The 72,089-nt window shown below is 39.5% G+C and overlaps 2 protein-coding genes across 2 annotated transcripts in view; both read left to right on the top strand.

Annotated features, from left to right (window-relative positions):
* The window catches only part of zmp:0000000896 (caspase recruitment domain-containing protein 10), a 153,317-nt gene extending 146,155 nt beyond the window's left edge, over positions 1-7,162 (top strand). Inside the window, exons 18-19 of the mRNA XM_053638878.1 lie at positions 4,307-4,370; positions 7,044-7,162. Coding sequence (XP_053494853.1) covers positions 4,307-4,370; positions 7,044-7,162 — 183 coding nt within the window. The remainder of the gene's footprint in view (positions 1-4,306; positions 4,371-7,043) is intronic.
* A 10,666-nt stretch (positions 7,163-17,828) lies between these two features.
* On the top strand, positions 17,829-68,554 carry LOC128616026 (interferon-induced very large GTPase 1). The gene is made up of 7 exons (XM_053638478.1): positions 17,829-18,895; positions 22,228-22,830; positions 29,673-29,711; positions 30,209-30,874; positions 42,747-43,382; positions 43,678-45,026; positions 62,935-68,554. The coding sequence occupies exons 1-7, from the start codon at positions 18,871-18,873 to the stop codon at positions 67,534-67,536; spliced, it is 7,920 nt and encodes a 2,639-aa protein (XP_053494453.1). The 5' UTR covers positions 17,829-18,870; the 3' UTR covers positions 67,537-68,554.
* The last annotated feature ends 3,535 nt before the right edge of the window (positions 68,555-72,089 follow it).

Here is a 72,089-nt window from a genome sequence, read left to right as displayed (position 1 = left end):
AACACGAGTAGAGACCATAAAAGAACACGAGTAGACGATAAAAGAACACGAGTAGAGGATAAAAGAACACGAGTAGAGGATAAAGGAACACGAGTAGACGATAAAAGAACACGAGTAGAGGATAAAAGAACACGAGTAGAGACCATAAAAGAACACGAGTAGACGATAAAAGAACACGAGTAGAGGATAAAAGAACACGAGTAGAGGATAAAAGAACACGAGTAGAGGATAAAAGAACACGAGTAGACGATAAAAGAACACGAGTAGAGGATAAAAGAACACGAGTAGAGACGATAAAAGAACACGAGTAGAGGATAAAAGAACACGAGTAGAGGATAAAAGAACACGAGTAGAGGATAAAAGAACACGAGTAGACGATAAAAGAACACGAGTAGAGACGATAAAGGAACACGAGTAGACGATAAAAGAACACGAGTAGAGGATAAAAGAACACGAGTAGACGATAAAAGAACACGAGTAGAGACCATAAAAGAACACGAGTAGACGATAAAAGAACACGAGTAGAGGATAAAAGAACACGAGTAGAGGATAAAGGAACACGAGTAGACGATAAAAGAACACGAGTAGAGACCATAAAAGAACACGAGTAGAGACGATAAAAGAACACGAGTAGAGACCATAAAAGAACACGAGTAGAGACCATAAAAGAACACGAGTAGAGACCATAAAAGAACACGAGTAGAGGATAAAAGAACACGAGTAGAGGATAAAAGAACACGAGTAGACGATAAAAGAACACGAGTAGAGACCATAAAAGAACACGAGTAGACGATAAAAGAACACGAGTAGAGGATAAAAGAACACGAGTAGAGGATAAAGGAACACGAGTAGACGATAAAAGAACACGAGTAGAGACCATAAAAGAACACGAGTAGAGGATAAAAGAACACGAGTAGAGGATAAAAGAACACGAGTAGAGACCATAAAAGAACACGAGTAGAGACCATAAAAGAACACGAGTAGAGGATAAAAGAACACGAGTAGAGGATAAAGGAACACGAGTAGACGATAAAAGAACACGAGTAGAGGATAAAAGAACACGAGTAGAGGATAAAGGAACACGAGTAGACGATAAAAGAACACGAGTAGACGATAAAAGAACACGAGTAGAGACCATAAAAGAACACGAGTAGAGGATAAAAGAACACGAGTAGAGGATAAAGGAACACGAGTAGACGATAAAAGAACACGAGTAGAGACGATAAAAGAACACGAGTAGAGGATAAAAGAACACGAGTAGAGACAATAAAAGAACACGAGTAGAGGATAAAAGAACACGAGTAGACGATAAAAGAACACGAGTAGAGACGATAAAAGAACACGAGTAGAGGATAAAAGAACACGAGTAGACGATAAAAGAACACGAGTAGAGGATAAAAGAACACGTGTAGAGGATAAAAGAACACGAGTAGAGACGATAAAAGAACACGAGTAGACGATAAAAGAACACGAGTAGACGATAAAAGAACACGAGTAGAGACGATAAAAGAACACGAGTAGAGGATAAAAGAACACGAGTAGAGGATAAAAGAACACGAGTAGACGATAAAAGAACACGAGTAGAGGATAAAAGAACACGAGTAGAGGATAAAGGAACACGAGTAGAGGATAAAAGAACACGAGTAGACGATAAAAGAACACGAGTAGAGACCATAAAAGAACACGAGTAGAGGATAAAAGAACACGAGTAGAGGATAAAAGAACACGAGTAGAGGATAAAGGAACACGAGTAGAGGATAAAGGAACACGAGTAGACGATAAAAGAACACGAGTAGAGGATAAAAGAACACGAGTAGAGGATAAAAGAACACGAGTAGAGGATAAAAGAACACGAGTAGAGGATAAAGGAACACGAGTAGACGATAAAAGAACACGAGTAGAGGATAAAAGAACACGAGTAGAGGATAAAAGAACACGAGTAGACGATAAAAGAACACGAGTAGAGACCATAAAAGAACACGAGTAGACGATAAAAGAACACGAGTAGAGGATAAAAGAACACGAGTAGAGGATAAAGGAACACGAGTAGACGATAAAAGAACACGAGTAGAGACCATAAAAGAACACGAGTAGAGACCATAAAAGAACACGAGTAGAGGATAAAAGAACACGAGTAGAGGATAAAGGAACACGAGTAGACGATAAAAGAACACGAGTAGACGATAAAAGAACACGAGTAGAGGATAAAAGAACACGAGTAGAGGATAAAAGAACACGAGTAGAGGATAAAAGAACACGAGTAGAGACCATAAAAGAACACGAGTAGAGACGATAAAAGAACACGAGTAGAGGATAAAAGAACACGAGTAGAGGATAAAGGAACACGAGTAGACGATAAAAGAACACGAGTAGAGACCATAAAAGAACACGAGTAGAGGATAAAAGAACACGAGTAGAGGATAAAGGAACACGAGTAGACGATAAAAGAACACGAGTAGAGACAATAAAAGAACACGAGTAGAGGATAAAAGAACACGAGTAGACGATAAAAGAACACGAGTAGACGATAAAAGAACACGAGTAGACGATAAAAGAACACGAGTAGAGGATAAAAGAACACGAGTAGAGGATAAAAGAACACGAGTAGACGATAAAAGAACACGAGTAGACGATAAAAGAACACGAGTAGAGACGATAAAAGAACACGAGTAGAGGATAAAAGAACACGAGTAGACGATAAAAGAACACGAGTAGACGATAAAAGAACACGAGTAGAGGATAAAAGAACACGAGTAGACGATAAAAGAACACGAGTAGAGGATAAAAGAACACGAGTAGAGGATAAAAGAACACGAGTAGAGGATAAAAGAACACGAGTAGACGATAAAAGAACACGAGTAGAGACGATAAAAGAACACGAGTAGAGGATAAAAGAACACGAGTAGACGATAAAAGAACACGAGTAGACGATAAAAGAACACGAGTAGAGACGATAAAAGAACACGAGTAGAGGATAAAAGAACACGAGTAGACGATAAAAGAACACGAGTAGAGACGATAAAAGAACACGAGTAGAGACGATAAAAGAACACGAGTAGAGGATAAAAGAACACGAGTAGACGATAAAAGAACACGAGTAGACGATAAAAGAACACGAGTAGAGACGATAAAAGAACACGAGTAGAGGATAAAAGAACACGAGTAGAGGATAAAAGAACACGAGTAGAGGATAAAAGAACACGAGTAGACGATAAAAGAACACGACTAGAGACGATAAAAGAACACGAGTAGAGGATAAAAGAACACGAGTAGAGGATAAAAGAACACGAGTAGAGACGATAAAAGAACACGAGTAGACGATAAAAGAACACGAGTAGAGACGATAAAAGAACACGAGTAGAGGATAAAAGAACACGAGTAGAGGATAAAAGAACACGAGTAGAGGATAAAAGAACACGAGTAGAGGATAAAAGAACACGAGTAGACGATAAAAGAACACGAGTAGAGGATAAAAGGACACGAGTAGACGATAAAAGGACACGAGTAGAGACCATAAAAGAACACGAGTAGAGGATAAAAGAACACGAGTAGACGATAAAAGAACACGAGTAGAGACGATAAAAGAACACGAGTAGAGGATAAAAGAACACGAGTAGAGGATAAAAGAACACGAGTAGACGATAAAAGAACACGAGTACAGGATAAAAGAACACGAGTAGACGATAAAAGAACACGAGTAGAGGATAAAAGAACACGAGTAGACGATAAAAGAACACGAGTAGAGACGATAAAAGAACACGAGTAGAGGATAAAAGAACACGAGTAGAGGATAAAAGAACACGAGTAGAGGATAAAAGAACACGAGTAGACGATAAAAGAACACGAGTAGAGGATAAAAGAACACGAGTAGAGGATAAAAGAACACGAGTAGAGGATAAAAGAACACGAGTAGACGATAAAAGAACACGAGTAGAGGATAAAAGAACACGAGTAGAGACGATAAAAGAACACGAGTAGAGACGATAAAAGAACACGAGTAGAGACGATAAAAGAACACGAGTACAGGATAAAAGAACACGAGTAGACGATAAAAGAACACGAGTAGAGGATAAAAGAACACGAGTAGAGGATAAAAGAACACGAGTAGAGGATAAAAGAACACAAGTAGACGATAAAAGAACACGAGTAGAGACGATAAAAGAACACGAGTAGAGACGATAAAAGATAAAAGAGGATAAATTTCCTATTTAGATATAATCTAAATAGATGATGTGCTTTTATTTTCCTTACTCCTGGCCTGCCTGACATTTGAAGATTTAAAATGTTTGACTTTCTTTTCAACTAGGGTGCCGGTGGAGCCTTGCAGCTGCATTATGAAGAAGAGCCAGAGATGACTGAGGAAGACCCCAGTATAATGAATTATAGTAATTTAAGCGAGAAGTAATAAAAGCATGAATAACCTTCTCCAAATCCTGGAGAGACAAAAATGTTTTGAGTTTCAAAATAATCCATAGTTGATAAAAACTATTCTTAATGACCGAATTTATTTGCTTGGTTAAAAATAATTCTGAGTCCAGAATGAAGCCAAGGTTCCGAACCTGGGAAGAAATTGAGGGGAAGTGATTATGGAGCTCATTAATGAGACCTTCTCTCAATCTCAGGGGGCCAAAAACAATTATTTCATTTTTGTTTTCATTAGGTTCGAGGAAATTATTTATTAACCATTTTTAATGTCGTCCAGACAGTCCAGCAATGGCTGAATAGAGTCACCAGCTTTCAATGGAATGTACAACTGGGTATCATCAGCATATAAATGAAAAGAGACATTGTGCGTCCTAATAATATTCCCTAATGGCCACATATATAAATAAATAAATAAAAGTGGGCCCAGAATGGAGCGTTGAGGAACACCACTAATAATAGGACTAGAAGAAGAACAGAAATTACCCAACGCTACCGAGAAACACCTGTCCTTAAGATATGAGCTGAGCCATTGTAGGGCGGTACCCTTGATACCAAACAGATGCTCTAAGCACCAAAGTAGTATGTTATGATCTACAGTATCAAAGGCAGCTGTAAGATCTAGTAGCATCAACACAGTATTTTTTCCAGCATCCGCTGCCAGTATAATGTCATTGGACACTTTTAATAAAGCAGACTCCGTGCTATGAAAAGCAGTGAAACCAGATTGTAAAGTTTCCAATAACATAGCTGAGTTTAAAAACAGGGTCAAATGTGACTGTACTACTTTCTCTAGCAGCTTTGACAGAAACGGTAGCTTAGAGACAGGCCGATAATTATTAAGGCAACCTTCATCCAAACCTTGTTTCTTAAGCAAAGGGTGAACAATAGCATGCTTAAAACAATTTGGGACCACCCCAGCATCCAAAGATGAAATTATCAACACTTGGATACTGGGGACAATTTCAGAAAAAGTTGCTTTCATAAGCACAGAGGGAACAACATCAAGTGACGTGGATGATATTTTCATCTGGTTAACCAGATCACACAGTTCCTTTAGAGAAACGTGTTGAAATTGATCAAAGGAAACCGGTAAAGCCAGTGAATTCGGGGACAGGTCTGAGACCTGCGAAGTGAAGGAAGAAAAAATGGCAATTACTTTATCAACAAAAAACGTAAAAAAAACTTCTCACAAAGTTCGGCCGAAGGTTCCCCATGGAATTGGCAACTCGGATTAATAATTGAATTTATCGTGGTGAATAAGATCTTTGTTCTGTGACAGTGTGTAGCAATTAAGTCAGAGAAATACCTAGACCTAGCTGACTTTGCTGCACTCTGAAACTTAAACAAACAATCTTTAAACATCTGAAAGGACACCGTTAACTGATCATGCTTCCATCTACGCTCAGCTTTACGACAAGAGAACGAGTATTATCGTCGAACCAGTAATAAGATTTACGATTTGGTTGCTTCAGCCAAAAAGGGGCAATGGAGTCTAAAATATTAGAGCAAAATGTGTGAAATAAGGCAACCAAATCATCAGGGCCAGAAGAAGACTCTGCAGCACTCAAGATAGATGTTTCAACATTAGCTAGAAAACTTTCACTAAACTGAGAGCCAGTGAGTGAATTAATACAACGAGAATAATATCCTGAAGGCCTAGTCACGACAGCAGAGCTCACAGCAGGGACATTAAAAACAATGGGCTTGTGATCAGAGAAGGAAACATCTTCAATATTAACATCATCAACAGCGGTTCCATATGACAATATAAGGTCTAGAGTATGACCAAGGACATGAGTTGCCTGATTTATGTGTTGAATAAGACGAAAGGAATCCAAAATATTACAAAATTCAGTAACCAAGGGTCGACCAGGGCAGCACACATGCACATTAAAATCACCCGATAATAACAAACGATCAAAAAACAGAACAATAGAAGTCAAAAAATCACAAAAATCACTTAAAAAGGCATTGTCCAGGTTAGGTGGCCTATAGATCAAAGCACAGAATAGCGTGGAAGAGGTCGACTCTAACACGACAAACTGTACCTCAAACGACGAGTAAATCCCAACAGAAACTGTCCGAATGTTCAGAGACTGTTTAAAAACCATAGCAACCCCACCGCCCTTACCAGAAGGCCTTGGAGTACTAATAAAACAACAGTTCGGCGGACAGAGTTCCTCAAAGACGGTTGACTCACCAGGACTGACCCAGGTCTCCGTCAGGAATAAAATATCCAGGTTATGTCTGGTAGAAAAGTCATTTAAAATGAAAGTTTTGTTGCACATGGACCGAGCGTTAACTAGGGCCATATTCAGAGGAGACTGAGGTAACGAGGTCAGATTGGGTGAAGTGAATTCCAGTCGGCGGAGATTTGAACAGTTCACTCTTCTCTGACGAATCCGTAATCATGGAGGAGCAGAACGATTGGATGAATGTTCAAAGTCCGGGAAAATAGGCAGATGAAAAACATATCTGTAATCCCATGACCGTCGTGTCAAGTGGAGTCCTTCCAAGCTTAAGGGAAACTCAATCGATTGTCTGGAGGAAGCGATTGTCCGTCTGATTCTCACCCGGACACCAGCACGATTCCCTCTCTTCCTGTGGCGCTTCCTTAGAGGAGGAGAGCAGCAAGGTAGCCGGCGAGCGCACTCCACTGCGGGTTGGCTGGACGAGGATTGAAAATGAGAATACAGAGAAGGACAAAATCGCAGATGAGCTCCTGTACAGCTTCTGATGTTAAGCAAAGCTTGACGATTGTAGGTCAACACAGAATCTGAATGATACCAGTGTGGCACGATACACAGTAAAAACAGCACAGATGCCAGACGAACAGACATAACAGGTAGAACAAACTGTAATAGACAGGAAAGATACAAGAGACGGGATGCCAACAGGGACACTTGCGCCATCTTGGAATCACGTCACATCATGGAAAGCAGTTTTACCAAAAAAAGTTCAGATACCAAAAGTGCAGATACCAAATTAACTGCTACTTGAAGTGAATCCCTTTTTTGCATGAAGCATATACAGTATACCATGATCCAGGTGATTCAGGTGAGCAGGCTTCACCAGGCTGATTTTATTTGCAGATGGTGTGGCCACAGCTTAAAGTTGGGGGACTGAAGTCAGATGCAACCTTATTTTTTCTATTAACCTTATTCTGTTATAGCTGCATGGCTGTGTCTTATTATCGCTAGTCTACTCATATGTGTTTCTTTGTGCTTTCAGACCGCACAGTGAGCCAGAGAGCGAGAGAGCGCGGCATAGCTGGCAGAGCTTTCAGAGCTTGCACACACACACACACACACACACACACACACACACAAAAACAAAGCCATACAGGGAGCATGGTCTTAACCTTCATCGAGGTGAAAGCAGTGAGCTAGTGATGGCCACATTTTGGTTGCATTTCCTTTGGTTTGTTTTTCCGTGTTGAGTTTTTAAAAGCTTTTTTGAAAGCAAATAGCTCTTCTCAAAATCGATTGATTACCGACTGACGCTTAGTAGTGCCTACTCAGCGTGGCTCAAGGTCCCTTTCCAGAACCTTCACACTAACCTATCCTCAGTGGTGGAATGAACTTCCAACCTCAATCCGGACCGCAGAATCTCTCACCATCTTCAAACAACAGCTAAGGACCCACCTCTTCTCTGAACACTAACCAACTCATTAAAAAAAGTAAAATAAAAAACAAAAAAACCCTTTGCACTTATACCTCTACTCTGTGCACTTTGCTTCTTCTGGAACTCAATTAAAATATCTTGTATGGTAGCACTACATGTATTGTTCTCTGCTTGATATATCGCTTTGATTGTATTTCCTCATTTGTAAGTTGCTGTCAGGCACATTCTCAATTTATTATTAATTTAGAAATGCATGTATATATTGAATGAATGTTTGTGTGATGATAAAAACAGTTGCAGTAGTAAGTCTGGGTGTTATCTCACCACACCTAATCAGAAGTTCTTCACTACTCCAGTTTACAGAGTTCAATATAAATAACTTTTTGCTCAAGAAAATATTCTTAGGTATAAATTCAAATGTAAACAAGCTATTTCATTTCAATTAAAACAAATAAGAGCATAATTCCAAGTATGTAGTGCACATTTTATTAACCGTTAGATATCAGCTACTCACATTTTTGCTGCTGTTTTGTTGTAAGTTGCTGGATTGTCTTCTCCATTTCAGCCAGTTTGTTCTCTAGCTCTCGTTTAACTCCATCTTTCTGTGCTTCAACGTACATCAGGAGAGAATAAAACTTGTTCACAGCCACTATCTCTGTGACATGATGCAGCAGTGCCATTACTGTTTTGAGGCTGTCATGTTTTAAACTCTTCTTCAGGATGATATATCTTCCTCCACACATACTGCGAAGTTGTTCTGTCTCTGAACTTTGCTCTACAAATTTAGCTGCAGCTTCATCAGTGTGGTATGGGTTGGTGAAAAGGATTAGAGTGTGGTCCTTACCTCTGGAGCCAAAGATCATCTGAATCATCTGTATTTCTGCTTCAGTATTTATCTTCATCACTGAGAGGACCAACAGGAACAATGATGTGAAAGCATGAACTCCAGGATCACAGATGGAGACACAGTGTAGAGTCTGACGCATCACTTCCTGTTCTGAGAGCTGAGTGTTGTGGAGAGCGGGCATCTCCACCAGCGTGATCAGGTGTCCACTCACGTCTCCTTTTCTAAGCACTGAGCTGGACTCTAACCTCTGTTCTCTCTGTCCCAGTAAGAGATCTGATATGGAGGCCTTCAGAGCTCCATCACTTCCACACAACACCAAGTTCAAATCTGGAAATGAAGAATTTATCATTAGAAAGAAAAAAGAGATAGAAATTAGGTATATATATATATATATATATTGTATTTATACCTGTCATTATATTTTTGCCATATATAACTTGCCGTAAATAACTTTCGCCATTTAAAGTTATTTATATACTTATCACCTGCTGTTACGAAACGGGAGGTGAGGCGGGAGCAGGTGCAGATCAACATCTTTATTTTCATGCAGCGGACAAAACACAGGAAACGTGGTCTATACTGGACAAGATTAACGGGTTAAACATAGAACTGAAGTCAAGGCATGGAATGAGAACAGGACACGGAAATAAGACCGGTTAGCATGCATAACGTATTCACCATCACACTCAGAGGTTCAAATAATACTGCGTGAAGTACAACATAACATGAGGGCTTTAAATAGCAAACACAATCAAACTAAAACACAGACACCTGTGGCAAATAACGACACACCCTCAAACATAAACCAATACCTGAACAGGAAAAGAACAAAACCAAAACAAAGGCACATGTCCATATTAAACAGTCCTCTTTACGTAATCTCGTGCACACACGCGCTCTGCAGCAGTCTTTGCACTTTGACGCTGCAGCGCCATCTGCCAGCGGGAGCCTAACACCTGCATTATTCTTGTTCTTCTAATTATTATTATTATTATTATTATTGTTATTATTATTATTTACTAATAATTTTATATAAAAATATTAACAATAACAATAATATGATGTACAACAGTATCTAGACCACAGCCTTTAAACACAAGCATTCACCTCTAAATGTAAAAATAAAATATAAATCAGAAAATGCAGTCTGATGATGCAATTTAAAATAAATCAAGAGACAATTTAATGAACAATGAATTTGGAAATAAATCTAATAGGACCCTAGGGTTAGTATACTTGGCAGTATATTGCTGCATGAATAGTACTAGTTGTAATCATTACTTTAATCAATGCATCTCATAAACCACTGACATATCCAGCAAGCCACGATGAAATCATACCACATGAATACTAAATCAAGATGATGAAATCATGTGTGTGCAGTATGAAGGCGATGTTATCACACTCTTAATTCACTATTTAAGTTGTTGAATTAATAAAATAGTCAGTTTGTTAATTCAATGTGCTAAAAAATCTGACTGAGCACTCGTCTTCTACACTTACAGCGAAACATTACCTTAATTCATTCATTCATCTTGATGAATAAAGAGGAATAACTTTATTCATCATAAATAATTCATTCCTCGACATCAGTGATGTCTCTGATTGAGATGTGTCTCCTATGATGTCCTCCGAGTAGAAAAAACGTTTTTGTGTACTTAAACTTTTTATGGCATTGTGGTTACATCAAAATGTCAGACAGAAAATGAGTTTAAGATCAAGATCAGAATTGCATGTACCTGAGACATGTCTCTGTTTTAGACAAACCCCACCCCTGCGTGCCTAAATATCACATAACTGAATAGTTCTTAATTCTCTAGTTACGTTTGAGCTCTGAATACTGAGTTGCACAATTTCACTTATAAATCCAGTTTATTTAGTACTCATTTCTGTAGCTGTATTTATATATTGTGAATTAAAGAGTTTAATGAGTATGCTAAATCGTTGAACAAAGGCAGAAAGTGACCATACAGTATGGTAATGTATTTGACATAAATAGCATGATCGTATGGCCTTTGTTGCTTAGATGCTTGGTACAGTAGTCACTTCTCAGCCTTTTTACAGAAGCACTTTCTGATGCCGACTTGTCACGTCACCTCCTCAGCTGATGAAGAAGGCATCAGGGAATGACGACATAGTTTGTCCCAAATCGCACACTTGTGTACTATTCTATGTCATTTTGTATAAAAAAATATTGGGATTAGAGTGTTCAGAGTGAAAACCTCCAAAAAACAAAGTGCACTTTAAGCTCACAGATGATGCACTCATTCAACCGAAAAAAATGAAGTGAGGAATGATGGATACTACAAGCACTCAAAGGTTGTAGCTTTCTTTACGTAGTGGATGGGGCGGGTCTATATCAGGCTCAGATGCTGAACAAAAAAAATAAGATGTTTACATTGCCAGCAGCCATAACCACAACTTACTATTATGATTTTAATTTGTGCCGCAAAATTCACCTGCAGAGACGATTACACCTGTGGAGACGATTATGCCTGCGGAGACGATTGCGCCTCTATCTGACGGTGACTGAGCTCTTGTTGGGTGTAAAAGGAAACATTAACATAAACAGTAAAATGTACTGATTTATTTTTGGGTAACACTTTCTATGAAGCCTGTGCTCATAATGATTTATTGCCCCATTTATAATTATTTATAAGCAAGTATTACTGCTCTATTAACACATTTATAACGACATAAAGACCTATACTTTGTTATAATAACAGTTATAGCTACATTTATATTATTGTTATAATTACTTATAAGTGATGCAGTGGCCTTTTCAATGCCCATGCTCATAATGCATTATACACCAATTTATAATTATTAATTAGTCAGTGTTATGGTTCCATTAATGTATTCATAAAAATGCAGCCTGCATTTTTATTAAGTTATTATATTATAGTTATAATGAATTATTGTTACGATACCTGGCGAGGAGGCAAGCGTGGGTGGAGCAGCAACAGGAGAACGAGGAAACCGCAAAGCACAAAGTCCGAAACAACACACGGTAATCAAAGGAGTATTCGGGGGAATCGTAATTCGAAGACAAGGCAAATATCCGTAAACCAGAAAAGTCAGAGACGTGTAAGTTTGGCTAACTTCCTTTTACTTAATTCTGATAATACAGAAATACTTTTATTAGGACCATGTGTAGCTAGAAGTAATCTTTCTGATCACATGGTTACTCTGGATGGTCTTTCTGTTTCATCATGTGCAGCAGTTAAAGACCTTGACTCCAGCCTTTCATTTGATGCTCATGTAGATAATATTACTAGGATATTTCAATTTTCACCAAAACCAAAAGCCTTTAAGGTGTTAAAAAGAAAAACATGTTTGACCCGGTCAAAAGCTTTCTTCTGATTTTGTTGTCATAACCATAGTCATACAAGTCCCTTACTAGATGCAGATTATCTGTAACTGATCTGTCTTTTACACAATATGATTGATCTTTTTGAAGGATTGTGTGCAGTGCATCATTTACTCTGTTTACCAAACATTTTGAAAAGATTTTGTAGTCTTAACACAAAACTGCTACAAGTCTCCAGTTCTTTAAGAGTGTCAGGTCCCCTTTCTTGGGAAGCAGTGTTAAAATTGCATCCTGGAAGCTCTTGGGAAGGTTTTTTTTCGGTGATACTTTTTTGAAGAGCTTTGAGATAGTCATCACTAAGAACAGGCCAAAAAGCCTTGTAGAATTCAGCAGGCAGTCCGTCTATCCCAGGTGCTAGGCCTACAGGAGTTTTTCTGCTCCGACAATAGAGCTGGAACGGTGCAAAGCAGTTCATTCCTAGAGGGGTTATGTTCCTCCATACATCAGATAGTTTTAGGTTTTTGATCACATTGTCTAAACAAGTGGCACTCTGTGCATGAGGTTACTCACTATTCCTGTCCTGTGTAAAATCCAAAGTGCAATTAAAATCTCCCCCTCCAATTATGAGGTCTTCTGCATGTTGTTGTTGTCTTAAAAAAAATTCTAATTTATTAAATAGACATTAAATAGGGCAGTGGTGGCTTAGTGGTTAAGGCTCTGGGTTATGGATCAGAAGGTCGGGGGTTCAAGCCCCAGCACTGCCAAGCTGCCACTGTTGGGCCCTTGAGCAAGGCCCTTAACCCTCCCTGCTCCAGGGGGCGCTGTATCATGGCTGACCCTGTGCTCTGACCCAAGGATCCTGGCAGGCTGGGGTATGCGAAGAAAACAATTTCACTGTGCTCTACTGTATATGTGACCAATACGCCTATGTTTGGGGTGTAGATGTTCATAAAGATCATTTTTAATTTGACAGTAGGAGAGAAAAGAACTGCCATTCCAGCACTCAGGTTGGACCCATGACTGAGGACCATTTCTCCTTCCCACCATTCAGCCTCATTGCTTAGGTCACTGTGAGTCTCTTGCAACAGGATCACACTTATATCTTTTAGCTGTACTATCTCAGAAAGTAACCTGTTCTTTCTTCCACCTCTCATTCCATTGATATTTATAGATCCCACCCGCAAGACTTCCATAAAGAAAAGGGAGAGGACGAAAGAGAAAGTACATAAAAAGAGAAAGTTAATCATCATCATTGTATTTGCGCTTTTCCTTTGCCCTCGTTATTCTTTCATTCCCTGTTTGTTTCCTTTGTCTAATGGCAGGCAGATGCTTACTTATTCGATATCTCTTCTGTTGTAAGAGCTCATCATAGTTGCTAGTTTTCTTTGCCATTATAACAGATGCAATGATTTTTTCAGGATCTGAAAAGAAGTCACTGACTTCTAGACCTGTTTTTCCTTTTGTCTCATCTAAAAAGTAGTTGATCTCTTCAAGGGTATACAAACCTTGTTCAGCCACACTTCCTATATCTGTATCGGACAGGTGTTCTTCAACTCTCGACCCATCATCAGCACATTGGGAAATTCCATCTAACTCATCAGGCTCATTATCTTCTGATTGGCTGATTAGATAATTACATGAATGGGTAGGTGTACAGGTGATCCTAAAACAGTGCCCAGTGAGTGTATGTTAGCACTGATGGTGAAAATACAAATTAATTCAATTCAATTTCAATTCAATTTTATTTGTATAGCGCTTTTTACAATAGACATTGTCTCAAAGCAGCTTTACAGAAATATCAACATGGTATACAGATATTAAAGGTGCGAATTTATCCCAACTGAGCAAGCCACTGAGTGGCGACGGTGGCAAGGAAAAACTCCCTAAGATGTTTTAAGAGGAAGAAACCTTGAGAGGAACCCGACTCAGAAGGGAACCCATCCTCATCTAGGTAACAACAGTTAGTGTGAAAAAGTTCATTATGGATTTATATGAAGTCTGTATGGCGTTAGGAGCAGCCATAGTCCCAGCAGTCTGGAATTAAAGAAGATTTGAGCTCCATCCAGAGGCAGAAAGGATCTGGATCTCTAGTATCTCCATAAATTCATGTGGGGCTCGGCGAAAGGAGAGAGGGAGAAAAAAGATAATTATGACTGCGAAGTAGTAGAACAGAATCTAGTCAGGGTAGGCTTGAGTAAACAAATACGTTTTAAGCCTAGACTTAAACACTGAGACTGTGTCTGAGTCCCGAACACTAATAGGAAGACTGTTCCATAACTGTGGGGCTCTATAAGAGAAAGCTCTTCCCCCTGCTGTAGCCTTCACTATTCGAGGTACCGTCAAATAGCCTGCATCTTTTGATCTAAGTAGGCGTGGCGGATTATATAAAACCAAAAGGTCGCTTAGACCTTAACTGCTTTGCTACAACCTTTTCTAAAATCTTAGAGATGAAGGGGAGATTTGATATTGGTCTATAGCTGGACAATTGAGACGGGTCAAGATCAGGTTTTTTAATCAAGGGTTTAATAACTGCTAATTTAAGTGATTTAGGTACATAGCCAGTGCTTAGGGAAGAATTGATTATATTTAGAAGTGGTTCAATTACTCCTGGACAAATCTGTTTAAACAAACATGTAGGTACGGGATCTGGTATGCAAGTTGATGAATTGGCTGAAGAGATTAATGTAGCTAGTTCGGTCTCTCTAAGCGGAGCAAAATACTCTAAACATTGATCTGATATTGCTACATTGTCATGTAATGGGTTTGTTACAGTACTGTCCGGTTTTAATTTAATGGCCTGTATTTCACGTCTAATATTTTCAACCTTATCAATGAAAAATGTCATGAAATCTTCACTGCTATGTAATGATTGAGTGTTTCTCTCTGTAGTAGTTTTATTCCTAGTTAATTTTGCTACTGTGTTGAAAAGGAATCTAGAATTGTTTTTGTTGTCTCCTATTAAGGTGGAGAAATAGATTTTTCTAGCATCGCCAAGAGATTTCCTATATTTCAGTAGGCTCTCCTTCCATGCTGTTTGAAATATCACCAGTTTGGTTTGACGCCATTTACGTTCTAATTGTCGAGTTGTCTGTTTTAAGGTTCGCGTTTGATCGTTATACCAGGGTGGTAGTTTTTTCTCTCTAATTATTTTCCTTTTGAGTGGAGCCACTCTATCTAGCGTTAAAAATGAGTTACATTCAGAACTTTGCTTTTACATAAAAATGCAATATGTAAGAGTGGACATATACCAACTAGCCACTTTATTATGGACACATCTTGTCATTTGTACAATTATTTCATCATGTGAATGATGAAACTGAATCCAATCATGTAATTGCAGCTCAATGCATAAAAACTTGTATATCTGCAAATTTGTCATATTTCTCATGAAATTATTATAAATCAAATAATTATTCAGCCTATATGTTACACTTAAAAAAAAATATTCCAATGGCAGATAATTTTGCTACTTTCTAGACATAAACGCTTAAAGTTAAAGTTATTTGTTGAGAAAAAAATTCTTCCTTTCCTCTGATTTAAACGTTAATCATAAAGGTCTTCTTCTTATTATTATTATTATTAGTAGTAGTAGTAGTAGTAGTAATAGTAGTAGTAGTAGTAGTATGTTCAGTTAGATACCATCTATTTTCCATGTCCTTGTGACTACCAATCTTTGTAAAAGGGAGTCTTTACTACAGGATTTTTCATAAATAATTTTTTTTCATCATTAAAAAAAACTATTAGAAAATTTATTTCTAAGAAAATTTTATTAGTTTATATGCCTCTTCCATACATATCTCATTTGTCATAGCAAAATTGTTGTCATAGCAACAGATTTCAACACTGTCCACTTGCTACAAGTGTAGTGACCTGTTGTAGTGTAAGGAAAGTTCCTGGTGTTGTCTGTCAAGATCTCCAATAGATGAGATACAGGAGCATAGGATCTGTTCTGACAGTTTGTTAATGAAAGTGAAAGAGGTTTCTGTTTTGGTTTGTTACTGGAGCAACTGTAAAATAATAAAATCAGGATGTGTTGAAATAGCGACCTAGATATTGATGTAAATCTTTTCTGGATGTTCAAAATGCTTCAGCTTCACCAGAGGTACGATGCTTGAAGAATCAGGAGGCCAAGAGCCAGAGTAGAGACAGAGAGATGGTTTATTATGCACACAAAGACACCCTGCGAACTACGGTGTTTCGTAGTCTTAATCTTATTCTCAACATAAGTTGGATACAGTTGGGTTTTATACTCCTATGTACATGCAAGCAACATACCCAAGGCTAGTTAAGGAAAACATAAGAGAAAACACCTTGACAAAACCCATCATGAGACCATGAATGAGCAAAAATCCCATTGAACTGATCTCCAATGATTGAAACATAATCATGGAAAATAAAGAAAGATATTTCATGATGAGGGGCACACGGTGGCTTAGTGGTTAGCATGTTTGACTCACACCTCCAGGATCCAGGGTTCAAGTCCTGCCAGAGCCATGTGTGTGCATATACTCCACGTGCTGCGGGTACTCCAGTTTCCTCCCCCAGTCCAAAGACCTGCATGGTAGGCTGATTGGTGTGTCTAAAGTGTATGAATGGGTGTGTGAGTGTGTATGTGTTTGTGTGCCCTGCAATGGACTGGCACACTGTCCAGGGTGTACCCGCCTTGTGCCCGATGCCCCGTGACCCTGAAGAGGAGTAAGCGGTAGAAGATAAATGGATGGATTTCACGATGGACCTAAAATTATCCATTAAAGCAAGCTTAACCGTTTTATACTATTCTATTTACTATAACCACGGGCCAAGTGATTATCCTATCCTAAAAGAAGGATTGGTCACACCCATTTATCCGCGTACCAAGCATGCTTAAATTAGATGTAAAATCAGATTAAATGTAAGCATTAGGCCAATCAACCAGAGTCAGGAAAAATTGTGGTTTCTGCTACTGAGGCCTGGGTCATGCTGTTAGAGACGCACAGAAAGCAACAGCGAAACATGACATAAATTAACAGGAGGGTGAAAAAGAACACCATGAAACCCAGAAGAGTTTCCTGGCCACATCGCCACCCTAGCCAGATACCTAACCAATCAGTGTTAATCTGATCAATAGCGTTAACACGATCACGTAACTCACCTAGGTCATTAATGTATCGCGTCAAATTTAGAGTAGGGTCAAACACATCTGTACAGCGCTCAGGACCTACCACTGCACAGGTACCTCCTTGTTGTGCTAAAATATAATCTAAAGTGACTCGATTCTGCAAATTATCATCTGATGTGATTGCAACGTGTTGGATATAATGCCTAAGGATTGTGCAGTATCATTAGCCAATTTCTCAACTTCATGAGATAATACAAAGTTGCTCAAGGCTAATCATAACACCATAATATCATCAGAAGAATAAATCTGAGTGGAAGTATCCCAAATCTCAACTTTCCCATGATATATTTTATTTCCCACCCCTTACTAAGTGTCTCAGTACCTTAAGCACATAATCTGAATGATGACAAAATAGTATAGATTTTCCTGATGTGTCTTTAGGAAAGTCTTAAACTTAATTTCAGAATTTAATAAACATGTCTCTAACTCTTGGATTTTAATTGTGGGAGGTGAATAATTTGTTCTCTTGACTCTCTCGTAGCACCCGCAACAACTTCAGATACACCTCACTCGATTTTTCCTGCAAAACACAAACACACACAAAGGTGACAGTATCTTGTGACAGACTCATTTTTTTCTTCTCAATCTCTCCAGGAATTAACATGGACTTATGCTAGATGTTTTTTTTTTTTTATTACCACTGTAATGGGTTACCATCTCTCTCCCTGCCTAACTTGGGTCCTTTCCAGTGAGAAGAGGATGGAGCATTAATCGCATGTTGAATCACTGCTCTGTGCTCACAATTAATCCCTCTTAATGGTCTTAAATCACTATGCTCAGGTTGTACATTCTCATTATTACTCTCTATTAATTTAGTGTTTAAATGGCATAGCTTTGTATCTCAATAAGGTTATACAAATGTGCTATGAGTGCATATTTATAATGTTGAATAATAATATTCTATTCTGGGCAACATAATAAACAAAGCTCTTTGCAGTCAGACCTGACTGACTGCCCTGTTAGTGTTAAAGTGCAGGAGTGGATTTATAAAGTCATAGTAAAGCTACACTTGTACAAGGGAAAACGTTATTTTATTAATCAGAGTTTTTAGATCACCTCAATCCCATAGACCATTTCAATACAACTAAATAATTCAATTAAAAGAAATAAAAGTTTATTTCTGTAGCCATTTTAAGAACAGTTTTGTAGAATTCTGAGTCTACTTTCCATGTGGCAACTAAAATGTCCCAAGACAGAATAAGGAACTATTAGAGTTTGAGTTTATAGTATTGAACTATTATTTTTGTGTTTCTTTTATATGAAACAAGAACTGCCTTTCAACAATGCACTGTTAAGAACAATAATAATCAGAGAGAGAGAGAGAGAGAGAGAGAGAGTTTATTTACCTATGCATGAAGCATGAGACAGATTTTTGTGTGTCATGTGATTTCAGGGAAGTGACTCAGCCCCACCTCTTACACAATAAACCACAGAGCAGGTTTCACTTAGAGAAGATAACTTAAAGCAAACAGCAACAGACAGACAGCGACAGGAAGAGGAAGAACAATGCTGAAAAACGGTCTTTACACAGGTTGGAGTTTTAAATTCAACACTTTATTAACTTCTCTTTAATTGTTTTATAAATCTGTGGAATGGCATTACAGCTTAGGTATACTTCTATATAAGATAAATATATCATATACTGAACCTTCTTTTTATTTAAATCTCTTGGTTTAACAATTTGGACAAGCTTCAGCAGAAACTATGTGGGTGTGGCTCAGAAGGAAGAACAAAATGTGACCTTACGTGTTCATACAGAACTGTGGAAAAAAAAACAAATGCAAAACAATAGTAAATGATTTTGTAATCAAAGCTACTGATTAACATTTATTAATAATATATTGTTTATAGTAAAGACTTCCAAAATATTTTTTCTATCAAACAAAACTTACTATACAGTAAATATTCTATTATTTATTTATCTTCTGCCTTAACACAGCATATCTCACTGCTCTCTTCACACATTTAAGACAGGATTATAGTATAAATGGTATTGCACTTAAGACTAGTGCACACTACATGACTTTACTAATAACATTTTAGCAAGGGCATAGGTTTGGTCTCAATATTGGTAGGGACACCCACCCACCCCAGAAAAAAAAGAAGACTGTTTAATGTTGACAACCAACTGGTTTATTAAAATATAACATCTATATTTACATTAAGATCTGTATTTACATTTAAATACAAATTAAACAAAGCAACAGATCAAACCTAACCCTCACCTTAAGCCCTGAAGGTCCAGCTGCTTCTCCCTCAACCTGCCCTATGGCATCTTTAGGCCTACTTGATTTCTGAGTTTCTGAGTGTAATAAAATTATGCGCTGATGAAGATACATAAACATATAGTTAAACTTTGGATCCCATTTATTTTTGAGGGAAATGTTAATATTGAGTGAATAGGATCTTATGTTGTTTTGATGTAAGATTTTTTTCAAAACAAACTCATGACCAATATGTTGACTTTCAAAGGTTATACTGTATATTTGCTGAACATCCTAAAGACTGACTTTAATGCTGATGCCTCCCTACAAACCCTCACCTGAAACCCTGAAGATGCAGCTGTTTCATCCTGCTCTACTTCAGCCTTCTGCTGGGTTTCCTGCATTTAAACTCATTCATTAAACAATGACATTTTCATGGGATTTCTAGACTAAAATTCAACTCAACATAATTTCATATATGCACATATTTTAACACGGTTAACTAACATCAGTTGACATTACTTTCCACAGTGCAAGGCTGGTGACGTTTGGTCACTAACAGGTTTTCATTTTAAATCAATGTGTCTACTGGACAGTTAGTTTACTACCTATTACTTATGCTTTGGGTGGGGAAAAAGCTCCAGATGTCTCGTCGTTTTTTTGGTGGCATGATATCTACAAAGTACAAAACGTGTTGGCATGGGGAAAATACTTTATGTGGCAATAGAGGAAAGGGCGTAAATTCATCTGAAAGACTAAATTCCGTGTCTGTACTCTACACTGGCAGTTCGATATTTGCATGTAAGGTGAGCCTTCAGATAGCCCCGCCCCCTCCCTTTCAGCCAATCAAATGCTAGCATGCCTAAATCCTGGAGCTTCTGGGAGAGTATGCTATGGAATTTACATGACTTCATTCCAAAGATAATGTGAACGAGTTCGCACAAATATTGGTAGGGACAATTCTGCCCTCCCAAAATATTGGTAGGGACATGTCCGTACCGTCCATATGCAAACCTACAACCTTGCATTTTAGCCCTAATTTCACGGTTGTTGACTAATTTTGGGGCTCCGCACCTTTTGGTTTTGACTATTTGGTTTGTTAAACCTAAATGATTGTTAGGAACATCAAAAATAAAAACAATTGTGCTGCACAGTATAAAAAAGCAGATTTTAGCATTATACCTCCAGTTCACTTTGCAGAACTGACAATCTTTGCTGTCCACGTTTTCGCAATTAATCCGTCATTACCATTTTCTCTTATTTCTAGTTTTATTTGTTTAATAAAAAATAGTGATAGTTACCAAGTCACATGATAGATAGAGCTGAGGTATATTATTGTGAGAAAGGGGGATTTGGGGGATGAGGTATGATTAGAGGAGAACTCTCCAGGTGAATGTTGGAGAAATGTGTGAACCTGTAAGTGATGGTGTTGTATACAAACCCATTCATCCACAAAACAACCACCCACAAGTGATTAAAGTGTAGTGAGTGTCCAGCAAGTCTGTGATTCTGAATTTGTGTAGTCCACATTTGACTTTAGTTTTTTTAATCATGTTGGAATTGGTGATATCTGCATAAGAAAAAGCTCATTAATGAACCTGAAACATTTATTTAAATAAAGAAAAACAGTTCAATACTTCCATCACTGTGGAACAACAGAATAAAGAGTAAATATTCTTATCTTGGCGCTGACTAGTCGTCCCAAGTAAATACATTTCTCTATAGACAGATAGAAAAGCAGGTTTAGCTCAATCCTTATAGGTGATAGGCTCAGAAAGCCAAATAACAGCAATGGTCGATTACTCCAGCCATAATGTCAGATAAATTAAGGTTTACGGAGATTTTTTTTTCCCAGCATGTTACTGTAAACTTCATAAATGTGTAATATATAACTATATTACTTTCTCATTATAGAAAGTTAACTGTTTGCAGATGTCTATATGGTAGTAAAATCCATAAAGCATCCATCATTTAATACATGAGCATGGCTGCCACTACATCATTTTATCTATACATAACATACATAACATTAGTGTCATATCCTGGGTGTATCCCTGACCACTGTTCTCAGGATAAACTCCACAACCCTGACCAGGATAACACTCTTACTGAAGATGAATAAAAAATAATGAATGTTTCCTTCCTAGAGTTTTGTAATAAAATATTACTGTGTACACATGCAGAAAATATGAGGGACCTCCTGAAAAAGCTAGCCCTTTTTTATTATAATAACCATGGCTAAAAAGCTAATCAGCTGAACATGGTAGATTTAGAAGGTCCAGGTTAATTTTAACAAACCACATTGGCCAGTATTTTTCACATTGGTGAAAAATAATAATAATCAGAAAAACATGAATGAATAGATTAGAACTCTAGAGGGAAAGTAAGTGTGAGTGCATAAAAGGAAGGAAAGTTAAAAATTAATTTCCTTTTTTCACTAAAATGAAACAATCATAATTTATGTTTCTGAACAGTGAACACTGAAGTAAGATGACCTGAGCTAACACACACACAGAACGAGTAAATAACACCACTACCACCAAGTCCTAGTGTGGATCAGGCAGTAAAATGGGTAAGAATTTAAGAACTGGTTATTACTGGTCTGCTTCTGTGCTGGATTTTCTGGAGCTTAACACAACATTGTGTTATTGTGTTTTAGCCCAACCGGAGTCCAGAGTCAATTTTGTGCTGTTTGGAAACACCTCTGCAGTCCACTTTGGACCTGAAAATGTACTACTTGGACAAGACCTACCCATTCTAAACAACACAGAGTTCTCTCAGATTGTCCCAGTATCAAGAATGGTATCAGGACGTAATGTTTCTGTCATCAATATCCTTGGCTTGGAAGAGACTGAATTCTCCCCACACATCATGCATCAGTTCATTAGTAGACTTGTTAAAGAAAATGAAATCCATGCTTTCATCTTTGTGCTTCAACTGAACCGGTTAACAGACACTAATAAATTGGGACTAGAATGGCTGAAAAACACATTTGGAGAAGATGCTCTTTCTTTTGTGATGATTCTATTCACTTATGAGAGAGAGGAGGAGTGTGACACCATTGTAGATGACTTGAAGAAAAACAGTGTTCTAGAGCAACTGACACGGCAATGTGGAGGCAGGTACCACACATGCAGCAAGAGCATGAACAACCAATCAGAATTGAGAACACTGCTAGAGAAGATTGACCGCCTCACCTCTGATAATAATCAGCGCTGCTACACTGTTGAGATCTACAACACAGCCTTCAGTCAGCAAACAGGTATATAAATATTACAGGGCAAGTATACAGTATTTAAATTCTTCATACTTCTCATATTCTTGTTCTATCATATAACTTTTATAAAATGAGGGAAAGAGATTTTTTTTAACCCAGTTTGGTCTCGCCAATTCCCACCACTAGCTACCTCAACCCCCATCACACGACAGCCACCAGCTGGAGCAAATACATGCTTCATTTGAGAAATGTGAAGCCAAATTCCACATCTGTTCACCGGCTGTCTTTCACATACATGAGCTCACAGATGACTGACTGTTTGAGGCAAAGTAATTCCCGCCTAAAACCGTTAAAAATGACCGAAAATGCCTCCTCAGCTGTTCAAACTGTGAGGTCCCCTTTCTCTGTAAATGGGTTTATAGCAGTATTGGCTTTAGATCAGTTCATATACAGACACAGCACTTGGTTAAATCTACAACACTGACCATACTAATCACTGTTTTGAGAAGATAATCATCAACAGTAGAGTTATCACTAATGTTAACCGGCTAGCTTCTTGCTAATGCTACTTGCAATTGTCCGCTGGCTAGCTTGTCTAGTCTGAATAATCACTCAGGCCTGTAACTGTAAACATGCAGTAAAGTAGCTGTTCATGAGTTTTACCTGCTCTGACAGAGTAAACAAAAGGCACAGTTTCATGGAGGCATTCATGTTTTTTTATCTAATTCTCACAGTGAACATTTCGAGGTGTGAAATGAAGTTATTACAACATGGAAATTACCATTTACAAGGTATCACAAACACACTGTGACACATTAGTGTCTCTTTGATAGTGGAGAGAGATTATGCCCCTCCCACCCAGAGTGGACAGCCATTTTTACTCTCTTGACTCCCAGTGAAGTATGGTCAGTGATTAATTTCTACTTTATACAATTCTGTATCACTAGGGAGAAACTAAGCATTTGGGATGGGGTGGGTTTAAAAAAAAAGCAGGTGCGCAGTCCAGGGGTCAAGATACAGGCAGGCAGCAGAGAATCTGACTGGTAAGAGCCAGTAGCTAAATGGTGCAGGAATACTAAGAGTTTGCCAGTGGAAGCACAGTGGTAATTATTTAGTAGTGGGATTTTATGCAGCTGCCATGCAAACCCAATCCCTGAAGATTCTAATGAAGAGTTCTCATGCTTACCTTGCTTTCAGAAGCACTTTACAACTTGGTAGTGCTCATAGATGTTCTCACTTCATACAGATGAATGGGGAGCTGTATTAGGGCAGAAATCTGAGCAAATAAAGCCCATCCAGAGTTACTATGTGATCAGAAAGTTTATTTCTAGCTACATGTGGTCCTAGTAGAAGTACTTCTGTCTTTTTATTAAATAAAATTAAGTAAAAGGAAGTTAATAAACATCCAGTGTCTAATATCCTTTACACAATCCTCAAATTTATTAATCCTCCTCTGGCTTCGCTGAAACATACAACTGTGTATCATCAGCATAACAGTAAAAGCTAATTCCATGTTTACGAATAATTTGACCTAGGGGTAGCATATATAAAGTAAAAATCAGTGTGCCTAAAACAGAACCCTGTGGAACTCCAAATTTAACCTCGGTATGCGTGGAGAAATCACCATTTGCATCTACGAACTGATAACGATCGGTCAGATAAGACCTGAGCCAGGAGAGGACTGTTCCCTTAATACCAACAACATTTTCTAATCTATCAGGGAGAATAGTGTGATCTATAGTATCAAAAGCTGCACTAAGGTCGAGTAACACAAGCAGCGAGACACAACCCTGATCAGAGGTCAGTAGAAGGTCATTTACTACTTTAACTAACGCTGTCTCTGTGCTATGATGAGGTCTAAATCCTGACTGATACATTTCATGAATGTTGTTCCTATGTAAGTACGAGCAGAGCTGCTGTGTACAACCTTTTCTAAAATCTTAGAGATGAAGGGGAGATTTGATATTGGTCTATATTTCATAATTATGAGATGGGTGTCCTTTTTTCACTTGAGCACCTGCCCCTGGGAATGTCTGTGCACGGCCCTGTACCTTTCCATTAGTGCGCCATGGCCTGCGTCTGTGCTAAACCACAGGGATAAACTGATGACAGGTTTTAGTGTGTTAAGAGATAAAGAGTGGGAGAAAAGAGGTGGAGAGAGGAAGAAAGTGCTACTTAGTGGAGTGAATGGTGTTAGTGTCCTCGCTCGGTGGACTCGTGCAGGTAGACTCGCAGGTCTTTACACTCAGGCAGAATTAATGAAGCAACAGAAAGCCTTTTATAAAAAACTGTTGCAACAACAAGATAGCAGTTTTAAAGTGTGTATGCACACTTTTATGGATTCAACAAACACAATTCTGGATGCCATTTTGAAAGAGCTGCAAGAACTCAGAGTTAGCCTTCAATTTACACAAAAGGAGGTTGATGACCTGAAAGCGGACTTTCTTGATGCTCAGACCAGGCAGTTGTTGTGGAAATTAGACAACACTCGCAGACTCGTCCTCTGAAGGTAAAAAGGTTTATTACAGAAAGATGGTTAATGCACGATAGAATAAAGCAGGACAGAATAATGAGAGCGCTCTGAAGCGCTTGTACTAAAACACTACTATATATATGAAACTCAGAGCATGACATCATTCTGTGTACCGATAAGAAGCAGTTTGAGGCAGTTCAAACAGGCTTTGTTTTAGGATCTTGGAAGATGTTTAGACAAATCTTGAAGAGAAGGACATGTTTGTGTCTCTGTAAGCAGATAAACATTCTGTACTGATCTCAGTGACGTCACATGGACTTCTTAGGCGTTATCCTCTGATGAACAGAATAAGAACAAAACGATTACTAAGTAAGAGACAAGCAAAAAAAGAAGCTAAATATTGTGATTTTAAGTCAAACTGTTTAGAAGACTTCCAGAGTGGAAGAAGCAGAATAATAATATAAAAACTAATGAAAACACCTTCAGTGCTTGACCCCTAATAATAATAATAATAATAATAATAATAATAATAATAATAATAATAATAATGACAATTAGGGGTGAAGTCCCTTATTGTTTTTGTTAGTTTTCTTATTATTATTCTGCTTCCTCTATGGTCTTTTTAATCTTCTGAACAGTTTGAATTAAAATCACAAGATTTAGCCTCTTTCTCTGCTTGGCCCCTTAATTGCAGCTATATATTTTATTATTATTATTATTATTATTATTATTATTATTATTATTATTATTATAATCATCAATCCATCCATCTTCTATACCGCTTATCCTTTTCAGGGTTGCGGGGAAACCAGGAGCCTATCCCATGGAGCATGGGGCACAAGGCGGAGTACACCCTGGAGGGGTGCAAATTATTATTATAATCATCATCGTGGTTATTATATACTGAAGAAGGATTTGGGGAAATGCTGCTGAATTAAATACTATTTTGTTAAAAGAAATATATTTAGATTTGTGTATGTATTTGCTCGTGCACGAAATTGTCTGCCATCTAGCGGCAAGTAAATGCCATTACTCCTGTGAACTTCCTGCTTTCACTTTTGATTTCTGAGCTGTCATGAAATGGCGTCAGGTAACGGTAAGAATCAAATTATTATTTCCTTAAAAGAAATATGTCTCTGTGGGTGAAATCTGCCAGTTTCAGAGAGAATGAAGTGAAATTTGTTCCCTGTAACTGATCTGCATGTTGAAATAGATTACATGAAGTGATAAACATCGGAAAGCATATGGATTAATTACAGCACAAACATCAAATCTTTCAAATGTAGATCAGACTTCAGCCAAGCATTTTCCGATCGAACTAAGTTTAACTTACTTTAGACTTCAGACTTTATCTTTTTGTAGTCTAGTTTAATCCCTTAGTTTAGAGATTGCAAATATAACAAATGTGAAATGTAGTCTTTGTGCTGATTGTGGCCTGATTCTGTGTGACACAGATGTGTTTATTACTGAGGAACATTCTTTATAAACAGCTAAAAAAATTAGTAGTATATTATTACTGACCTTATGCTCATTAGATACTATAACAGAATTAGTATATAGCATAAACTAAGGAGAAAATATGAGCAGATTATGAATATTTGAAATGAAATAAATGTGTGTATGAATACTCAGGCTTGAGAATGGAATATTGAGTTAATGTAGAATGATCTATTATAATTCTAATATCTAATATAAGTGCTTAGTTTGATTCCTTTTTTCCAGTTTCATTTTTTTGAACATTTCTGCTGAACTAAACATTTCTGCTGAACATTTCTGCTGAAAATTTCTGCTGAACATTTCTGCTGAACACGTCTACCAAACATGTCTGCTGAACATCACCTTTTCTCTTCTCTCCTCCCTTCCCTTTCCCAAATACTTAATTAAGAAGAAAAAAACAAATTGAGCAACACACAGCAGTAAACATTCACAGGTTTTTTTTCTTTTTATTCTAACCAAGGAAAACAAAATTAAAAGTACCGAAAAACCTCCCCCCGCCCCCCTCGGCTCACCATGGCTACCCAATAACTGTCGCTGGTTATATAGATATTGTAAAATCCAACAACAGACACAAAAATTTAAGTGGAAAGTGTCTGTAACTCCATAAAGTATACGATAAAGGGATGCCATTTATAAAAAAAAAAACTTGTCCATACAACCCCTCATCGTATACCTTTTTTTCTCGAGTTTTAGAAAAAACATCACGTCCTTTAGCCACTGGGAGATAGATGGGTATTTAGCAGACTTCCAGTGCAACAGTAGGGAACGTCTTGCTATAAGGGATGTGAAAGCAATAACATCCTTTTGTATCGAGGTCAATGGAACTGAGGCATCAGGAATCCCAAATACAGCAATCAATGGGCAAGGTTTTAAATCTACCCTGAGAATAGTGGACATGATGGTAAAAAAAAACCAGACCAAAAACCATGGAGATCAGGGCAGAAGAAAAACATATGGCCAAGATGGCAAAGAAAGCCATGGCATTTATCACACTTGTCCTCTACGTCCGGATACATCACAGAAAGTCTCGACTTGGACAGATGGACTCTGTGTAAAACTTTGAACTGGATAAGTCCAAGACAAGCACATCATCAATGCCTTTACATGAGACTGACCCAATATGATGCAGATGTGATGAAACCTCTAGGAGGAGTTCGTTAAAGTTCAAGGTCTGGAAACGGCAAAAAACGGAGCAAACATTTAAGAGAAAAATCAAAATGGCTGACTTCCTGTTGAGTTTATGGCATGGAATCAAGAGACGTTTTTGTACGTATTGGCATGTTACACATGTTTACCGAATTTCGTACAAGTGGGTGGAACGTATCGCATTGTTGAAATTCTTTAGGTGGTGCTATCAAGCCATTTTGCCACACCTAAGTTAAATGACCAAATAAATTTATAATTTTTCAATACTTTAATAAGTATGCCAAATATCCTGAGTTTTTGAGCATTCCAGAGGTGTCAAATGTGCATTTAAATTGTAGGGGGCGCTATGTAGCCGATGAGGCACAACTATGATAAAATGCAACATCAATTACTGTCATAAGATAAATGCATATGTAAAGTTTCATCGATTCTCAACCATCTTAAGTCTCTCAAAACTCCGTGAGAATCTTTGAAAATCCAACATTTCATCCAACATAGCCGACTTCCTGTTGGGCGGAGTCAGATACAATCATGTGAACTTTGTTGCACTTGATGAGAGCAATGACTGTGGTAAATCTCGTGCACATCGGAGCAACTTCATCCCGACCATTGCCTGCATTCGGGGGCACTATGGAGCTCCTCGACCACGCCCATGCCCGTGCCCTACAGAACCATTACATTTTCACCGGTTTTGACACATCTGCCAAGTCTCATGAGTTTCCGGGTATGGTTAGGCCCTTAAAATCATACGAATGCATGAAGAAGAAAAAAAAATAATAATAAACACCGGAAATACAATAGGGCCCTGCACCTTTGGTGCATTCGCCCTCCGGTGGACACACAAGGTACGGCACCTTCGGTGCTCGGGCACTAATAATAATAATAATAATAACAATGAAAATAATAATAATGATAATAATGATAATAATAATAATAATAATGATAATAATAATAATAATTTATTAAATTATTATATATTATTTATTATATAAATTAATTGATTCTGAATAGATATATTGTGTTGTATTATGAAAAGTGTCTGAGAATCAATAAAAAATAACTGTTACTCAAAGAAAATAAATAAATAAATAAATAAATAATAAAAAACAGAGCAGATCCGGTAGGGCTTCGCACCACCGGTGCTCGGGCCCTAATTAAAGCTGCAAGCAGCGATGAACGGGCCCTCGCAAAAAGGTGCACGTTGGGGCTGCTGTGCCAGGAGAATGCGATTCCATTTTTTAGCACTTTTTAGCACTTATATGTTGTTAGTAGTGTATCACAATGAAAACATGTAATTTCCTGTTGCCAGCAGGTGGCGCTATGAATATAACTGAACATTGGATTGTAGATGTCCTTAGGCCAGTGTTTGTATCAAATTTGAAGTTTAAAGCAGATTGAACATTGTATGCTTGAGTTATAACTACTTCCTGTTTAATAGCAGTAATGGCATGCTTTAGCACCTAGCTAAGTGTTGCTAATATAATTGCTTGGTTTGATTCCTTGACTGATGCTCAGTCCTCTGACTCTTTTCATTTTTATCCCCCACTGTTTTCTACCCCAGTATTTTTCTCAAACCTCGTCATATTTTAAAAACTATATAGAATCTGTTTAGTCAGATCCTCCCTCCCCCGTACTGGATATTGTGTATAGCAAGGACGTACAATTACACGTAACTGATACAACCGGTCCTGACTTTTAGTCTTGCTTTCAATCCCATGTGCAAATGCCCGCATAAAAGTTCAAATACATGTAACTGATGCTTGTTTTTCAGGTTTATTCCAACTGCAGAGATGGCAAAGTCTGTCCACAAGTGAGTTACACTGATTTCACAGTTTCCTGAAGTCACTCTGTCACACTTGTCCTATTCTAATTCTATAAATGAGGAAATGTTATGAATGGTTTCTAGAGTTTTATATGAGCAATGTTGTATTGAAATGTCCTTCACAATATTACACAGTCCAGTGTACCCTGTTCTCAGGAGAAACTGATGTAGTGCTGATAATTCCACATACTGAAATGTATAAATAACAAAGCTAGTTACAAACATTTCAGCAAAAATTCGTGTGTTGGAAGCCCTTCTGATGAAAGAGAGTTGTCTGGTTACACAATAATCCGAAGAATATCAGTGACATACATTTTATCCATCAAAGAACTGTTGATCTAAAACAGAAATTAGGAAACAAATCATACGTGTCGATCAGTGATGCAGTTCTGGTTTTTATTGATTTCCTAACTCTGGGGCTGAACATGAAGCTGTTTAACCCAGAACAGAGATGATCGATATTTCTTTTCCCAATAATGTTTCAGTGTCTGAAGTGAGGATTGTGCTGCTGGGAGAAAATGTTCCTCTGACCAACAGAGTGGGAAACTTCATCCTGGGCAGATCTGCATTTGGGACTGACGATCTTCTTCCTTCAGAAAAGATGCACAGTGAGAGAGCCAGTGGTCATGTGGAGGGAAGAACCATCACCATCATCAACACACCTCATCTCTATAACCCTCAACTCTCTCAGGAGGAACTGACTCGGAGAGTAAAAGAGTGCATTTCTCTCGCTGATCCTGGACCTCATGTGTTTCTGTTAGTGCTTCACTCAGAATTAATCACACATGAGGAGCAAGACAGAGTCAGAAGCGTATTAGCCACTTACAGCCCACTGTCTAGGGAACACTCAATAGTGATAACTACAGGTGAAGACCATGGATTCATCAGTGAATGTGAAGTGAGACACCACAGAATCCAGAATATATCTACATTTGATAAACATCAGGTTCTTCCGCTTTTGAAGAAGATAGATCAGGTGCTGAAGGAGACTGGAGGAAGTGACCAGATCTGCAGAATGACTGAACCTCAAAAAGGCAGTGTGCCAGAGAAGAAGCAATCAGGAACCCTAGGAAGACAGCAAGATCATTTGACTGAAATCACAGCAAAGACAGATAGAGATACAGTAGAAGGACACCTGGAGGAGAGTAAAGGTAGGTCAATGGATCATGTGGCATTAAAGATTGGTTTTAATTAATAATGAATAAGTCATCTTCGAAATAAATTGTAGATTAAAACACTTCATTACCATATATAGTGTGTATACTTACCATAGAGTTAAGTATCGTGGAGATAAAACGTCTACACCTTGTTAAAATTGCAGCTTTCTGTGATATAAAAAGCTAACTGCGGAATAAGATCAATCATATCTGATCTTTTTCCACCTTCAATGTGATATAGTTGCCAACGAAATTCAAGTGAAAAACAAATGGAAATGTTTCAGGTGGAAACAATGAAAAAAGAAAACAAATATATAATAACCTGCTTGCAAATACAGATATAAAAAGTCTACACAACCCTGTTAAATTTTTTTTTTTTTACAATTTTTACATCAGAAAAACCTTGTTAAACCATGTCAGAACATTTTTCACCTTTATTGTGAAAGTGACAAACACCTAGAAATGTTTTTGGGGGAAAAGAAAAACAAAAAACTTCCAACACCCAGCTTACGTAAGTGTGCACACCCTTTTATAATTGGCAATGTGGCATTGTTCAGAATCACATTCAAACTCTTGTTAAATAATAATTAGTGTACACTTGCCATCAGTTAACATGACTGATTAACCCCAAATAAAGTCCAGCTGTTCCTATAGGATTTTTTTTAACATCGTCTTGGTAACGTCCAACTGGAAAAGCCACGGGCCACAAATAGCTTACAAAGGAGGTACAGGATCTCATTGTTGAAAAATATCAATCAGGAGAGGGTTACAAAAACATTTCCAATGCACTGGATATACCATGGACCACTGTATAGACAATCATCAACAAGTGGAGATAATATGACACGACAGTGACACTACTAAGAACAGGACGTCCTTCTAAAACTGATATGAAGGCCAGGGGAAAACTGGGGAGGGAGGCTGCTGAGAGGCCTACAGCACCATTAAAATAACTGCAGCAATTTCTGGCATGTACTGGATGCTCCCTACATGTGACAACAATCTCCCAAATTCTTCATATCTCTGGGCTATGGGGTAGGGTGGCAAGGTGAAAACCTTTTTTTAACACTTGTGCAACCGGGTCATTGTGCATTTTTCTTTTTTCCTCCAAAAATGATTCTTATTGTTTTTCACTTTAATTTACAGGTACAAATTTCACAATAAAGGTAGAAAAGTTCTGACAATTTATGTTGGTTTATTTTTTTTATTTTTATTTTTCCATCTTACAGGGGTGTGTAAACTTTTTATAGCCTCTGTAAGTGTACACACCATTTTATATAATAGGGCTTGTTAAAGCATGTACACGATCTCACTGTGGAAAGGTTTTGATCAGGAGAGAGGTAAAATAGTATCTCCAAAACAATAGATTTACCATGGGACCCTGTGATGGTCATCATCAACAAGTGGAGAAAATGGAGACCATTTCTCCAACACTGACAAAATTACAAGAAGAAAACATATCAAAGAGGCTGCCAAGCCCACCTAAATAACCCAAAACCATGTGCCTGTTTATGACCACGTATTTTGCCTTTTGATTTGATTTGATTTGATTCTCTTAGCACCTACTTATTCTTACTGCACTTGCATTCATATCTGAAAACCATTACATGACAGGTACGCTCTGATGAGACCAAGGTAGAACATTTGGGCATAATTCTAAAAGATATGGTAAAGAAATGTGGTTTTTAGTGAAGATAGAGGTAATTATGAATGGCTCCAAATATTACTCTATTTTAACACAAATCCAAGTCAACAATGGAACAGATTCAGAAGAAGAAAATCAAAGTTTTGTAATGGCCTAGTCAGATCCCAGATGTAAATCCTGTCAAAAACCTCTGCAATGACTTGAAGAGGGCTGTATACAAGAGATCCCCTCACAATTTGATAGATCTGGTGCATTCTTGCAAGGAAGAGGGGAATAAAATTGCCAAAACAAGATATTTTGGTTGCTATTTCACATTAAAGGTGCAAAAAGATCTGACAGGATTTAACTTGGTTTAAATTTTCACATCACTAAATACTGTGATTTAAACAGGGATGTGTACACTTCTGTACATAAGAAAAATCTAGTACAGTATGTGTGTTACTAATCAGTCTTCTCAGCTTTGTCCCAAAACATGCTGAGTGATATCTATTGAGCAAATCCTCTAAAGCAGCAGTCCCCAACCTTTCACGGACTGGCGTTTAAGGTGTGGCGGATAAATACAACAAAAAAAATGATACGACCAGCATAAAACTGGGGTATTGTTTTTTTTAAATATAATAATAAACGTGAATCCAATGTGAAATCGCAACTTTATTAGAAGTGTCCTCATAACATCACGCCAACAACATAACATGAGTAACATCCTCTCTGTAAATAAAATGGTAAATGGTGCACTTATAGAGCGCTTTTATCCAAAGCGCTTTACACTGTGTCTCATTCACCCATTCACACACCAATGGTAGCAGAGCTGAAATGCAAGGCACTAACTTGCCATCAGGAGCAACTTGGGGTTCAGTGTCTTGCCCAAGGACACTTCGGCATGTGGAGTCATGCGGGCCGGGAATCGAACCCCCAATCCTACAATTAGTGGATAACCTGCTCTACCAACTGAGCCACAGCTGCCCCCCTAATGCTCTCTGGTCGCTATGGTAACGTTTCAGCATGCCTTCAAAATAAGATACACCACAAAAACAAATATAAAGTGAATGAAAAATACAACTCACCATAACATCAGTGGGAGCCCTGAGCCTGTTTCTCTGTAACGAGAGGGTCCCATCTAGGGCTAATGGGCATGGGCGTAACCATGCACTCTTTGGGGGGGTCATGTCCCCCCCAGTGTTGAGGAAATACCAATCTGTCTCCCCAATATACAGGAGAAAATATTTTCTATATGTCCCGCTTTAATTTTCCCTGCCAACAGATCTGTATTTTCTTCATCTATTCTATACATTTTATCTATTTATTTATGTGTATTCTTTTTTAATATATTTCTGATTGTTAAGGAAAATCGGTCTGTCCCCCCTCCAATTGTACACGTGGTTGCGCCCATACTCAACGCGAGTTCGTTGATGTATTTTAGCAGCTCAGTCTGGAAGAAATGGAGACAGCAGCCAAGCGTAGAAAAGTGCAGCAGAACATACGACCTTTTTTCAGACAGTCAGTAACTAGATACCTAAATATCTAGGCTAACATCAGTTCCAGTTTTTGACCATTAACGGTACATTCACGTGTACATCCTCCCGCCGGGGTGGTCTAGCACTCTAGGAACCTCCCAATGTCCATACCATGGTTACGCCCTTGCTAATGGGAGACAATGATACCCGGAGTGTGTTGCTTATGTCCAGTCTACTCCGTAATTTTGCTTTGGTTGCTGTCACTGCAGAAAACCCCGCTTCACACAGATACGATGTCGGAAATGTTCTGCCATGACTTTAACCCAGAACACCGCAGAGTTGTTGTCTCGAACATACTTTTAAGGCCACTGTCATTTGCGATCTCCAGCAGTTGATCTTCTTCTTGCACAGACATGCTGTATTCACCTGGTTTGTTGACAAATGGGTCACGAATCCATTCCTTGGCAGTTCGTGGGTCTTTTGTGGTTGGGAAGTAGCACTCGAACTCTTTTAAAAGCAAAGAAAGGTGATCGTGCACCAGCTAGGAGAATGAAGGCTCGGGCTCAGTCTCTTCCAAAATCCCAGCTAATGTTGGAAACACATCAAATATACCTCTGTTCACGTGCAGTTCCCACAAATCCAGTTTGGCTTTAAATGCAGCTACTTTATTTTCCAACTTGAAGACAGTTGTCATTTTCCCCTGAAGTGACAGATTGAGTTCATTGAGCAGGGTGAATATGTTGCACAAGTAAGCGAGGTTTGCGACCCATTCCTCATCACTGAAATGTGCTACCAGCGGTGACTTTTTTCTGAGAGAAATTTCTGCAGAGGCTCTCGTAATTCAAAGACTCTGGTCAGCGATCTCCCTCGGGATAACCATCTTATTTCTCTGTATAAGAGAAGGCATCTGTGCGCCCTGTCCATCTCCTCACAAAGCTGCTCGAACAGGTCTGAGTTAAGGGCGTGTGCTTTGATGTGGTTAATAACTTTAACGACATCATTCAATACACTGTTAAGTTCCGGTGGTATTTTTTGGCTAGCCAGCATTTCCCTGTGAATGATGCAATACGTAGACTTACATTCAGGTGCAACCTCTATAATCCGAGCAGTTAAACCAGACAGCCATCCAGTCATGGCAGCAGCTCCGTCTGTGCATATGCCGACACAAAAGGACCATTTCAGTTTTCCTGATATATAATCATCCAGCGACTTGAATAGTTCTGCGGCTGTGGTTTTGGTTGGCAACGATAGTGCACATAACATATCCTCATGCACATCCTCTTGATAAAGATATCGCACATAAACAAGTAGTATAGCCTTGTTGTCAATATCTGTAGACTCGTCAACCTGGATTGCGTACCACAGTGATGTATTAATCATCTCCAACAATTGTGTTTCAATGTCCTCTGCTATTTCCTCAATGCGCCAGGTGATGGTGCTAGCCGAAAGAGGCACCTGTGCTATCTTTTTAACCGCAGCGTCTCCTAGAAGTTCATGGCAAATGTCTTTAATGGCGGGAAGGATCAATTTTTCACCAATAGTGAATGGCGTCTTAGCCTTAGCAATACGGTTAGCCACCAAGTATGATGCTCTCAGTGCACTCGCATTTGTTGATGTGGTGGCCCTCAGTATTTGCTTCTGTCCTTCTTGTTCACACTTTTTTCTTTCAAAATACTCAAATGGCTTGTCTTTTAATACAGTGTGCTTGGTCTCCAATTGGCGAAGCAGTTTTGAAGGCTTCGTTGCCTCATTAGAGAGCCGTTTGCCACATATTATGCAGAGCGGGCTTGGTGCGTGGAAATCACCTGTCACAATAAAACCATATTTCAAGTAGGACTCCTGATATTGTCTGTTAAATGCAGCTTTCTTTTTCATGGAAGTTGTAGACTCTTCTTCTGTCTCCTCACTGGGCCTTTTCCCTTTTGCAAATAAACTTTCCAAAGACGTTTGTATTTTACTCATTTTGCTAGCTTGTAGGTTTATTTTTAGCAGTAACATATCATGTGACCGAGACAAGCGTCTTGAAATGCATCAAGAGTGAGTCATAGACAGATGTAACGGAGAGAATCTGGTCATTTTTCAAAATAAAACATTGTTCAGACTCAGATAATAAATAAAAATGGAAATAGTGTAGGTTATTTATTCTTTCTGTGCGGCCTGGTACCAAATGACCCATGGACCGGTAACGGTCCGCGGCCCGGGGGTTGGGGACCCCTGCTCTAAAGCATAGAACTGTCTTTCAGCTTTTGATTAGCACAGAGAGTTTGGTTGTTACTCAACAAAATTGTAGTAGTATTATTACTTTGTGTATGAGGCATTTTGAATGAGATGCTTAGACAGATGCTCAATGACTGATATTTCTCACACCAAACAGTGCGAGTTGTTCACAAATTACATAACTGACTAAAATTAATAGGAATACTAGGCTTTGAGAATATATTTAGCAAATGGATATTTTTCTTGGATAGAGATGGGGTTTTTGCATTTACTCTAGACCATCACCTTTAAACACAATCACCTGAAAAAGAAAATCCGTATGAAATATGTACTGAAGATTGAAAAAAAAAATTACCTTGCTGACACATGAATGAGACTGATGACTGGAGAAATAAATCAAGTAGGAGACTCAAGTCTATTTTTTAGCAATAGTTCTTTCAGATAGTTATTGAAATTAAGTATTGAGGCTAAATAAATTTTGAAATATTAAAACTGATTACTTCTACAGAATGTCTTGTTCATTTATTCAAAATTGTCTAATAAAGCACACAAGGTTTAAGTTAAATCATTAATCCAAAATTAAATAATTCATTAAAAAATATTACTTTCAAACTATTACATTTGAGCCAAAGGTTCTCCCTGTAATTACAAGAAAACAGAACATTCATTGAAAATTCAGGAAAGGTATTACTTTTTTAATCCCTTCAGAAGGTGATTTATACCATTTGGAACACAGAGACTGTCACCACAAGAAACAAATGTGCCGTGTATTTTGAGCTATTTGAGTTACCATAGTTTGCTGTAGTTCTGATGAGTAATGATGGGCAAGGTAGTCTTCCAGCAAGTGCCAGTGGCATGGGCGTAACCACACACTCTTTGGGGGGGTTGTGTCCCCCACAATGTTGAGGAAATACCAATCTGTCCCCCCAATATACAGGAGAAAATATTTTCTATATGTCCCACTTTAGGCTTAGTGGGAGACTCCCCAGTAAATATACATCTCCCTCACACCGCAAACACTCCCCTTTTTTCCAGAAGTGCATGTTGAAATATCACGCTTCTGGGGAAAACCATACACTAGCTGTAATTATAACCCCATGACATTGGATAGCGAACAGCACAGCTATTTAGCTATGCCAAAGGTGGGGGAGGCACTTGAGAGCTACCTTTCTCCATCGATGGCAGGTAATTTAGGGGGACCACCTTTGCCATCCAAGCCATGTAAGGCCACCTTGGCACAGAGGGCGAATGTGGCGGCCTGCCTCCCCTGTGAAGAACCAGGGGGACTGCGCGGCCACATTCACCGCCCGCTAGTAGGCCTGATCTGAGAATGATCATAAAAGCCAAGCAGACAAAGAATGAGCAGTCCTGATGGGCTGTGGAGGGAATTATCAGGGGACATGAGATTGTTAGGGCAGTTAGCCCTAGTTGAACTTGAACTACTGAACTACTACCACTGAAAAGTACTACTTTAGGACCTCCCCTAGCCAATCTTGTTCCAAGTTTTCAGTCTTCTCTGGTCAGCGAGCTATCACAGGGCAATGAAAATCTGATGCTGTTCAATGATATCAAGATGCTGACACTCAACCTCATCATTCCACAGATTCAGTTCGAGGACTGGTTTGTGATCTAAAATATGCATATTTCCACATAGAAATACTGCCCAGTCACAGGAAGTTCCTGAGTTTTCCGTTGGAAGCAACAAATACCAATATTGGGTTCTTCCCTTCGGTCTAGCTTTATCCCCTTGCACCTTCACAAAGTGCATGGATGTGACTCTAGGGCATCCGTGTACTATACTACCTGGATGACTGGTTAATTCCAGCATGATCCAGGGAACTGGCGATTCAACATTGAGATGTTGTTCTCACCTACATGAGGAGTTTGGGGCTCAGGTTGAACCTCAAGAAAAGTATGCTTTCTCCAGTGCAGAGGACATCTTTACTAGGGGTTATTTGGGATTCTACTGTAATGAGGGTGTTTCTATCACCAGCACGTGTAGCGTCAATCCTATAAACATTCAGCAAGATAAAGCTGGATCTGGGCATTCCCTCCAGTCTCTACGAGAGACTGTTGGGGCGTATGGCAGCAGCAGTCAATGTCATACCATTAGGCTTTTTGCACAGGAGACAGTTTCAGTGGTGGCTGAAAAGTCAGGGATTTCATCCGAGGATGAATCCCTGAGAGTAATCAGTGTCACAAGGCGATGCCTATGTTCTCTGAAAATTTGGAGATGTCCCTGGTTTCTAGACTCGGGTCACCCTCAGGATGTCTCCTTATCACAAGATGGTAATGACAGATGCCTCCCACTTGAGCTGGGGTGCGCTCTTAGATGGCTATCCAGCTCACGGTCTCTGGTGCGACATCTGGAGTGGCATATAAACCACCAAGAAATGCAGACCATATTTCTAGCACTGAAATTCTTTCTTTTTCATTTGAGAGGTCACTATGTGTTAGTTGTGACAAACAATACAGTGGTGGTCTCATATATCAACCACCAGGGAGGGTTACATTCATGCCCCCTGTTCATGCAGGCACAACTACTATGAGATCAGAAAGCTTACTTCTAGCTACACTTGGTCCTAATACAAGTTCTTCTGTCTTATCAGAATTAAGTAAGAGGAAGTTAATAAGCATCCACCATCTAATGTCTTTTACACATTCCTCAACTTTATTAAGCTGCTGTCTGTTCTCTGGCTTCGCTGAAACATACAGCTGTGTATCATCAGCATAACAGTGGAAGCTAATTCCATGTTTACGAATAATTTGACCCAGAGGTCGCATATATAAAGTAAAAAGCAGTGGACCTAAAGCAGAACCTTATCGACCACCAAATTTAACCTCGGTATGCGTGGAGAAATCGTCATTTACATCTACGAACTGATAACAATCAGTCAAATAAGACCTGGAGAGGGCCGTTCCCTTAACCCGTGCACCCAAGGTCCATGGTGTATCGGCGCCGGCATGACGGAGACCTGGGCTGGATACGTCCTGGCTGCACGGTCCCTGCACAGAGAAACACACGGTGTAGAGGGGCTGGGAGTGGTAGTACCATGCTGCGTGCTTACCTTGGATTTGTAGGCGATAGCACAAGATATTTCCAGTGTGGTTCTTCGCTCATGGGCCTGTTTGTTGTGTAGGTCGTGGATCTGTTTCTCTACAGCCTTCAATTCCAACAGCATTATGTGCAGCTCAAACGAGTCCTCATCGGCACTCAAGAGTGGAGAAACAACCAACATATTCATCTTTATAAACTGTGGTAAATGAGATAAATGTGAAATGTAAACAAGGCTAGCAGTAAGGTGATGTTGGCGGGTGACAAGCTAGTCAGGGATGTTTGAAAGATCCAATGAAAACTTAGCAACAACACAATGTTATGAGTGTTTTAATCTAAAATAGTATCAGTGATGTATGTAAATGTTACGAAAGTAAAAAATTCTATTTTAAAGTATAGAAATTTAGAAAAGATAGTGTCAGCTCGAGGGACACGGCTTCCTGCGACACTGCTTCCTGCGACACCAGTGTTGCAGGCTTTCTGCCCTCCTCTGTTCCCCACACCTGAAGAGAAATTGCACCTACTGTGTCTAGTAAGGGCTCTCTGTACTTTGTACTTACATTCACCGCTCTGGCCAGTGGTGTAAGTCAGAGCAGTTGCTGGTCTGCTCTGGTGGCGACAGTAGAGATGATGCTGTGTCTAAACAGCGCATCTGTAATTGGATACTCTATCTCTATCTCTTATGAGGCATGCAGTCTTGCTATGCCTGTGGGCATTAGGGCTCATTCCACTAGCAGGTTGCATCCTTGAAGGCTTTATCCAAAGGGGTACCTTTACAGGATGTGTGTGCTGCAGCAGGGTGGTCTATGCCACACACATTAATTCGATATTACAGTCTGGACATGCATTCCACCCTGGGCTCGCATGTCTTGCAGTGACCCTCGGGCTCGGATCTTTTGAACAGGCCGTACCCTCAGTATGATGGAGTGGGTATTCTCATTCTCACAGCATGTAGCTCACACAATGTTGAGTTCTTTGAAAGGTAACATCTGGGTTACACATGTAACCCTGTTCCCTGAGAAGGGAATGAGACTTCCGTAGCTTTGTCATACTTTGGCATGCCTGTGAATTGCGTCTTCACTTCAGTTAATAGAGACTGACGGCGTGGTTCACAGGTGCTGTTTTATATCATGCGACATGCTTAATCTCCATGTCACCTGGTCACAGCAGGCCTATAAATAGGCAGGATTTCACACAAGCGTCAGATACTGGTCATGTACGAGGGTGCTTGCCACAGCGTGAAGCTCAGGCAACATCTCATTTCCTTCTCAGGGAACAGGGTTGCATGCATAACCCAGACATTTTTCAGGGGATGCTGGAGTTACAGGAACTTGCAAATACCCCTTGGTTAAATCCAGTGTCGAATAAAAGCAAGCCTCACTTAACTGACCAAGCAATTTATCAATATGTGGCTAATTTAAACATCACAGTAACATTTTCTAAATTCCACACAAAAATGGATCCATCCATTGGCCATGGGAACTCCTTGATTACTCCCATATCAAGCATAGTCTTGAGTTCATTGACGTTTTTGTGTTCGGATAAATGGTAGAGACGGCTGTATACAGCCATGCCTGGAGGAGTCTCTATGTGGTGTTCTATGAAGGTCTCTATGAGGATCCTCTATGAGGATTCCTTTGCCATCCTACTTTTCTGCCAGCATCTACTACTGACAGTCTTTGAGCTGCTGTGTGGAGACAAACAAACAGCTAGTCTCCACGAGTTTCAGTGCCCAGAAGTGTCATTGATGTTCCTCTTGGGTCTGGCTAACCCGTTGCACCACCACCTTCCTCACACTCTGGTACTCCAGCTGCACGTGTGGAGCAGCTGCTGCATAACAAGCTGAGCTTCCCCTGACAGCAAGGGGAGGAAGTATAAGGCCCACTTGTCTTCAGGCCATCCCCATGAAGTTTGGGGCGAGTGTGTTGTGTCAGCTCTGTCTCTCTCTGCGTCAAATAATGTCACTTAAAGTATAAAAACACATATATAGGCTGGCAGTAATATAAAATTCATCACATGGTTCAACCTGCTTGCTCTCCATCCTGAGCTGATGCTTGACCATGCCCCCATTTATATACCATTTAATAGTATATTAACTGCTTTGTGGAATTTATTTATTTAAAACATACTACTGTGTATATATATCCAGATTATGTCTAGGGCTGCAACTGGCAATTATTTTGAGAAATAAGCTATACAATTTTTGCATTGATAAGTTATTTGGAATGTTTTTAACTACAACCCCAATTCCAAAAAAGTTCAGATGCTATGTAAAATGTAAATAAAAATAGAATTCAATGTTTTCAAATCTCATAAACCTATATGTTATTCACAGTAGAAAATAGAAAACATATCAAATGTTTAAACTGAGGAAGTGTACCATTTTAAGGGACAAATTAGATGAGATGTTTATATTATATACAAAAATTATTTATTTAAGAAAATATATCTTTGCAGAATTTAAATTAATAACACTACTATATAACTCTTAAAAAGGCCTCATAATTGCAATAGAACATTACTGACATTTATTGGACAGTCCGTCACAGGATGAGAATATTATCAGTGTTATGTCAACCAAATGAAACCCACAGAACTAACACAAGGCATTCTGTACATTTATTGGTTCTACACATATTTTTTTTTTGCAACCATGTGTTTTTTGTATTTCAAGTCCTGTTTTGATCATTCCTGAACAGACCGATTCAAGAAAAAGGTCAAACATGGATATTAGTGTATAAATAAATAAATCTAAATAAATAAAATCAAATAAACAAACATACCATAAATATAATAAATATCCACTGCCCGTTTCACTAACGGATACGGATAAATAAATTTAGCCTGCCAAGTGTGCATGCAAGGTCAATCATTTTCAGTGTCTAGAATCAACTTCAAAGCTTTGCATTGACTTTTATTGTACAATGCCTGCAATGCCTGCAGTGAATCGACTATGCTTATGATCGACTGAACCAAAAACAGTATGATGACTTGGTCTACAAAACAACTACTTAAAAGCAAATTGATTCAAATAGCTTTGAAGTGAGAAAAAATTTAATCTTATAGACATATCATTCATTTAAGATAATGCTTATTTTAAACCCACCATATTGTAATATAAACTACTAACCTTTAAGCCAAAGTAGCACAAGATAATGATTTCTCATAAGGCAGGAAAAATCATGATTATATGATTATAAATGTGCTATAGAGAAAATCAGATTAGCTAAGACAACTTGATACACAGGGGTGTGTATGATTCAATCAGGTATATCAGTCTACCACTATTTCCTCACAAATATGACAAAGAATTACAAATCTTATAACATAGTTATAACCTTATACCTTATAAAATAGTATACCTCATAATTCAACAACTCGATAAAGAAACTTGCCACCTATTTTTATTATCTTTTTTATTTTATCAACTAATTGTTTAATTTATAATTATGTCAGCACAGTACATTTATCTATTTGTGTTTTTTTTGTCTTTAGAATCAAAGCAAACACATTTTAAAATGGTGCTGCTTGGGAGAGAAGAGACAGTAAAGACCTCAATATATAAACAATTAAAAGGTAAAAATACTTCACTGTCAAGCTCGATGTGTGTAAAGCAGGGAGAAGTGTGTGGACACCTGATCACGCTGGTGGAGATGCCCGCTCTCCACAACACTCAGCTCTCAGAACAGGAAGTGATGCGTCAGACTCTACACTGTGTCTCCATCTGTGATCCTGGAGTTCATGCTTTCCTCATCATCGTTCCTGAGGGTCGTCTCACTGATGAAGATAAAGGAGAAATAGAGTTGATTCAGAGGATCTTCAGCTCCAGAGTTAATGACCACATCATATTCATCATCAACCAGCAGTCCCAGAAGGAACAGTTAGATGAGACACTTCAGTCTGTGATAAAGGCATGTGAGGGACAATATACATTCTACAGCAGCAGAACAGATGCAGCAGAACTGATTACACGTGTGGAAAAGCTTCTTAAACAGAACAGCAGTCGTCTGTATACGATGGCCATGTACTCTGAAGCCCAGCTTGAAATACAGCTGCAGTACAAAAGAGAAATTGGAAATCTGCAACAACAAATGACTGAAGTCATGATGAGAAACAGAAATCAAACACAAGGTAAAAATCTAATTATTTATCAATCTGATTGTTGTGTTTAGTAGGAAAAAAAACCATGGTTATTTGCAACCCATATTTATCAACAGAAACCATGGTTTTATACCTTAACAGTATTTTATACTTTGTACAGTAGAATATCTGATGTATCAGAGGTAATTAGATTTGCTGGTTAATTGTACTTTTTACAATTCTGGAGAGGTCCAACTCCTGTGACATCAATTTATAATAGCTCTATTATGTCTATTCATATATAACTCAAAAATCATAGATCAATGGCTTTTCTCTGTTTGCACAGATTTATTAAAAAACCCTGACACACTCAGAATTGTGCTGTTGGGGAAGACTGGAGTTGGGAAGAGTGCAACAGGAAACACCATTCTAGGAAAAGAAGTGTTTAAAGAAGACCTGTCTGATGAATCAGTAACCAGTGTGTCTCAGAAAGAGACAGTAGAAGTCAATGAGAGAGAGATTACTGTGATCGACACTCCAGGACAGTTTGACACAAATATCAATAATGATGAAACTAGGAAAGAGATTATTAAATGCATGTTCATGGCAGCACCTGGTCCTCATGTGTTCCTGTTGGTGCTGAAATTAGGAAATCGCTTCACACAAGAGGAGAGAGAGGCAGTGAAAATTATTGAAAAGGCTTTTGGTGAGAAATCTAACATGTACACTATTGTACTCTTCACTGGAGGTGATCTGCTAAAATCGAAGAAAATTGAACAGTACATGGAAGGTGCTGGGAAAAATTTAAAGAAACTTTTGTCTGAGTTTGGGGACAGATATCATGTTTTCAACAACAATGAAAAAAACAGTAACACCCAGGTCCAGACTCTCCTGAAGAAGATTGATGACATGGTGGCACTGAATGGAGGAAGCTACTACACTAATGAGATGTTCCTACAGATTGAAATGGAAAAGCAAGCAAAACTTCAAGAGAGAATATGGAATGAAAAAGAGCAGCAGATGAAGAACGAGGGAGAAGAACTGAAAGCTAAACACAGAGAAGAAATAGAAAAGCTGAGTAGGATTATACAAGAACAAAAACAGAACCAAGAGAAGGATCAAATGACAATGGAAATGTGGAAGAAGAGGGAAATTGATCTAGAAGACGCATTAAATTCCAGAAATGCAGAGCTGCAACAAATGAAAGAAACTGTTGATCAAGAAAGACGGAGATTAAAGGATACAGAGCAGAACTATAAGAAGAATATGGAAATGTGGAAGAAGAGGGAAATTGATCTAGAAGACACATTGAAATCCAGAAATGCAGAGCTGCAACAAATGAAAGAAACTGTTCATCAAGAAAGACAGAGAACTGAAACAGTCTCAGATCAACTTAAATCCCATGAAGAAGAACGTACAATAAAGGATCAACAAGAACAAATGAGAAAAGCAAAGGAGGAGGAAGAGCGAAGAGCTTTAGAGACTAAATTAAAACAGACAGAGGAAGAGAAAAATCATCTAAAAGATAGACTGCAAGTAGAAGAAAAGATGAGAAGGGAAGCCCAAAACTCTTATAACACAATCATGAAAGAAGGCTCATACCTCAAGTGGCAGAAAGACCAGGATGGTCAAGAAAGAATGGATGAAATTCAGGAAATCAAGAAGTGCTGCCCTGAGTCAACAGCTGCAAAAAAGGTAGATATATCTTGCGGTATTACATTACTTAACATTTTAACTACTCAACATCCATCAAACACAGCAAGTTCGTTAGTTCTCAGCATCTGGTGTTTAGAGGATTTCTGTGAGTAGCATTTAGAGTGAAAATTGTGGGGGTTATGCATGTAACCCTGTTCCCAGAGAAGGGAACGAGACGTTGCATTTAGCATAACAGTATGCAACTTCTCGTTCCCTTCTCTGGGAACCCAGACATTCCCTTTCAAAGGGAACTTCGACATTGCATTTAGCATAAGAGTATGGGAGCGCCCTTGCGCATGTGACCGGTATCTGAAGCTTGTGTAAAATCATGCCTCTACTTATAGGCCTGCCATGATCAGGTGACGTGGCAATTAAGCGCGTCGCATGATATATATATGTATATATGGCACCTGTGAACCATGCCTCCAGCCTCTATTATATGAAGCAAAGACGCAATTCACAGGCCTGCCCTGGTATGACAAAGCTATGCAACGTCTCGTTCCCTTCTCAGGGAACAGGGTTACATGCGTAACCCCGACGTTCCCTTTCAAAGGGAACTTCGACGTTGCATTTAGCATAACAGTATGGGATCGGGAATACCCACTTCATCATACCGAGGGTATGGCCTGTTCAAAAAGACCCAAGCCCGAGGGTCACTGTAAGACACTCGAGCCTGGGGTAGAATGAATATCCGGGCTGTAATAACGAATGAATGTGTGTGGCGTAGACCATCCTGCAGCAGCACACACATCCTGCAAGGATACCCCTTTGGACAAAGCCTTCGAGGAGGCGACCGCCCTAGTGGAATGAGCTCTTATGCCCAGATGCGTGGCGAGACTGCACGCCTTGTAAGCCATAGAGATTGCTTCCACTATCCAATTAGAGATGCGCTGCTTTGACACAGCATCACCTTTATTTTCTCTGCCAAGGCAGACCGGCAGTTGCTCTGACTTACGCCACTGGCCGGAGCGGTGGACGTAAGTACAGAGAGCCCTTACTGGACACAGCATGTGCATCCTCTCTTGTTCCGGTGAGAGGAATGGAGGAGGGCAGAAAGCCTGCAACACCACAGGGTGGGCAGCCGATGTAGGCACTTTAGGAATATAATCCGGCCTAGGATACAGGAAGGCCTTGGCTAATCCAGGGGCAAAGTCAAGGCAGGAAGGGGAAACAGAGAGAGCTTGTAGATCTTCCACTTGCTTGAGAGATGTCAGGGCCAGTAGAAGAGCTACCTTTAGAGTCAGAAGCTTCTCAGAGGCTGACTCTCGGGGCTCAAATGGGGCCCCTGACAGACCTTCCAGGACCACAGAAAGGTCCCAGGAAGGTATGCAAGGCCTGCAGATGGGCCTCAGCCATCTGACACCACGCATGAACCTCGAAGTTAGAGGATGTTTCCCCACAGAGGCTCCATCAACAGGGGCGTGGCTGGCCGAAACGGCGGCCACGTAAACTCTGATTGTAGAAGGAGCCAACCCTGCTGAGAAACGTTCTTGTAAGAACTCCAGGACTGTAGCTATTGTGCAGTTCACTGGGTCTAGCTGACGTTCCTCACACCACAAGATAAAAAGCCGCCCCTTGAGCACATACAATTTTCTTGTGGATGGTGCTCTAGTGTTTAACATTGTCTCTACAACCTCAGTTGTGAGACCAGAATCTATGAGCTGGTGCCCCTCAGGGGCCAGACCCACAGTTTCCATAGTTCTGGCCGAGCATGATGAATCAGCCCTCCGGCTTGAGACAGTAGACCCCTGCGGATGGGAATCTCCTAAGGAGTGCCGTCAAGCAGGGAAATTATCTCAGAGAACCATATTCGAGCTGGCCAATAAGGTGCTACTAGCAGCAGATGTAGACGGTCTTGGCGAACTCTCGCTAGAACTTGTGGGAGCAGAGCGATCGGGGGGAAAGCATATAGACATGACCTCGGCCACGTGTGTACTATGGCGTCCAGCCCAATGGTTCGGGAGGGGTGAGGGCGAACCACAGCGGGCAGTGTGTTGTCTCCTCGGAGGCGAACACATCCACTTCCGCTCGTCTGAACCTCCGCCATACTGGACTCCACCACTTGTGGTTGGAGCCTCCAACCCCTAGGCCTCAGCTCCTGCCTCGACAGGATGTCTGTCCCTACATTCCGGCTGCCTGGAATGTACATTGCACTCACTGACAAGAACTTTCCCTCTGCCCAGAGAAGGATTAGTTGCGCCTGCCTGAACAGGGGGCGTGAACGTAACCCTCCTTGGTGGTTGATATATGAGACCACCGCTGTGTTGTCTGACACAACTAGCACATGGTGACCTCTCAACTGAGGAAGTAAGATTTTCAGTGCTAGGAATATGGCCCGCATCTCTAGGCGATTTATATGCCACTTCAGATGAGGGCCGCGCCAAAGACCGTAAGCTGGACAGCCATTTAAGACTGCACCCCAGCCCGTGAGGGACGCATCTGTCATTACTGTCTTGTGGTAAGGAGATGCCCCTAGAGTGTGACCCAAGGCTAGAAACTGCGGGCACCTCCAAATACTCAGAGCACGTAGGCATCGCCGCATGACACTGATTACTCTCAGAGGTTTCATCCTCAGATGAAACCCCCAACTTTTCAGCCACCACTGAAACAGTCTCATGTGCAATAGGCCCAATGGTATGATGTTGGCTGCTGCTGCCACCATAAGGCCCAACAGTCTCTCGTAGAGACTGGAGGGGATGCCCAGACCTAGCTTTATCTTGCTCAAAGTTGATAGGATCGATCCTACGCGTATTGGGGATCGAAACGCCCTCATCATAGTAGAATCCCATATAACCCGTAGATAAGTTGTCCTCTACACTGGAGAAAGCATACTTTTCTTGAGGTTCAACCTGAGCCCCAAGCTCCTCATGTGGGCGAGAACAACATCTCGATGTTAAATTTTATAAATTTAATTGAATTGATTATCCAGTCAGGGAAAATGTATATGACTTTGTACTTTCATAAATCCATGAATCCTAGCATAAACAATATGTTTAAAAAGCTTTTCAGTAATTTTGGTCAATTCCTCTTGATCCTGAGGGTTCCTTTTGTGAGGTTTGTGCATGAGGTTTGTGCGATTGTTCCCTGATCACAATTTTTCATTTAAAAAATATTGCGATAAACAATTTAATTGTCCAGAATTGTTAACCTAAAAAGACAGAAAAAAATTTGCATTTTCATTGTTTAGTTTAAAGGAGAGTAGGAGAGGCACTAAGAGGTTAGCACTGATACTTTAAGTTTTGTAAGTTGCGAGGTGGGGCCTCTATAGATTAGGAATACCGTTGCCATGAAGGGGTGTACTTGGTCTGCAACAAGGTTTAATAATAAGTTTATAGGTTTTAATTATATAGCGCCTTTCCATAGTGGCGACGGTGGCAAGGAAAAACTCCCTAAGATGTTTTAAGAGGAAGAAACCTTGAGAGGAACCCGACTCAGAAGGAAACCCATCCTCATCTGGGTAACACCAGTTAGTGTGAAAAAGTTCATTTGTATTTATATGAAGTCTGTATGGCCTTAGAAGCAGCCATAGTCTCAGCAGTCTGGAATTAGAGAAGATTTGAGCTCCATCCAGAGGCAGAAAGGATCTGGATCTCTAGTATCTCCATAAATTCGTGTGGGACTCGGCGAAAGGAGAGAGGGAGAAAAAAGATTATTATGACTGCGAAGTAGTAGAACAGAATCTAGTCAGGGTAGGCTTGAGTAAACAAATACGTTTTAAGCCTAGACTTAAACACTGAGACTGTGTCTGAGTCCCGAACACTAATAGGAAGACTGTTCCATAACTGTGGGGCTCTATTAGAGAAAGCTCTTCCCCCTGCTGTAGCCTTCACTATTTGAGATACCGTCAAATAGCCTGCATCTTTTGATCTAAGTAGGCGTGGCGGATCATACAAAACCAAAAGGTCGCTTAGATATTGTGGCGCGAGACCGTTTAGTGCTTTATAGGTTAATAAAAGCATTTTATAGTTAATGCGAGATTTTACTGGGAGCCAATGCAGTATTGATAATATCGGTGTGATATGGTCGTATCTTCTGGTTCTAGTTAGGACTCTAGCAGCTGCATTCTGGACTAACTGGAGCTTATTTATATTCCTACTGGAACATCCAGACAGTAAGGCATTACAGTAATCTAATCTAGAGGTGACGAATGCATGAACTAGTATTTCCGCATCATGTAGTGACAATATGTTTCTTATCTTAGAAATATTTCTGAGATGAAAGAAGGCTATCCTAGTAATATTATCTACATGAGCATCAAATGATAGGCTGGAGTCAATAATCACTCCAAGGTCTTTAACTGCTGTACATGATGAAACAGAAAGACCATCCAGAGTAACCATGTGATCAGAAAGATTACTTCTAGCTACACGTGGGCCTAATAAAAGTATTTCTGTTTTATCAGAATTAAGTAAAATGAAGTTAGTTAACATCCAATGTCTAATGTCCTTTACACAATCCTCAACTTTACTAAGCTTCTGTCTGTCCTCTGGCTTCGCTGAAACATACAACTGTGTATCATCAGCATAACAGTGGAAGCTAATTCCATGTTTACGAATAATTTGTCCTAGGGGTAGCATATATAAAGTAAAGAGCAGTGGGCCTAAAACAGAACCCTGTGGAACTCCAAAAGTAACCTCAGTACGCATGGAGAAATCACCATTTACATCTACGAGCTGATAACGATCGGTCAGATAAGACCTGAGCCAGGAGAGGACTGTTCCCTTAATGCCAGCAACATTTTATAATCTATCAAGGAGAATAGTATGATCTATAGTATCAAAAGTGAGTACACCCCTCACATTTTTGTAAATATTTGATCATATCTTTTCATGTGACAACACTGAAGAAATGACACTTTGCTACAATGTAAAGTAGTGAGTGTACAGCTTGTGTAAGAGTGTAAATTTGCTGTCCCCTCAAAATAACTCAACACACAGCCATTAATGTCTAAACCGCTGGCAACAAAAGTGAGTATACACCTAAGTGAAAATGTCCACTACTTTACATTGTAGCAAAGTGGCATTTCTTCAGTGTTGCCACATGAAAAGATATGATCAAATATTTACAAAAATGTGAATACTCACTTTTGTGAGATACTGTATATATATATATATATATATATATATATATATATATATATATATATATATCTATATATATATATATATATAAACACACAGTGCGTCCAGAAGGTATTCACAGTGCTTCACTTTTTCCATGTTTTGTTATGTTACAGCTTTATTCCAAAATGGATTAAATTCATTATTTTCCTCAAAATTCTACAAACAATACCCCACAATGACAACATGAAAGAAGTTTGTTTGAAATCTTTGCAAATTTATTAAAAATAAAAAACTAAAAAAGCACATTTACATAAGTATTCACAGCCTTTGCCATGACACTCAAAATTGAGCTCAGGTGCATCCTGTTTCCACTGATCATCCCTGAGACATTTCTACAACTTGATTGGAGTCCACCTGTGGTAAATTCAGTTGATTGGACATGATTTGGAAAGGCACACACCTGTCTATATAAGGTCCCACAGTTAACAATGCATGTCAGAGCACAAACCAAGCCATGAAGTCCACTTAATTGTCTGTAGACCTCCAAGACAGGATTGTATCGAGGCACAGATCTGGGGAAGGGTACAGAAACATTTCTGCAGCATTGAAGGTCCCAATGAGCACAGTGGCCTCCATCATCTTTAAATGGAAGAAGTCTCGAACCAGCAGGACTCTTCCTAGAGCTGTCTCCCCCAGTCTGAGTGATCGGGGGAGAAGGGCCTTAGTTAGGGAGGTGACCAAAAACCCGATGGTCACTCTGACAGAGCTCCAGAGTGTGTCTGTGGAGAGAGAAGGACCTTCCAGAAGAACAACCATCTCTGCAGGACTCCACCAATCAGGCCTGTATGGTAGAGTGGCCAGACGGAAGCCACTCCTCAGTAAAAGGCACATGACAGCCCGCCTGGAGTTTGCCAAAAGGCACCTGAAGGACTCTTAGACCAAAGATTGAACAAAGATTGAACTCTTTGGCCTGAATGGCAAGCGTCATGTCTGGAGGAAACCAGGCACCACTCATCACCTGGCCAATACCATCCCTACAGTGAAGCATGGTGGTGGCAGCATCACGCTGTGGGGATGTTTTTCAGTGGTAGGAACTGGGAGACTAGTCAGGATCAAGGGAAAGATGAATGCAGCAATGTACAGAGACATCCTTGATGAAAACCTGCTCCAGAGAGCTCTGGACCTCAGACTGGGGTGAAGGTTCATCTTCCAACAGGACAACGACCCTAAGCACAAAGATAACAAAGGAGTGGCTGCAGGACAACTCTGTGAATGTCCTTGAATGTCCCAGCCAGAGCCCAGACTTGAACCCGATTGAACATCTCTGGAGAGATCTGAAAATGGCTGTGCACCGACACTCCCCATCCAACCTGATGGAGCTTGAGAGGTCCTGCAAAGAAGAATGGGAGAAACTGCCCAAAAATAGGTGTGCCAAGCTTGTAACATCATACTCAAAAAGACTTGAGGCTGTAATTGGTGCCAAAGGTGCTTCAACAAAGTATTGAACAAAGGCTGTGAATACTTATGTACATGTGCTTTTTTTGTTTTTTATTTTTAATAAATTTGCAAAGATTTCAAACAAACTTCTTTCATGTTGTCATTATGGGGTATTGTTTGTAGAATTTTGAGGAAAATAATTAATTTAATCCATATTGGAATAAGGCTGTAACAACAACATGTGGAAAAAGTGAAGCACCGTGAATACTTTCTGGATGCACTGTATGATAGAAACCAAGCTTGAGCATTGCCAGTGATACCTATGTCTGTGAGACGAGAAAGGAGTGTTTTTGTGGCAGATAATGTCAAACGCAACACTAAGGTCAAACAGTATTTGAGTACTGAGACCCCCGAGTCAACAGAGAGGAGGGAGGTCATTTATGACCCACACAAGAGCAGTTTCAGTGCTATGAAACTTTTGAAAGCCAGACTGAAAAGGGTCAAATAGGTTATTTGCCACTAAATGAGATTTTACCTGGGAGTTTACAATTTTTTCAATTAATTTGATACAAAAGGCACGTTTGAAATTGGGCAGTAGTTTAGTAGGACGTATGAATCAAGGTTGTGTTTCTTGAGCACTGGGGTTACAGCAGCAATTTTGAGGTTATCAGGGACAGTAGCAGAGGTGAAGGAAGCATTTATCAGATGTGTGATAAGAGCAGATATGGAAGAGAGACATCTTTTAAGTAGGGGTGTTGGAGTAGGGTCTAGTTGGCAGGTGGAAGAGGTTGATATTTGCATTAGGTTACTGATGTAAGATGGACTGTGTAGGAGTAAAGCAGAAAAGAGGGGTGATAGAATGCTCAGGAAGAAAACTATAAAACTGTATTGGAATTTTAGTCATATTCAGAAAAAGAGTGACACATATTGTTGATTTTTTTCATGGAGAAAATATAGGAACGAGCAGCAGAGTTCATCTCATGCAATAACATTGTTTGCAGGTGGGTGAATTACCCTGTCATCTGTAGAAAAGAAAAGCTTTGGGACGGCAACTTGCATTTCTGATGAGAGAAGACAGATATGAAGAGCGTGTGTTATTTATGGCAGTTTTATATTTAAGTTGATGTTCAGATAGGGCTAAGGAGTGCACTGTGAGACCTGTTTTTTTTTTGGTTTTTTTTTGTATAGTTGTTCTATACATTTTGATTTCATGGCACAGAGTTCTGGGGTGAACCATAGGGAGGAGTGGGTGGATGGTACCAGCATAGTTTTAATAGGGGCTTGGTCTTCAAGAGCACCCGAGATAGTTGAGAGGATCTCAGAAGGACAGGTAAGGTTCAGTGATTCAGTTAGAGTAGATGCACAAACATAAGCAGAAAAAGAAACAGCGTCAACAGCATTAAAGTTACTATACGATATTTTAGTTTTCTTATATGATCTGTACAGTGCTGTGCTGATACTAAGCTCAATTAATGTATGGTCATATATAGCTAACCATGAGTCAGATGTACAGACATTATTGAGGTTAGAAGTGCAGATTAAATCATTTGTATGACCATGTTTGTGGGTAGGATAGTTCACATATTGTGCAAGGTTAAATCACTCAAAAACAGACAGGAGGTCATTATCAACACAATCTGTATCAACATGAATATTAAAGTCACCAATCAAGAGAACATGAGTTGAAGCAGCTGAGGCTAGAGGAAGTATTTCATGAAGTTCAGTAAAAAAAAATGCAATTGCAAGGTGGGCTTTGGAGGATGAAAGATTAGTATCACAGCAAGAGATGTATGACTTACAATCTTAAAGGCTAGATATTCAAAAGACGTAACAGGATGAAGCTCAATGGGAATGAGGTTGCGATATATATTTATATCCACTGGGATTAAGTATGTTTAGTTGTAATTAATCATGCGGTATTTGCCAGGTTTCAGTCAAGAAAAACATGTCGAGACAATTATCAATAATTAGTTGATTGAGAAATGATGCTTTGTCCATTAAGGAACGGCAGTTTAACCAGTCATAGTTTTGATAGGGGACATCGGGACATTCCATGTTGAAGTGTTTATCTGGAGTAATAGTGATCAAGGGCCTGGAAGAGTTTAGACATTGCTGGGGTGAGGAACGAGCATAGAGCAGTCTATTGAAATATAGAAAATCTCTTAGCGATGCTAGAAAAATCTATTTCTCCACCTTAATAGGAGACAACAAAAACAATTCTAGATTCCTTTTCAACACAGTAGCAAAATTAACTAGGAATAAAACCACTACAGAGAGAAACACTCATTCATTACATAGCAGTGAAGATTTCATGAAATTTTTCATTGATAAGGTTGAAAATATTAGACGTGAAATACAGGCCATTAAATTAAAACCGGACAGTACTGTAACAAACCCATTACATGATAACGTAGCAATATCAGATCAATGTTTAGAGTGTTTTTCTCCGCTTAGAGAGACCGAACTAACTACATTAATCTCTTCAGCCAATTCATCAACTTGCATACTAGATCCCGTACCTACATGTTTGTTTAAACAGATTTGTCCAGGGGTAATTGAACCACTTTTAAATATAATCAATTCTTCCCTAAGCACTAGCTATGTACCTAAATCATTTAAATTAGCAGTTATTAAACCCTTGATTAAAAAACCTGATCTTGACCCGTCTCAATTGTCCAACTATAGACCAATATCAAATCTCCCCTTCATCTCTAAGATTTTAGAAAAGGTTGTAGCAAAGCAGTTATGCTCGTACTTAGATAGGAATAACATTCATGAAATGTATCAGTCAGGATTTAGACCTCATCATAGCACAGAGACAGCGTTAGTTAAAGTAGTAAATGACCTTCTACTGACCTACGATCAGGGTTGTGTCTCGCTGCTTGTGTTACTCGACCTTAGTGCAGCTTTTGATACTATAGATCACACTATTCTCCTTGATAGATTAGAAAATGTTGTTGGTATTAAGAGAACAGTCCTCTCCTGGCTCAGGTCTTATCTGACCGATCGTTATCAGTTCGTAGATGTAAATGGTGATTTCTCCATGCGTACTGAGGTTACTTTTGGAGTTCCACAGGGTTCTGTTTTAGGCCCACTGCTCTTTACTTTATATATGCTACCCCTAGGTCAAATTATTCGTAAACATGGAATTAGCTTCCACTGTTATGCTGATGATACACAGTTGTATGTTTCAGCGAAGCCAGAGGACAGAGAGAAGCTTAGTAAAGTTGAGGATTGTGTAAAGGACATTAGACATTGGATGTTAACTAACTTCCTTCTACTTAATTCTGATAAAACAGAAATACTTTTATTAGGCCCACGTGTAGCTAGAAGTAATCTTTCTGATCACATGGTTACTCTGGATGGTCTTTCTGTTTCATCATGTACAGCAGTTAAAGACCTTGGAGTGATTATTGACTCCAGCCTATCATTTGATGCTCATGTAGATAATATTACTAGGATAGTCTTCTTTCATCTCAGAAATATTTCTAAAATAAGAAACATATTGTCACTACATGATGCGGAAATACTAGTTCATGCATTCGTCACCTCTAGATTAGATTACTGTAATGCCTTACTGTCTGGATGTTCAAGTAGGAATATAAATAAGCTCCAGTTAGTCCAGAATGCAGCTGCCAGAGTCCTAATTAGAACTAGAAGATACGACCACATCACACCGATATTATCAATACTGCATTGACTCCCAGTAAAATCTCGCATTAACTATAAAATACTTTTAGTAACCTATAAAGCACTAAACGGTCTCGCACCACAATATCTAAGCGACCTTTTGGTTTTATATGATCCGCCACGCCTACTTAGATCAAAAGATGCAGGCTATTTGTTGGTACCTTGAATAGTGAAGGCTACAGCAGGGGGAAGAGCTTTCTCTTATAGAGCCCCACAGTTATGGAACAGTCTTCCAATTAGTGTTCGGGACTCAGACACAGTCTCAGCGTTTAAGTCTAGGCTTAAAACGTATTTGTTTAATCAAGCCTACCCTGACTAGATTCTGTTCTACTACTTCGCAGTCATAATTATCTTTTTTCTCCTTCTCTCCTTTCGCCGAGCCCCACACGAATTTATGGAGATACTAGAGATCCAGATCCTTTCTGCCTCTGGATGGAGCTCAAATCTTCTTTAATTCCAGACTGCTGGGACTATGGCTGCTCCTAACGCCATACAGACTTCATATAAATCCATAATGAACTTTTTCACACTAACTGTTGTTACCCAGATGAGGATGGGTTCCCTTCTGAGTCGGGTTCCTCTCAAGGTTTCTTCCTCTTAAAACATCTTAGTGAGTTTTTCCTTGCCACCGTCGCCACTCAGTGGCTTGCTCAGTTGGGATAAATTCGCACCTTTAATATCTGTATACCGTGTTCATATTTCTGTAAAGCTGCTTTGAGACTATGTCTATTGTAAAAAGCGCTATACAAATAAAATTGAATTGAATATTTGTCCAAATGGTAGGAACTGCAGTGGGAGACGGGGTTGTCTGGGCTGACCGATGGATGTAACGTAGGCAATGGCAGTTTCCAAGCTCACTACAAAGCTGGTATGTTACAGGATCTAGACGTGAGTGGAAGTTCAGGGCCCTGAGTTGTGAAGTTAGGAGATTTGTTTCCATGATTTTCATGCTAAGGATGAGCGCAAGACTGAGTAGTAGCATAAGAAGGGGACAGCTCCAATGTATGATCATACACGACGTACAGTGCTCAATTCACTACTGCCGTAAGGTTAGCCGGGTCTCAACTATCTTAACACCATCCAGTTAATCAAGCAGAAGGCTGCACAACCAGTCAAGACACAGATAATAAAGACAGTATCAAAGAACTCACTTATCAGCTGCACCATAAAGAAGGGAAAGACAGAGAGAGAGAGGGCTCATTGCGTACCGATGAAATTGAGCTGCTGTATCCAGGCCAAGTGTAGCAGGTAAACACCGGTGTCAACAGAATACTCTTCTTACACATACTGCTAGGACTAGGACTTACTTCTATGTTTTGGATCGTTGTCTTGCTGCATAATCCAGTTGTGCTTGAGTTTCAATTCATGGATTGAAGACCGGACATTCTCCTTTAGGATTTTCTGGTAGAGAGTAGAACCCATGTTTCCATTCAATTATTGCAAGTTGCCCAGGCCCTGAAGAAGCAAAGCATCCCCACACATCACAATTCCACCACCATGCTTGACCGTAGATATGATGTTTTTTCTGAGGAATTCTGTGTTTGGTTTACACCAGATGTAAGGGGACTCCTGTCTTCCAAACAGTTCCACTTTCAACTCATCAATCCACAGAACATTCTCCCAAAATGTTTGAGGATCATCAAGGATCAAGGTGTGTTTTGGCAAAAGTCAGACGAGGCTTAATGTTCTTCTGGGTTAACAGTGGTTTTCACCTCGCCACTTGGATTCCATTTTGGCCCAGTGTCTTTCTCATGGTGAAGTCATGAACCTTTATTGAAAGAGGCCTGTAGGTCCTTTGATGTTGTCCTTCGCTCTTTTGGGACTTCCTGGATGAGTTGTTGCTGTGTCCTTGGAGGAATTCTGGAAAGTCGGCCAGTTCTGGGAAGGTTTACTACTGTGCTGAGTTTTTCCATTTGGAGATAACAGCTCTCACTGTGGTTCTTTGGAGTCCCAGAGCCTTTGAAATAGCTTTGTAACTCTTCCCATACTAATGTACTTCAAAGAGGTTCTTCATCATCATTTCTGGAATTTCCTTCAACTTTGACATAGTGTGTTACTGAGTAAGATCTTTTAACCAACTTCATACTGATTGCAAAGTTCTATTTAAGTGTAGATGTGATTGAACAGGGTTTGCAGTAATCATGCCTGGTTGTGTCTCGTCCAGCTGAACCTCATTATCAATGCAGTTTCATAGATTTGGGGAATTAGTAACTATGGGGGCAAATACATTATGACACAGACCCAGTTGGTACTGGATAACTTTTTTTGCTTTAATAAATAAAATTACAATTTAGAAACAGTATTTTGTGTATACTCAGGTTGCCTTTGTTTTATCTTAGATTTAGTTTTAATTTCTAAAACAATTTATTATTAGATATATACAAAAACAGAAGAAATGCTTTTTCACAGCACTGTAGGTGTTTGAAACTCTCCTTTGAAGCCCCTGACACAATGCGAATAGCGAAGCCTGTGTGTCCCTTGGTGTTAATTACACATTCAAGTATACAATGTTTTAATAGGAAAAAAGATTAATGCTCATAAGACAACAGGCTTTTAACAAGTAATTTTGAGCCACAGATGCAAGGCTTCTCTGGTGGTGTGTGGAGTGGGTGGGTTTTGCACAGAAAAAGCATCTAAACATTTATTGGGCAGTTACTCTTCACTCGTCACACCTGGGAGAATGTCTTCTCTTTATGGTAATTAGTAGAACTCTTAAAAGGGGAATACATTCATAGCAAAGTACATGAACATGACTAACATCTCAAACAGACACATGTCACTGTTGGTAGGAATCGTTTGGAGCCTGCAGTAGTGGTTTCATTTGTACATTTACATTTACATTTATTCATTTAGCAGACGCTTTTATCCAAAGCGACTTACAAATGAGAAAATACAAGCAAAGCGATATATCAAGCAGAGAACAATACAAGTAGTGCTACTGTACAAGATCCATTAATTGAGTTCCAGAAGAAGCAAAGTGCGCAGAGTAGAGGTGTAAGTGCAATTTTTTTTTAATTATTTTAATGAGTTGATTAGGTGTTCACGGAAGAGGCGGGTCTTTAGCTATTTTGTGAGGATGGGGAGAGATTCTGCGGTCCGTATTGAGGCTGGAAGTTCATTCCACCACTGAGGAACAGTTAGTTTGAAGGTTCTGGAAAGGGACCTTGCACCACGCTGAGTGGGAACTACTAAACGTCGGTTGCTAATTGATCGCAGATTGCGTGAGGGAATGTAGGCCTTCAGGAGAGAGTTGAGGTAGGAGGGTGCTGTTCCAGACAAGGTCTTGTAGGTGAGCATCAAGGCCTTGAATTTGATGCGGGTGGTTACAGAAAGCCAGTGGAGGGAGATGAAGAGGGGTGTGACATGGGTTCTCTTGGGCTGATTGAAGATGAGGCGTGCTGCTGCATTCTGAATCATCTGAAGGGGTTTGATGGAGCTGTCATCGAGAATCACCCCAAGGTTCCTGGCCGTTCTGGTTTGCTTGAGTGTGGTTGAGCCAAGCTGTACAGTGAGATTGTGGTTGATTGAGGGACAGGCTGGGATGACAAGAAGCTCAGATTTTGCCAGGTTGAGCTTATTGCCAGGTTGGATGTTCCCTCATCCAGACCGAGATGTCCGACAGGCAAGCAGAGATGCGTGCAGAGACGGATGGATCGTCAGGCTGGAAGGAAAATAGAGCTGGATGTCATCAGCATAGCAATGATATGAGAAACCATAAGACTCAATCACCTGCCCTAGAGATGTAATGTAGATAGAAAAGAGGAGTGGACCCAGAACTGACCCCTGTGGAACGCCAGTTGTGAGTTGCTGAGTATCAGAAATACCTCCCCTCCATAATACCTTGAAGGATCTGTCAGACAGATAGGATTCTACCCAAGGCAGAACCGTTATAGTGGTGCCCAGGCTGGAGAGAGTTGACAGGAGGATCTGATGGTTCACAGTGTCGAAAGCAGCAGAGAGGTCAAGTAGGATGAGGACAGATGATCTAAAGGTTGCTCTTGCTAGTTGTAAGGCTTTAGTGACGGAAAGCAGAGCAGTCTCCGTGGAGTGATTGCTCTTGAAGCCAGACTGCTTGGTGTTCAGGAGGTTGTTCTGTGTGAGAAAATTTGAGAGTTGATTAAAAACGGCTCTTTCAAGAGTTTTGGAAAGAAAAGGGAGGAGGGAAACAGGTCTGTAGTTGTCAACTACAGCAGGGTTAAGTGATGGTTTTTTAAGCAGTGGGGTAACCCAGGCCTGCTTAAATGAGGTAGGGTATGTGCCAGTAGAGAGGGATGTGTTAAAGATGTGTGTGAGTGCAGGTAATAGTGTGGGAGAGATGGACTGAAGAAGGTGAGAAGGGATAGGGTCAAGAGGACAGGTTGTGGGATGGCTAGAGAGGAGGAGTTTAGAGACATCAGTCTCTGATATTTGTAAATATTGTCAATAAAATGTAAGTATAAAGTTATGTTTGATTATTTGCATTCATTTCTGAAATGTGTTGTTTATAAGCTGAGCTAGCTGGCTGTCATGTCCTTCAGCTATCAGGTAGCTGCTTTTTGGCAAAAAATGGCTTTTGATGCTCATACTTATCAGAAGAGACTGAAAAGGAAACAAAAAACCTGGACATCCTGCAGTTGAGCAATAATAATCTGCTATAATCTACATCCCCACACCTCACTAGTGTGGGCTAGAGCATACTACTGCATTGGACAACACCCTTCACTAATTTAAACATCTCTACAATTTTACTTTTAGTAACCTCTGACTGACGAAGGCATATATCATTAGCTCCTACATGACTAACTATCTTTGAAAACCTGTGCTTGCCTGGCTCCTGGTATACATATAACTAAAACTGCCGGAGCTCCTAAAGGCTTAGCTAATTTTACCTGCCTTAAGATATAGTCTCCTATAACCAGAGTGCTTTTAACAAGTATCTCAATGGGTGCTGCACAGATGATGTGTACTCCTCCATGTTGGCATTGCCATAGGTAGCTGCTTCTCTGAAAATAGACCAGTTTGTATAGTCAAAGCAGTCATTTAGAGCTGAAGTGGCACATTTTGGCGATATTCTTGGTTGCTTAAGAACTGGCCTGGTCGGTTTAAGTAGTGGTGTAGAGGCTTTAGCATGATGGAATTATGGTCCACCTACCCAAGTTGGGGGGCTAGTATGTCAGGTACATCAAATGAATTTAATCCTCTGTTTGCAAACTTGATGTTTTGGAGAAATTTAAGAAGGACTAATTTAGTTAGCCTGATTAAAATTCCCGGCAGCGATTAGGAAGCCATCTCGTTGTCCAGTCTTGTTCCCCAAAGTGCCTTTTTAGTGATTGTGTCCAGAGGGATGTACACAGCAACAATAATTACAGCTATGAACTCCTGCAGTAAATTAAATGGTCGGAATTTCATTAATAAAAACTCTGTCATAAGCGAGCGGTGGCTCAAAGATGTTGCAGCATTTGTCCACCATTCTTTGTTTATGTAACTACATAAACCATAACCACAGGTCTCCCTAAAGCATCTGTCTCTGTCTGTGCGATAGCACGTTAGTCCCTCCAACTGAATCAGGTATGTTGTTCTGGTGCAAGGTTTCTGTGAAAATGAAAATGCAGTAGTAGCTCATTTTGTGCTGGGTGGCTTGTCCTATTCGGATATAGTCCATTTTGTTCTAAGGTGAGTGGACATTGGTGAGTAAAAAGGTAGGGGTGGCAGGCCTGCTTGAGTTAGCCATTACTTCAATACCGGCTCACTGCCCCTGTTTCTGTATTCTCTTGCATCGCTTTCAGGATTGTCTTCCCCGGAAAGTCACGTCAGGCAATGTTGAAGTCCTGGGGCATGTGCTCTATTGTATCCTTTTGTTTCAGGTGCTAGTGCAACAACGTTTGAAGATTTCCAACAGTTTCTGATAGTTGTAATCATAAACACTAGTGTTTGACATGCGCATAGAAAACATGCACAGGGAATATGGAGGAGAAACAACATTTAATACTATTTTTGTTAGAGACAGAGTAACATCTGCATTTAAAGTGGGGGAAATGAGTATTGAACACGTCAACATTTTTTTCAGGAAATATATTTCCAATGAGGTTATTCACATGAAATTTTCACCAGACATCAGTGACATCACTCACGAAATCCACACATATAAAGAACTCCAAACATTAAAACCATAAATAAAGTTATAACTTTAACTATGGACTTTAACGTTGTGAATTCTTTTTATTTCCAAATTTCTTGAGTTAATACTGATGTATGTTGAACTTCCATGTGAATAACCTCATTGGAAATATATTTCCTGAAAAAAATGTTGACGCGTTCAATACTTACATTTAAATTTATTCATTTAGCAGACGCTTTTATCCAAAGCGACTTACAAATGAGAAAGATACAAGCAAAGCGATATATCAGGCAAAGGACAATACAAGTAGTGCTACTATACAAGATCTATTAATTGAGTTCTAGAAGAAGCAAAGTGCACAGAGTAGAGGTGTAAGTGCAATTTTTTTTTATGAGTTGGTTAGGTGTTCACGGAAGAGCTGGGTCTTTAGCTATTTTGTGAAGATGGTGAGAGATTCTGCGGTCCGGATTGAGGTTGGAAGTTCATTCCACCACTGAAGAACCATTAGTGTGAAGGGTCTGGAGAGGGACCTTGCGCCACACTGAGTAGGAACTACTAAACGTCGGTCGCTAATTGATCGCAGATTGCGTGAGGGAACGTAAGCCTTCAGGAGAGAGTTGAAGTAGGAGGGTGCTGTTCCTGACAAGGTCTTGTAGGTGAGCATCAAGGCCTTGAATTTGATGTGGGCGGCTACAGGAAGCCAGTGGAGGGAGATGAAGAGGGGTGTGACATGGGTTATCTTGGGCTGGTTGAAGACGAGGCGCGCTGCAGCATTCTGAGTCATCTGAAGGGGTTTGATGGAGCTGCTGGGAGGCCCAAGAGTAGTGAGCTGCAGTATTCCAGTTTTGAGATAACAAGAGCCTGGACTAGTATCTGTGTAGCCTGTTCGGTGAGGTACAGTCTGATTTTCTTGATGTAGTACAGGATGAACCTACAGGACTGTGCAGTTGTTGAGATGTGGTCTGTAAAGGTCAAGCTGTCATCAAGAGTCACCCCAACGTTCCTGGCCGTCCTGGTTGGCTTGAGTGTGGTCGCGCCATGCTGTACAGTGAGGTTGTGGTTGATTGAGTGATAGGCTGGGATGACGAGAAGCTCAGATTTGCCAGGTTGAGCTTAAGATGGTGTTCCCTCATCCAGACCGAGATGTCCGACAGGCAAGCAGAGATGCGTGCAGAGACGGATGGATCATCAGGCTGGAAGGACAAATAGAGCTGGGTGTCATCAGCATAGCAATGATAGACGTATTACTTATAATACTTATAATACTTATTTCCCTCACTGTATGTGTGCCACCATCTTGGTTTAATATTTGCAAATTACTAGAGCTATTTGATTCCTGATTGGAGATGCATCAAAATCTGTTTAAAATCATGAAATATAAACACAATATGTGTACAAGCCGACTTGTGAGTAAGAATTACTGGCAAATGTCTATGGACACCTGTGGACACCTATGGTTGTTTCAAGATATGCCTGCTCTTTGTTTAAGCAGTGGAGAGTTAGTCTGTCAGTCAGTAAGCAAAAGTGTCACTTTTTAGTCTGGCCTTTTCAGTGTGTCAGAAACAGCTGTTGATAGTAAAACAATACAGGAGGATTTAATGTTATGTTTTGTTTTCCCCAGGGAGAAGAAATCATCAAAAAGAAGAAAGAATTTGAAGAACTTATGATCAGACTTAACTTTATGGATTGGCAACAAAATCTTCTGACCACTACGGACTGTCTTGAAATAACTAAATCTTCACAAAATGATCACAAACCTGAGATTAATGTGACACAAATCTTCCTAAAGCAACTATTAATGATGAATTACAATGCAAGATACTGCATTAAAAAAGAAAACAAAAAACTACTTCATAATTCTAAAGAGCCAGAAATTGAGATCCACCCCATGGATATCCAGATGGCAGTGTTTCACTGCTCTGATCATTTCCTGAAGCAGTTAATAGTGAATAAACTGGCTCAGTGTCAGTACGCTCTGCCTCTGCTGGTGCCCAATCCCTTCACCAGAGAGATCGAGTTTCCTCTGTGGACCTTTCGGCAAATCAAGAAGAGCTGGAGGACAGGAAATTCCACAAGTGAGGAAAAAAATATTGTTGAGACAGAAACTCCAATGGTGGCATTCTTCAGGTTTGGTTCTGTATCTTTGTCCAAGTCTCAGCTGATTAACAGGTTGATCAATGAGAAACATGACACATTCTTCCACAGACACTGTCCAGGCAGCAGCAAGAACCAGCTACTGATGGACGGAGTGGTGGAGATCGCATGGTACTGCCCATCTGGAAAAAGCACTGATAATTTCACTGAATGTATTGCATTCTGTAATCTTCATGGTGAAGCTGGATCTAACATAACACAGCATGATATTTTAATGAAGATGTCCTCTCTAAATGTTGCCTTTTTACCTGATTTTGGACAGAAAAACCACTACAAGGGTTTGGTGAAGCGGCTCTTTAGGTCCCCAAAGCCTCTGATTTGTATTCTGACAGATGATGACTCTTCTATAACAGAGATGGGGGAGGGGAAGTACAGCATTGGATTAAAGGACAGAAATCAGCATGATGTATGTGAAGAGCTGAAAGAGACCATACGACACTGTCTGGCAAAAGAGCCCAAGGCCTTTAAACTAGAGGATCTGGCTGAAGCCAAAGAGGTCAGAGTTGATGAAGATAATGGACTCTGTAAGAATGGAAAGAAAGCTGCCCTCGAAATAATCAATCTGCTGAAGAATAATGACCAGTTATTAGACAAAGAAAGAAGTCTACCATGTCAGGGAAAACTGTGGCATGACTGGTGTCAGAAGAACAAAGAACTACACCGACCTCATGGAAACAACATAGAAATGTACACAGGTAATAAAAACATGGAAATGAACAAAATCCGGAAAAAACAGCAAGAACATGGCCTAAGCAAACTCATGAATTGCTTTATCAAAGGACTGAATTCCGAGCATGCCAGTGAGAAACTGTATCTCCTGAAATGGATTGAAATCCTCCTGAACAAGTTAACTTCAGAACGTCTCTACACCTTGCAACAGGAGTATGGGGAAAACTGGTCAACACATTTGGAATTAAAGAAGTCTCATGATAAAGCAAAGCAACAGGCAACTAAAGAAAAGCTTGATGAATTGTCAGAGCAGCTGAAGGCTGCATCTTTTGGCTTAGAGCATATTCTGAGGGAGATGGGCCAGATATATGAGTCAAGTCAGTCTGTAAAAACTCCAAATACAGAAACGAAAAAAAAAATAAAAAATTCTCTATTTCCTGCCCTTGCAGCTAAACTTGTGTATGCTGGATACCCATTGGAGCTGATGGATGGAGATGCTGTTCATGTACCTCTGATCTGGGTTTCAGCAGTTCTAGATGAGCTTGTGAAGATACTGGGAGACCAGAGAGTGTTTGTGCTGTCGGTGTTGGGGATTCAGAGCTCTGGGAAATCCACCATGCTGAATGCCATGTTTGGTCTCCAGTTTGCTGTCAGTGCTGGAAGGTGCACCAGAGGAGCCTTCATGCAGCTGGTCAGAGTGTCAGAGGAGATGAAGAAAGAGCTGAAGTTTGACTACATTCTAGTTGTTGATACTGAAGGACTTCGAGCACTTGAGCTCGCAGGTACATCCACTCAACATCATGACAATGAACTTGCCACATTTGTTGTTGGTCTTGGAAACCTGACCTTGATCAACATCTTTGGAGAGAACCCTTCTGATATGCAGGACATCCTTCAGATTGTTGTCCAGGCCTTCTTGAGGATGAAGAATGTCAGAATAAAGCCCAGCTGTTTGTTTGTCCATCAGAATGTTCCAGATGTTACTGCTGAACAGAAAAACATGGAGGGACGGAGAAAATTGCAAGAAAATCTGGATAAAATGACCAAGCTGGCTGCCCAGGAAGAATTCTTTGAAGCAGAACATTTTAGTGATGTCATTGCATTTGACATAAAAAAAGACGTGAGGTACTTTTCACAGCTGTGGGAGGGAAGCCCACCCATGGCTCCTCAAAACCCATTATACACTGAAAATGTTGAAGAGCTGAAGAAGACCATACTGTCCAATGCCTCAAATGTTCATATTCTAACACTGACACAATTGAAATCCCGGATTAAAGATCTCTGGGAAGCGCTTCTATGTGAAAACTTTGTGTTCAGTTTCAGAAACACACTGGAGATTGCAGAATACAGAAAACTGGAGGAGAAATATGGAATATGGACCTGGACTCTTAGGAATGCCATTCTCTTAATACAAGACAAACTACACACCAGCATCAACAACAAACAAGTGTGCAAAGCTGATTATAAGGACATTGTGGACGAAATGAAAGAAACATTTAATAAAGTGACAGAATCAGTGCAATGTTACTTTGAAGAAAATGAAGAAGGGATAGACATTATTCGGCAATGGAGAGGCACGTTTATGAAAAAGGTTCAAGATCTGCATGACGAACTTGTGAAACAAACAGTGAGAGAACTGCATGAAATCATTTACCAAAAGCAAACTTGCAAAAACCTGGAAGAGAGGAAATCTCAGTATGAGGCAGAACTTTTTAAAAAGAGCAAAGAGTTTGCCTTAAATCTGAAAAGCAAAACAAACAATGAAAAGCAGTTGGAAGAACAGTTTGATTTACTGTGGAAAAAATGGGTCTCTGATTTGACTGCAAATCTGAGTAGAAAACAAATTAACATAGAGGAAGACATAACACAAATATTGTCTGAACACTATGAAGCAAAACTTGTGTGTGAGAGGAAACCTGAAAAGTATGAGAAAATAAGCGTGCAAGGTGATTATAGCAAATATTGGAAAACGAGCTGGACAAAGACTGTTAGAGCGGTTTTAACTACTTTACCACCTGAGACACAAGAACCAATAAGGCAACTGATCCTTACTGTCATTGAGCAAACTAAAGACCTGGTTAAATCAAAACCAGTTACAAAGACAGGCTACAATCCAGCCTACATTCAAGAGATTGTTCTACTGGTAAAAAAGGCAGTGGATGAACACCAGTCCCCATACTATGAGTTGAACAAAAAGTTCTCAGTGGATCTGTCTCTGCATGTGTGTGCCACTGCAAAAACAGAGTTTGAAAAGTTACACAAGAAATTTGAAAAGAGCTTTGATCCATTAATCTATCTGGAGAAAATGAAACCCGAATACTACAGTGTTTTTCAGAAATCCTGCCAAGGTGCCACATCTACAGCAGTATTTGGAGGCTTAATCTGCAGGCAGCTTGGAGAGTCTATCCTGCAGAGTGTGTACAACAGGAGTGCCAATGATCTGGCTGATGAAATGAAGTCAAACTGCCCAGAATTTAATGGAAACAGGTCAAACCTGGAGAAACACATTCTCAGATCACTTGCAGTAGAGGAGAACTTTGAAAAGTTTATGACCTACATCTTGACTCCTAGGGAACACTTTAAGAGCTTTATTAAAGATGTTGTAAGAGATTTCATGAGAAAAGAAAACCCCAATGCTCTTGCTCGGATTAAAGAAATTGTTCAACACAAACAGCAGTGTGTAATCACTGCAGCAGAAACGGCAACTGAAGAAGTGACAAAGAACAAAGGAGATGCAAATATCTGGTTGGAAAAGTTCCGCTGTGGTCTCAACAAAGATGAGCTTGAATATAATACAGAGCATCTGAGTGGAAATAACTGTGAAGACATCAGTGATTTTCAACTGCTTACAGACGTAGTGAGAAAAGAAATTTCCTTCATTACTGAAGACCTGAAGAGGAAGTTAGACAGCATGTCTGATCTTAAAATGGAGAAGTTCAGGAAGAGACCAGATGAGATTCTGATTGAACATTTTTGTCAATGTTGTTGGGTTCAGTGTCCTTTCTGTAAAGCCATCTGTACCCACACAATGGAGGATCATGTTGGAGATCACAGTGTCCCCTTCCATCGAAATATTGGAATAAATGGATGGTCTTACAGAGGAACAGATAACTTTAGCCTCTCTTTTTGCACATCAAGAGTAGCAAGTGATAATAAATTTTGGGTTTCTGAACAGGAATTTCCTTGGAAAGAATACAGAAAAGCAGGAGGTGTATATGAGACCTGGAGCATCACCCCTGACGTTTCTGAGCTGCCATACTGGAAGTGGTTTGTGGGTAGATTCCAGAAGGATTTGGAAAACCATTATAAAAAAACATTCCAGGGACAAGGTGAAATCCCTGGACAATGGAAAACATACACAAAGGAAGATGCTGTTGAGAGCTTGAATAAATACATATAATTAAGCATGTACACATTAGGGAGCATAACGTTAGCTGGTTTCATGGCAACAGTGCAGCTGCCTCAAACAAACATAATATAGGACCGTCTTTCAGGTGTTTCGCCAAATTCCAGGTGTTTCCTCACTTTGTTTGAAATGAACGATCGCATCGGTTGCACACCGGAAACTGATACTAGCTTTCCTCTCTTTTCCTCTCAACGAGTCGGGGTGGAGCTAAACTTGTTAAGTTAAGCTAATCTTCTGTAGTTTTTCCCGTGTGCTTGTAGGCGTTCCTCTTCACCACTTGTGGACCGACTGAAACACTTGCGCGTATTTGCTGCCCCATCAGGTCCGGAAGAATCGCAACCACGGTACTTGCGGTACTTTCATTACAAACGGTACTAACAGTACTGCAGAAAAACAAGTACCGTCACTTTTTAAGAAAGTTGATACCGACTTGGTACCGAAGTATTGGTTCTCGTGACATCCCTAGTACACATACTGTACAATATCACCTAGAAAGCACAAAATTTAATAACGAACAAGACATGCTGATTTAAGTTACAGTGAGGATACATTCAGCTTTCTCTGAAACGCCTGCATTACACTGAAATGATCAGATCTAGTACCAAGCAACTAAGTAACATTGACATAGATAACAAAACGTGAAAAAAATTCACATATAATCTTGCATATAATTTCTGAATTAAACAAAAAAAAACTTTACTTTTCATTTGAAACTGTGATTTGTTATGTGATGGTTATGTCATTAGTGACTAGTGTTTTAGATGACATTTTTACAATCGTAATTAGTAGCATCAGTTGATTCTAGTTCAGTAGAAACAGCTTTCATTACAAATGATGTATTTTTTTATTAGATTAAAAACAAGATTATATCATGTCTTCTACTTAATAACTGAAATGAAAAGACATTACTCTTTAATGCGAATCTCTTTTAATAGAAAATGTATGATGTTATAATCAAGCAGATTTTGATTAAAGCTATGTGATAAACTCTTAAAACCTTTTTGGTGTTTTTTTAGTGTCAAGTTTAAGCACCACTAAGTTACAGAGGGGGAAATAAGTATTGTCAAAAAAAATTTCAGTCAATATATTTCCAATGAGGTTATTCACATGAAATTTTCACTAGACAGCAGTATTGACTCAAGAAATCTGGAAATATAAAGAAATCACAACATTAAAGTCCATAAACAAAGTTATATGTAATAAAGTGGAATGTCACAGGAAAAGAATTGAACACACTAAGAAAAAGCGGTTCTCCAAGGCAAGGTAAGGCAAGGATCCAGCTGAAATCCATAAGTAATTACACCACCTATCTGTGTAAATTAATATCAGCTGGGTTAGTAAATTGATGGTCTATAAAAAGGCTTTTCTTTACCAAGGTGTCACACAACAAACATCTCATCATGGGTTAAAGCAAAGAGTTCTCCCAAGACCTTCACAACCGTATTGTTGTGAAACATATTGATGGAAACGGATACAGGCGTATTTCAAAATTTCTGACTCCTCCTGTAAGCACCATTGGGCCATTATCCACAAGTGGAAGCAACATGACTCCGTCATTAACTGGCCACGCACCGGAGCTCCTCGCAAGATCTCTGACCAGGGAGTCAGAAGAATAGTCAGAAGAGTAGCCCAAGAGCCAAGGACCACTCAGAAAGAGCTCCAGAAACACCTGGAGGAAGCAGGTACCATCTTCACAGAGAAAACAATAGGCAATGCACTCCACTGCTCATGCTCACCCGCAATACTCCATTACTAAAGAAAAGGCATGTCGAAGCTCGTTTAAGGTTTGCTACAACTCATTTGGACAAGCCTATGAAATACTGGGAGAGTGTAGTCTGGTCAGATGAGATCATACTACACACCATGTTTGGAGAAGAAATGGCACTGCACATCACCCTAAAAACACTACACCAACAGTGAAGTGTGGAGGTGGAAGCATCATGGAGTGGGGCTGTTTTTCATCACATTGTACTGGCAGACTTCATATAACTGAAGGAACGATGAATGGAGCCCTTTACCGGGAGATTCTTAAGAAGAATCTGCTGCCAACTACCAGGATGATGAAGATGAGACGTGGGTGGACTTGAATCCAATTGAACAAGATTTAAAGACAATATGTTTAGAAGAATGGACCAAAATCACACCTGAATACTGCGGAACATTAATTTCTTCATACAGGAAGTGTCTTGAAGCGTCATTACAAACAAAGACTTCTCCACAAAATATTAAATACATTTCAGTTAGCCTGTTCAATACTTTTTTCCCGTGTCATTCCACTTTATCACAAATAACTTTATTTATGGTCTTTAATGTTGTGAATTCTTTATATTTCCAGATTTCTTGAGTTAATACTGATGTCTGGTGAAAATTTCATGTGTATAACCTCATTGGAAATATATTTACTGAAAAAAATTTGGACACATTTAGTACTTATTTCCCCACTGTACATTACAGCACAGTGAAATTCTTTCTTCACATATTCCAGCTTGTTAGGAAGAAGGGCTCAGAGCCATGATATAGGGTCACCCATGGTACAGCACCCCTGGAGCAGAGGCTAAGGCCTCTGCTCAAGGGCACATTAGTGGCAGCTTAGCAGTGTTGGGGCTTAAACCCCTGACCTTCTGATGAGTAACCTAAAGCCTTAACCACTGCCATCACATATGGAGACAATCCGACCCTTATAGCAATATATGATATAAAGCACACAGATTTTCTCTATCTAATAACAGGATTCATCTTAAAAGTCTTCATCATTATTATCCCTGTAACTAAATACATTTCCTGAATAATTATTACACTTTCTTTTCAGACGTCCATATTAGCAAATCATTGGTCTTGTTTCTGACTTGTAATACAGGAATAATAGTTAACACATTAAGTTTTTATGTCTTCTTGGAAAACACAGCATATATGAATGTAAGTGGTAAAGGGTAAATGGCGCACTTATATAGCTCTTTTATCCAAAGCGCTTTACACTGTGTCTCATTCACCCATTCACACACACACACACTCACACACCAATGGTAGCAGAGCTGAAATGCAAGGTGCTAACTTGCCATCAGGAGCAACTTGGGGTTCAGAGTCTTGCCCAAGGACACTTCGGCATGTGGAGTCATGTGTGCCGGGAATCGAATCGCCAACCCTACGATTAGTGGACGACCCGCTCTACCACCTGATCCACAGCCGCCCCCGTAGTATTGTAGAACAATACTCTAAATTTTTATTTTTATTTTTAATAGATCTGCAAATATACTGCAAATCTCACAGTAGTTTGTGTGCCCAAGCAAATAGACAATCAAGAAAAGATTATGAATTCTTTGAAATAGTACTGTTCACTATTTTTGATCATGTACATTGTTTATCATAGTCTAGTGGTATTTATTATTTATTGTTGTTATTATAAGGGTCTATTTATTTTGTTGCTATTATTATTCTTTTTTATTATTATTATTTATTTATTTAATTAATTAATTTTTTTTTAGAAGATAATGTAATGACAATGGCGATGGGAATACTAAAGATACCAGCATGATTGTTAATCACTGTAGTAGGATTGTCCTTATTTAGTTAGGTCACATTCAGGCTTATTATTGATGGGTTCTTATGAGACAGCAATTATACTGTAATACTACAGCACTAAAATAACATAGTAGCATAGTAACTGTAATACATGATAAACTGTACAGTAAACAGTCACCTTTTTATTATTAGTTTTTTATTTGCTGTCATGTGAAAGTGATGTTTATCACCAACTGTTGCTTTGTTGTTAATTAACCACAGAATATTTAAAATAAACAGCTACAAAACATAATTTTTTAAAATTAGATTTCCTGTAGAACTTTTAAAGTTTAAAGGCACACTCTGGCCAAAATCTATACTTGAACCATCAAAAAAGCTGGTGTAAACATGTCTACTAGTATCTTACTGCAATGACACAGCAGGTTTTGTAGTGAGAAACTCCCTCCTGTATACTTATCTTGGATGCAACATTTGAAAAACTATATTGGTTGTGGTAGATTTTTGGGTGGAAGGGGAATGGGGGGAGAAAGGGAAATGGGGGGCTGTGCTCACTAGATAATGGTATATTCAAGGACGCCAGCCAGCTAGCTGGCTAATGCTAATAAACAGTGACTGCTTAGTCAGTAAATTATTGCAATGGAGCAAATGGATTACTCAAACAACAGAAAATACTCAACAGAAGTATCCATCATTTTTATTGCTGTCTATATCTTTAATGTTTGTAAACAAAAAGAAATGCACATACATCTGTCATGTATAAGCATGATAGTCTATACCTTTAAGATGTGAGTGCACTATGCAAGTCACGTTAAGAAAGTAAAGACACCATTCAGAAAGCTATCAAGCATGTGACTGATTTAATTCAGCAGAGTGTATGAGAGATATCTGATTAAAACAGATATCCTGGTCATAAAATTACACAATTATGAGGCTCATAATTTAGCCACTTTGTTATAATCTGTCTGAAAATCTGTAAAAGAACATAATGGGATTGATAGCTAAAATGCTATCCATACATCATTATGGAT

Source organism: Ictalurus furcatus, chromosome 12, assembly GCF_023375685.1.
Source record: "Ictalurus furcatus strain D&B chromosome 12, Billie_1.0, whole genome shotgun sequence".
In the NCBI taxonomy this organism is placed as follows: domain Eukaryota; kingdom Metazoa; phylum Chordata; class Actinopteri; order Siluriformes; family Ictaluridae; genus Ictalurus; species Ictalurus furcatus.
Note: the sequence above shows the minus strand (reverse complement) of the source record. Positions and strands in the feature narration are given on the sequence as shown.

Bases quoted from the DNA above. Each gene is read 5' to 3' on its own strand.
- LOC128616026 (XM_053638478.1), top strand. From the start codon at position 18,871: ATGCTGAAAAACGGTCTTTACACAG. The intron at 43,383-43,677 runs GTAAAAATCTAA...CTGTTTGCACAG, and splicing joins AAACAGAAATCAAACACAAG to ATTTATTAAAAAACCCTGAC. The intron at 45,027-62,934 runs GTAGATATATCT...TGTTTTCCCCAG, and splicing joins AGTCAACAGCTGCAAAAAAG to GGAGAAGAAATCATCAAAAA.